The sequence below is a fragment of the Abrus precatorius genome, unplaced genomic scaffold (genome assembly GCF_003935025.1).
Source record: "Abrus precatorius isolate BTA unplaced genomic scaffold, Abrus_2018 Scaffold5, whole genome shotgun sequence".
Taxonomy (NCBI): domain Eukaryota; kingdom Viridiplantae; phylum Streptophyta; class Magnoliopsida; order Fabales; family Fabaceae; genus Abrus; species Abrus precatorius.
Window position 1 is genome coordinate 5,918,581 of NW_020874395.1, and position 72,089 is coordinate 5,990,669.

A 72,089-nucleotide genomic window follows, 5' to 3' on the forward strand; every position below is an offset into this window, starting at 1 on the left:
TTGGCCAAGTCTTTAGTCACAAACTGAGCAAAGAAATCACGAGTTTTTACTCATATTTGATTCATAGGGTGCGTGACTTTGTAAGAATGACAGGCTTCAAAATATTTGAAAATAAAAATAATGTTTTACTCATCATTTTGACTGCTCAAATTTAATTCATAGGGTTCGTGACTTTGTAAAGATAATAAGTTAAACTATTTCAAAATAAAAATAATTTTTTTTGCATCATTTTTACACATCATCTTGATTGCTCATATTTGATTCATAAGATGCGTGACTTTGTAAAGGTGATAAGCTTCAAACTATTTCAAAATAAAAACAATTTGTTAATATTTATTTTGCATCCTTTTACATTTTTCATCATCTTGATATCCTGCATTGTTGGCATAATCATGCATCAATTAATTTCACTAGAATTGTATCTCATGTTGTTTATTAATTATCTTGATCTCTTAGCTATCCATAGTTCTAGCTTAATACATCATTGTACTTACTAATTTCATGTTATTCAAGTCCTTGTGCCCACTTCCTATCGAGGACACTGTTGACTTCTAGTTTAAAGATCATTTGAAAGGTCTTTGTGCTTACTCCACCCCATTGCTTCTTGTGCTTATTGCTTCTTAATGACTCATGTGTTTGCCACACCTTAAGTCTTGCACTTCTCATCACATAACATGTTATTTTTCATAGTTTATCATGTTGTTGCATCTCACAAGCTCTAGTTGTTACTCACCTCAAAGCCTCCTAAGCTTGTTTTGCCAAGATTTGTTCACCACAAAGGACCATGTGCCTACTCCACCCCATAAGTCCCATGACTATCTCATTTTATGGGTCCATAAGTCTATCTCATCTTATAAGCTCTGATGTCAACTAATCTTAAAGCTTTGGTGCTTGTTTCTTGTCATATGTTCTTGTGCATTCTTTATCTCACAGACTTATGCACCTGCCTATCTCATAGGTCCCACAGATATCCCATTTCACAGGATCATGTGTCTATCTCATCTTATTAACTACGATGACAACTAATCTCAAGCTCCTGTATTTGCTTATTCTCATAGGTTCTTGTGCATTCTTCATCTCATAGATCCATAGCTATCGCATTTCACAGGTCCATATATCTATCTCATCTTATGAGCTCTGATGTCAACTAATTTCAAGTTGTGGTGCTTACTTCTTCTTATAGGTTCTTGTACATTCTTTATTTCACAGACTTTGGTATATACTCATCTCATAGGTTCTAAGACTATCTCATTTCACAGGCCCATGTGCCTATCTCATCTTATTAGCTCTTATGTTAACTAATCTCAAGCTTCTGTACTTGCTTCTTCTATTAGGTTCTTACGCATTCTTCATCTCATACACTTTTGTACATACCTATTTCATAGATCCTATGACTATCTCACTTCACGGGTCCATGTGTCTATCTCATCTTGTGAGCTCTAATGTCAACTAATCTCAAGCTTTTGTACTTGCTTCTTCTTATAAGTTCTTGTACATTCTTCATTTCATAGACTTCTGTAATACCTATATCATAAGTCCTAAGGCTATCTCATTTCACAGGCCCATGTACCTTACAAGCTCTAATGTCAATTAATATTAAGATATTGTGCTTACTTCTTCTCATAGGTTCTTATGCATTCTTCATCTCATACACTTTTATCATCTCATGAGCTATGATGTCAACTAATCTCAAGCTCTTGTGCTTGCTTCTTCAAATAGATTCTCGTGCATTCTTTGTCTTTGCATAGGTCCCATGACTATCTCATTTTATTGACCTATTGATGTCAAATAATTTCACGCTTTTTTGCTTGCTTCTTCGCATAAATTCTTGTACATTCTTCATCTTGTATAGGTCTCATATACCTATCTTATCTTATGAGCTATGATGTCAACTAATCTTAAGCTTTTGTGGTTGGTTTTTCTAATAAATTTTCGTGCATTTTTCATCTCACATACTTCTATACCTACCCATCTCGTAGGTCTTATGGCTATCTTATTTCACAAACCCATGAGCCTATCTCATCTCACAAGCTCTGAAGTCAGCTAATCTCAAAGCCCTTGTCCTTACTTCATCTCATAGGTTTCCATGTCTTCTTTATCTTACAAGTTTTTGTACTTACACACTTTATTAACTTTTATACTTTCTACTTTCATAAGTCCATACCTTGTCTTGTAGGCCCTTTTGCACATATATAGGACCTATGCCTAATTTGGCTTCCGTACGTATGTACTCCTACAATTTCACACCTCATAGATTAGTGTGCTCGTTCTAATAGTTTTGGTGCTTACACCCCTTGATATGTCTTACATCTACTCACCTCATAGGCCCTTACACGTATTATGTCTCATAAGATATTGTCCTTTCTTCATAGGCTTTCATGTTCGCTACAACTCATAAGCTTCTGCACATACTTACCTCATATTTTCATGCTTGTTTTACCTCATAAGCCATCATGCCTACACTTATTCATCTAAGAGGATTGCATACCTTATCATCTCATAGGCTTTAACGTCAAGTCCTCATGCTTATTTTAATCCATTTGTCTCTGAACTTTCTCCATCTTACAAACTTTATGCTTCTACATAAACCTCATAAGTTCTCGTGCTTTCTTAATCTAATAGGTCTCTATGCTCGTGGTATCTGATAGACTCTTACCTACCCAACTTATAGGCTTCCATGCTTGTTGCTTTCAAAAATTTATCTATTACGTATCGTGCAAGTCTTCGTGCCTACATAGGTTCTATGCTTATTACATTCTTTTGACCTTTATGTTTATGAACCTGTAAGCTTGTTAGCACGCTTGTTTTTACAAGCCTCACTCACTTACCAACTAATCCTCATGTAAGTTCATCTAATAGATTTCTACATGTTTTCTTAATCTTATAGGTCTTTATGCTTGTGGTCTCTAACAAACTTTTACCTACCTACCTTATAGGCTTTTATGCTTGTTATTTTCAAAAATTTATCTCTTGCCTATCGTGCAAGCCATCGTGCCTACATACGTTCTATTCTTATGAACTCCTAAATTTATTGTACCTCATAGGTTAGCACGTCTATTCTTACTCGCTTATCAGCTAAAGCCCTGACGCAAGTTTATCTCATAAGTCTCTACGCGCGCTTCATCTTCAAGGTCTTAACGCCTATTTTAATTTTAGGCCTAATGCCTATTTCACCTATAGGCTTTTGTGTTAGCTAATTGTAAAAGCTACAGTGCCTATCCATCTTACAAGTACCCATGTTTATACATCCTTGAGGTCTAAGCCAACACATGTGCTTATTCATAAGCTTTGTGTATTTTATACATCAAAGAATGTTGTGCTTGTTACATCTCACAAGTCTCATGCTTCACATTTCAGAGGCACAAATACCAATTTTTCGTAAAGACTCATGTGCTCATTTAACCACTCATGCCTCTTATATCTCATAAATCTTCACTTTCATTCTAGTTGGATCCTGCGAAGCTTCCCGTTATCTCACATGCCTATGTTCTATTAACTTATAGTCATGCATGTTTGACTCATCATATGAGCCTCATATATGTTTCATTTGTAGGTCACTTATTCGTTTCATACGCTCTTATGCCTAGCGTGCCCCATGAAACCTTGTTCCTACTCCCTTTCCAAAGCTCTCATGCATTTCCTTATACCAAAAATTGAGATTTGACTGACCTCTTTCTGGAAAGCCCAATCATTAACTGGTACTTTTGTATTAAAACTTGAAATCTTATTGACACGTTCACTTTTATCAAAAGTCTAGATCTTGACTGACACATTTAATTTCATCAAAAGTTTAGAACCTGACTGACACCTTTACTTTCATCAAAGTTTAGAGCCTAACTGACACCTTTACTTTCACAAAAGTCCAAAGCCTAATTGGCACTTTTATTTTCATCAAAAGTCTAGAGCTTGACTGACATTTTACTTTCATCAAAGTACAAAGCCTGACTATATTTTCATCAAAAGTCTAAAATTTAATTGGCACCTTTACTTTCATCAAAAGACCAGAATCTGAGTGGCACATTCACTTTTATTAAAGTCCAGAACCTAACTAACACATCCCTTTTTATTAAAGTCTAGAGCCTAACTGGCACATCCACTTTCATCAAAAGTCTAGAATCTGACTGGCATATCCACTTTTATCAAAGTCCAGAACCTGACTGGCACAGTTACTTTCATCAAAGTTCAGAACCTGACTGACACATCCATTTTCATCAAAGTCCATAACCTAACTGACACATTTACTTTTATCAAAAGTCCAGAACCTGACTAACACATTTACTTTCAACAAAAGTACAGAACCTGACTGACACCTTTACTTCATCAAAAATCCAAAAATTGACTTGCACCTTTAAACTTTCCCAAAAGTCCAGAATCTGATTGACACCTTTATATTTTTTTCAAAGTCCAGAATCTGACTGGCACATTTATATTTTCACAAAATTTGACTCGTGTACAATGCTTGTGTTACACAGGACCACGAATAAAATTGATTGACTTCTTTACCCATTTCTTACTATAATAATATGAAAAAATTTATTATTCATATTATTTAGTAAAAAATGATTAAAGAGGGACAACTATAAATATCCAATTTTATCCGGATCTCTTTCAAAAATAAATTTCAAAATAAAAAATTAAAATATAATAATTTGATTTTGTAAGAGGTTAAGAAAATAGATAAGAGCTAATTTAAAATTCAAATTCAAATTTTTAATTTTTAAATTTAAAGTCTGATTTAGAAATGATCAAAGTAGTTTGTAGATTTTTAGATGAATGGATGACAAAGAAAAAAAAATTGATTACTAGTCATCATAAAATAAGGAAGTTTTTATTTAAATAAATAAATAAATAATTAGGATCTAGGATTTTTAAAAATGCCTATAAATAGGAAGCTTAAGTTCTTAGAGAGTGGACGACTTTTGAATATGGAAACAAAAAAGAAAGAATCGAGACCTCTCTGAGAGAGAAAAAAAAAAAAAAGAGACCGAAAACCTCCTTGAGAGAGAGTTCTAGAAATCTCAGGAAACAAAGAGCAAAAGGTGAAGATGGGATCAAAGAAAGTTATCTGACAGTGCCAAAAATCCTAAAGCACATCTTAAGGTTGATTACAGAGAATAAATCGAAGGAAAAATTCAACCATACGAGAAAAAAGAAAAATTTTCATCAAGTAAAGGTTCTCATTTTTATTCCTTAATTTGTTTCTCATCATCCCTTTATCTGTAATGATTCTCCTTTTGTTCATTTTCCATCCTCCCTTCATCTAATAAAGATTCTCCTTCTTTGTTTATTTATTTTGTACATTATTCTCTTCTCCTTCATGATCTAACACTTTTTGCAAGTGTAATACATAAATAAATGAATGAAAAGAGAAAATTTAATAATTTTTTTTAAAAAAATTTCTATAAATTCTAATCATTTTTATAACCCTAAATTTCTTCTCCTTCAGTCAAACCCTAAAAAAAATAAAATCCAAATCCATGAAAATTTCTTTTTTTAACTCCAAGTATTCCTTTTTTTGCAACCCTAAAAAAAACTAATTTTTTCTAACTCTAAATTTTTTTGCAAACCCTAAAAATAATATTTTTTTTACCCCAAAATAATTCAGTTTTTTGCAAGCTCTAAAATAAACTATTTTTTTTCAACCCTAACAATTTTGCAAATTATAAAAATTTAATTTTTCTAAATCTTAAAAACTCTTTTTTTTTATAAATTCTAAAAATCCTAATTTCTTTGTAAATCCTAACCTAAAAAAAAATAAACTTAATTCTTAAATCAAATAAGAGTTATTTCTTCATCATTTTTTGTTTGCTTTTGTATTTATTTATTTATTCTATATGTCTCTTATTTGTTTCTTTTTTGCGTGCAAAAATTTCATATTAAAAGGTACATCAATTTTTTATTATTTTAAAAAATTGGGAGTCTTTTGAATCCATGCAACAGCCAAGCGATTTTGATAGAGTGGAGGATGCATCTTCAAAGTTGCTTGGATCGTAAGAGTTTATTTAATAGATGTGTGCTAACTTGAATACTGTGTAAGAGTGGATTTACTAAAAACAATAATAAAGAAAAATTAAGTTTTTTTTTTTAAAAGGAAAAAAATCTTTGAAACTTATCCAAAACTCAATTTTAAAAAAAGAACTACGTGACAACTTTAATTTTTTCGTTGCATACAGAAGATATATAGGAGCAGGAACCTGAACCGTCAAGTTTAGAAAATTTTTAATTTTTTTTCAGGTCTAAAGTATTTTTAAAAAAATTTAAACTAAAATTAATTTAAAATATTTCTAAAAAAATGAAATTGTCGTGTTCATTTAAAAAAAAAGGATAAATAAATAAAATATCAAGATAAAATATTTAAAAATTATTTTTCTTTAATATAAAAAAAAAGAAGGCAATAACATTTTGTATTCTCTCTCTCAATTCAAATTATTTATTTTTTCTTTAACTATGTTTCTTTATTTTAAAAAAATATAAAATAATTTACTTAAAAAAATAAAAAATAAAGTTGAATTTTGCTCAAATTTATTTAATATGAAAATAAAAAAATAATATTTTATAAATAATCCACTTTCCCAATTCAAATTAAATTTTTTAGTTCTTTATTTAAAAATAGAAAATATTTAAACAAATTTTTACTTTAAGAAAATAAAAAAAATTATGTCATATTTTATTTAAATTTATTAAATATGAAAATAAAACAAGAATATAATTTTTATAAATAACTCATTCCTTTAATTCAAATAATTTTTTTATTATGTATTTCTATTTTAAAAAATAAAATTAAAATCTTGGAAAAATTGTAAAAATTTGAAATAAATCTAAAAAATAATAATAAAAATAGTAAAAAATATTAGTTGTTTTCTTTTAGAGTGAAAGTTAAAATAATTTTTACATAATTAATTAAAAAATAACCGTTTTAATCGGTGGACGTCGTAGAATGTTAATATATTCTTTACACATAAATGACTTTCAAGTCCAAATTTAATTTCTAAGATTTTTTTAAAATTTTTTAATATTTTCTTTAATAAATTTTGGTGGTAACTTCCTATCATCAATTTTTTTTTAAAAAAAATAATTCTAACCTTTTTTTACATTTCTTCATTTTCTTTACGCGGTTGTCGTCCTATCGTGACCTCGGTTGCGACAATAATGCATTAGCTCATATATTCTTGTTGAAAATATTTCTCAATGCTGATGAGGCATGTGCATGTAGTTTTAACGTTGGATGAGATGAAATCTAAGTTTCCTTATTTTTGTCATCACCATTTTCAACTTTAACTTGATGTTCTTCTTCCTTTGATATTGGTTCTCCTTTCGCGACCATTACATCACTCTATGAGGATATACATTAGGTAACAAAATCTACAGTGTTCCTTTCCTTTCTCACTAATGCATGTTGCATTTGAAACAGTGATTTGGAGTTTGATGTAGAGCCAATTCTCAAAGAAAACGAACCAAGCCATCGGAGCTGACAAGGTGGACATTGGGCAACTTTTTTGCCTGAAACGAAGGGTCAAACAGGTTCCTGGCCCAGATACACCAAAAATAAAAAAACGATAGAATGGTCCTAGCCCAGACAAAAACTCTTTTCTCCAGCTGTTTCTTAATCAGCCACCACATTATTCTGAGCATCTATAACATCTTCAAATAGTGTAAAATTAATGTTGAAAATAGTATAATATAAAGGATTGCACACAATTAATCAGTTATAAAATTGAATCAATCACTTGTTTGTATTTCTAATCAATGAGTTGCCTAAATTAAACAATATAATACAACACTGTTGAGAAGTATGATATGGTTCTCCAACTGAGATAATCACTTCAAATTGTGTTATAGTAATTTGTAAAAAAACGATATTTAAATAAAAGTGTGTTAATAATATTTGTTTATTTGTACAAGTGACAATTTTTTTACACCATAGGACGTGCAAAGTGAATCACTTAATCTCAAAATGGCAAAACCAGAATGGAGAAACAAAGTGCTTATTCCTTTTTTTTTTTTTTCAACGACAAGGTGCGTATTCAAAAAACAATGGATTATTGCTCTAGATTAGCAACCATGGACTAAACGTAGAAGATATCATCAGTACTTGCTGCAAACACTCTTGATGGTTAAGGAAATCCTGATAAATTCTTGCACGTACGCATTTCATACACACAGTAAGCAACTCCCAATGTAACATTTTAGATGCTCCATCATGGAAGCAAGGGGGAAAAGAGGGAATAACTAAACCATGCATAAAAACCAATCCACCCCACCCTTGAACTACCAATCCAGCCAACATTTTGGTACAAGAGTCATCCACTCAAATCTTAAGTTTCCTAATTCATGTAACCACCAATACAGAACCAAATCATATTCACGAGTGTAATGCTGTCACTCTATCAGATGTCCAACTCCATTAGCAAAAACGGATACTTAGTTAAACATGTAGACATTCCCCGACAGGATGAATACACAACACTGCAAACGTCTACATCTTATATAGGCTTGATCTTGAAGTGAAGTGAAATTAGAGAGAAGACAAAGCACTTCAAATCCTGCAAACAGTAGTTAAAAATAAGAATAAACCAAAGGCATTAGTTGACATCAAGCAAATCAAGCATTTAGCAAACTAAAGGGTAAAAAATACAAGTAAAATAAACTAATAACATCACAAACATGACACAAATCATTATAATCTAAAACATGACAAAATATAATCATGAAAACATGAGAAGCAAAGAACAAAGGAATTCTCAAACATCAATTAAAATTGATAACAGAATTATGAAACTGAGATTCTCATATCAACTATATTAGTGTTTTTCAGGTCCAAGTATAATATTGATTTATGTTTAGTTCGCTTATTTTCAGTCTTCTTTGCTGGCTTTCCCAGACCCTCATCAAGGATGGCATTTCCGTTCAGTTTTTAAGTTCTTTTTGATAGAGTCCAGAATGCGGAGGCAGGCCCAAAAGGACAGCTAATTCACCAAATGTCACATGGACCAAAGGTGTGGAAGGTCTATACTAGGAATAATAAAAGATAAAGGGTTAAAAAAGGAATGTGGCAATGAGTTGACACAGAGAGAAGGTGGAGGTTAGTGGGTTGTTACATGCTTGCACGTTTTGGGTGTCAAATAGGGGGAGTACAGGAAGAGGAGGTATCTTTTCGTAAAATAATCATTTAGTTTGTTGTGGATGGAGAGTCATAGCCCTCTTTAGGTGTTTTTCTCTGGCAGTTGGAATTCTTTTCCACTGCAATTCCTTTTATTTAATTTTCAATATACATATCAATTTCTGTTTTGTTATTGTTCAGCAGCTTCAGCCACTTGTTTGTGCATAATTGGTACCAGTTTTGTATCAGTTTTGATTCTTATTTGGTCTTTAGTTTTATTTGATATGCATTTCGGTATTATAGGAAAGTCTTTAAGTTGATAAGAGTGCTAACACTACCTAATTGTGCAAAAAATTCTTCCATAGACTTACTATTGACCAAGTCAATAGAAAACTTCTCATATTTGAAGAGATAAGTTGTTTCTAACTTATGAAAGAAGTTTTATTCATTTTTTTATACTTATTTTTTGCTTCTATAAGAACTTCTCTAGAAGTTTACCCAAACTGGGAGTATAGTACCAAATATGAGTAATGTGGATCATGAACTAGAACAAGACTTGGATCAGCTGGTGGGCTCTATTGATGGGAAGCCCAAAATATGGAAAGTGTACACACATAAGATAAAGTGTGTTGGGGATGACAGTTAGTTACATGTTGCTGAGCTGGCCAATTTGTTATGCCATACATTATGCTTATAGGAGGAGGGAGAGAAAGGAGAGAGATATGAATTGTTTTCAGGTTGTTGTTGGACAGAGAATACTAAGAGCATATTTGATTTCCATTTTAGAAGCAGTTTTAGTTTTTAAAAATAAAATGTAATACAAATTTGTACTTAGTTTTATTTTTAAAAACTAAACACTGTTTTCAAAATGGAAATCAAACATACTCTACTCAATTCTCTGGGGAGCCTTGGCGTTGGTTTTTCACTTGTAAGATACTAAGAGCTCAGGCTCACTATCTTTGGTTTCATGAATAATACTATCCCCTTTTATATCATTCTGTTCCTAGCAGTACCACACAATTTCATACCAAAGAAATTCTAGATTTCATAACTAGGCAGAGTTCTTTTCTATGTTAATTTTGTCCACTTAATACATAACATAATTCCCCCTTAAAGTACTACAAATTGCATAACCACAAGACATTAGTCTTCTAAACAAATTTTAACATAAATTCACAGAACCATAGAAATGTCTTTCATTTGATTCAATTTGGATTGCAGACAAATCCAAACCCATTACAGGTAAAGATAATCCTATGGCACAAAGCAATGTTCAAGCTATGCCCAAGAACAGCATTCTAGAATGACACACCAGTACATCAAAAATAGGACATGAACCACAACACATAAGAATTTTTTTATGCAATATAATGGTTCAGAACAAGGTAGTTGAATCGGGATTCAAGTTGTGAATTGTAAGACCTATTTTTTAAATTGTGAATCAAATCCTATCTTAAAACATAAAAAATATAAATATAAGAGTATTGTAATGTAAACAAACATCAAAACATCTAATATATTAACATTTTGAAGTCAAATAATATGTAGCCAACAAAAAGAGGAGGAGAAAACAAATAAAAAATAGGAACCGTTGCAATGGCAGAGGGGGGCCACCAAAAATCTTGAATACCAGAAATCTTGAATAGGGATGCAGTGAACAAATGCTGGAAAATTTGATTTTTCCGGTGAACAGAAAAACAGAGGATACGGCTGAGAGGAGAGGAAAATATTATTTAATATTTCTCCAGCAAAATGAGCAGGTGAGCCTCTGGACTAGCTGATTTTTCCAGCAAAATGGAATTGGTGCGCCGGTGAGAATGGGAGAAACCGCTACACAGAGGTCAGACTTCTCGCGGAGAGAGGAGTGTGTGGGGAAGATGAAATTAACACACGTTTTATAAAGGTTAAATGACCTTTATACCCTTAAAAAATAATCCAAACGGTGCATTTTATAAAAAATAGAATAGGGTTTCTTGCTTTCCCACAAATCATGCCATCGCAATGTGAAGCAACGGGAACGTCTCTCTCTTTTGGCTGCGAACACCCGCACCTGCTGCGACGTGCCAAACGCCCCGCAATGTGGCGGCGAACGGCCGCACCGCACTATTCCAATTCGAGCATGACCCGGTTTGCAAAGGAATCGTGTGCTGCCATCTAGATTCGCGATTCAGCCTGATACATACGATTCAAGCGATTCCAGCAACGATTCAAATGATAAAACAATTCTGCCATACGATTTGTATCCCTGGGCTACAAAATCAAATTGATTATATGAAAAGTATCCTTCTTTGTTGCTCAATTTTGAATATTTATTATATTCAACACTAAGACTTCAATTCTTTTGGGAAGACCAAGTTCTTTCTTCTGTGTAGGAGTTCTCTTGTATATCATATTTAGAATCAAAACATAATTCATCACTCAATGATATATGAGATTAAGGCCCAATTTAGGTAAATTTTTAGAGAAGTCCTTATAAGAGAAAAAAATCAATATAACAAATGAATAAAACTTTTCCCATAAATTAGAAATAATATCTTCTCAAATTTTAAAAAGTTCAATTAGAGGTCTTCTAAAAAAATACAAAAATATAAGTTGATTTTAACTTGTTAAGATGTCCCACATTGGTTAGAACTAGAGTCAAAATACTCCTTGTAAGTCCTCCTCTAATGAACTAGCTTTTGTGACTTAGTTATACCCAAGTTTCTTAACATGGTATCAGAGCCTATCCAATTTGAATGTTAGGCTAACCACAAATGTCCAGTCCTATTGGGTCACCCGTGCATATATCCAGTCCTGGATGTGAGGAGAGTGTGTTAAGATGTCCCACGTTGACTAGGACTAAAGCCTGAATACTCCTTATAAGGATTAGGGTAGTCCTCCTCTTATGAGTTAACTTTTGGAAGTGAGTTAGGCTCAAGTTACTTAACATAACTTATGAAAAGAGTTTAATTCATTTTATTACATTACTTTTTACTCTTATAAGTATTTTTTGAGAAGTTTATCCAAACTAAGCCTAATTATAATGAGAGGATGTTTTTACCTACTAATATTGTCCAAGGGAGAGAATAACACTAAAACTTAGATGGAAAGGTAGAGAATAAAGGACAGAAAAGAATAACTATCATATTCACTTTATCATAATTAAAGATGAAGGAAAGGCACAATACACAGACAATGGCCCTGTTTGGGTAAGCTTGTGGATAAGTCCTTGCAAGAGAAGAAAAACAATATAATAAATCAATAAAATTCCTCCCATAAGTTAAAATTAAACTAACTTATACTTCTCTACTTTTTAAAAGCTACTCTCATTTAACTTCTCTAAAACTTAAAGAGACAAGTTATTTTTAACTTATGTGAAAAGTTTTATTTATTTTTTATATTGTTTTTCTTCTCTTACAAAGACTTATTCATAAGTTCACTAAAAAAAAGCCTATATATAAAACAAACAGATCCAAGAACTCACAATATAAATTAATAAAAAGTCATGAGGCACCCATCTGACCTGAACAAGATAATAGAAGATGCGAAGACCTTCTGGATCTGCACTACTCTGAACATCCACAAGTGATCCAATCTTTGAAGTGGTGAATGAGATGTGCTCATTCCCCATCACAATCTCCAACTCCTGGCGTCCAACTCGATCAGGTTCCGGCCAGTTGTTATCATCTTCCTTCATGATCTGAACAAGGACACCAAATTAGGAGCACACAGAATAAAGCAAACAACAACAGAACAACGCAATAACTCAAACACCAAAGAACATGATAAAAATACTCAGAAAAATAATTATTCAAGCCCTCATTTTATGATTAAACAAGGCACAATTAAATTTTCATTTTAGATAAATAAAATAACAAATTAGTATAAACTGAATACATTATTCATTTATTTATTATCATAAACATATATATAATCCTCCTAATTTCTTTTAAAATTAGCCTCCTCTCCTATCTCCTTGGAAAACCAGCCCTATGCATATAAATCATAGGCATCAATTGCTAGAACTGGAAAGAAGGGTACACTTAGTAAGGGTTAGGTACCTCGCTTTCGGTAATGATACGACGACACTCACGAAGAACGGCAGGAGTGAGGTAAACCTCCTTGCGGATGATGGTGTCGTTTTTGTAGTTGGAGTTGTTGGCGTAACGGAGCTTGCCATCGGGTCTGAACTCAAACTCCAAAAACTCGTGTCCGAACTTGCCCTTGTGCCCAACGTAGTATCTCAGGTAGAATTCTCCATTCTCCTCTTCGCTCCCCATCCTAACAATGACAACAGTACCAAGACTAAGGATGAAACTAAATGCAATGATATAAGGTAGAAGAACAGAGAGCCAGGTAGAGTAACTTCTTACGGATGAAGCTTGCACTCTTGCAGATTAAATAGGCGAATATGAAAAGAAAACCTAATTTTTCTTTTCTTGTGAAGTTACGACCGCATTCTTTCCTTTTTATTTTTTTATAAAATTTCCGGCCATGTTCTTGGCCCAAATTATATACACATACATAAAATATATTAATATAAAATAAGAGTTTAATTCATTTAAGTGACTCAATGTTAGAGCTGTCAAAAAGCCCAACTGACCCAGTCCAGCCCTAGCCCTAGCCCTAGCCCTAGCCCTAGCCCATGTGGGTTAAGGCCAAAAATCCTTGTGGGCCAAAAAGCTCAGTAAATCAAAAGCCTTATGGGCCTAAAAAATTTATTCAGTCCACTGTGGCCTTAAAACGAACAGGAAAAAAGAGGATGATATTCTTGGTAGGACATGAACTCAAAATCAGCCATCATCAATAAAGCTGTGACTCAGGGAGCATGGTTTTTACCACAAAATGGACATAGAAAATATTACCAAATTGTGAAAATAAGTATGGTTTCATGCTGAGAAAATTAGACAGGGATACTTATTTTCCTACTTAATTTACCATCATGTCAACATATAAAATTATTAGAATCTGCCGTGTACAACAGCAGCACTGTGTTCACATGGCTATAGCCTTACCATAATGACAACACAATCAACTTGCTGCTTCATCATAGTAACACAACCTGGCTCCACAAATTGTGAATTGTCATCTTAAGTTCTCATGTAATTTGTGAGCCAGAAATGTGCCCATGAAGATAGCATTAGCTTTTTTGCAGCAACACTATGGAGAACTTCAAAATTTTCAGTACTACACACCTGTATTTATTCCACAGTCCTATTCTACATTCTAAACTTATGCTTAAATAACATGACAAAAAGCATATATCATGTAATCCTAAGATTCTAGAAACTATAACATGCTGCACACCTGTACTAAAATGAACAACTCCTCTGGATATAAAGCACAATGAAATATAACAATACACAAGAATTAATTTACCAATGGACACTGCATGAAGACAATAATACACTACAAATAATAATTAAAGAAACACTAGAACCAATTTAAGTTCCCACTTGTTATGTAAACCAGAAGTGTGCTAGTGAAGACAACATGACACCTATTAAAATGCAGCAATACCTCCAACAAAAACAAGTTTTCAGATTCAGTCAAAACCATAGACCCCTAATTATTCCAAGAACCAATTTTAAACTCCAAACTTATCCACAAATAACTTGTTTGACCCAGTGAGCTTGACAGAATTTCTAGAAACAATCCAGATTTACATAAACCCATCTATAACAAAAGAACATCACTCCAAGTGCAAACAGAACCAATTTCATGGGTTTCCTTGTCTTTTCAGCACAAGTAAGAAGCAAATAATAGCAAAATTACCATGAAAATGTTAAGGTTAATTGTGAAATTAAAAACAGACAGATTCATTAAGAAATAAACTTGTTTTGTAATGCAGAAAAAACAATAGAAACCGATGAAAAATTTTAAAATGTAAATATTATTAGACAGAAAAATAAAGGATTTGAAGTCAGAAAAGTAATGTACATGTAAAACAGTTTTTTCCTTCATGAAAGTAAGCTTTAGGCAAGCAAATGGTTCACTGAAAACATTGCAACATAAAGCAGAATAATAGCATGATGCGTCCAATCATATGACTGAGGTCATCCTTCAGACACAATTCTTGACCATTCCAGTTAGGCTTTTCTAATGATATTAACTCGTAAAAGAAGTTTAGAAGACCAGAACATGTCACGTAATTAGAGTTTAAATTATGCTCATTCATTAGTATTTTACATTAGAGAAATTAAGAGAGATAATTGTATATGCAACAGACGAAGATTAACAACTTTCTAACAAAAACTAAAATTCTCCAAAACTGTGGAGATAAAAACTCATCAAGCTGTTATGTTGTAAACCATTGTCTGCTTAAAGCAGAGATTAGACTTGAATGCTTAAAGCAGATATTAGATTTGATCATATCTTGAACCTATAACATAGACCAGAGCATCATAGCAAATCTTGTTGATGCCATGATAGTAATGTAATTCAACACGTAAAACACAATATCATCACCCTGACTACAATAAACTACGAAATTTTCCGAGGGACCAATACCCCTACTACAAAAACAAGCAAACCCCAATAGTACAACAATTTTTTTTAATTCCCAACAGCACCAATGTCTTAATTACTCTTTCAGCTGAGCAATTTAAAAATTGGTTAATTTCTCAGTGTGCCAATCCTGGTGTTACATGCTATGTAATTATATCTACAAATCACTAAATTAAAATAAGCTATTAACCTTCTTCATCAATTGATAGTATATCCACTAATCAGATTGAGACAAATTTCTGCTCCTAATTCATTTGTTGCTGTACGTATCCCACATTAAAAGATGAGCCGTATGAATTCATCCTGATTATCAATGGTGTTCAAAAACATCTTAAAGGTTTTGATAGAGAAGAAACCCACAACATTGAAATCTAAATGCTACCGATAGATAGAGAAGAATGAAAACCCTCACACAATTTGAGGAAGAAGGAGCCAAGTAAAAGACCTGGCTGCTGGTCGAAAACCGAAACTTGTCTTCGAATGAAAATTGAACTAAGCTCTTCTTCTCTTCAGCTTGTAACCTTGCACGTTCCAACTCCTCGCTTCAAAGTTGGCAGATTAGGCAAGAACCGAGCGCAGCTTTGGATTTGGACAGCGAAATTAGGGTTTACAGTAAGCAAACGCAAGTTCAGTATTAGGATTTGGGAGTGTTCAGAGAATTGGGACTGAGGGTTTATGACTTTGGTGGGTAAGCAGGGTTAACCCATCCTTACTAACTCATATTATTGACTAAATAATTTAGCACTGCATGTCCTATTAATGTTTACATTTATTATTGTTGAACAACTACTCTTTCTATTCTTGATTCCTATTCTTAGAAATTTTTTTTATTTTTTAAATTGAATACAAACCCAATTTATGAATTTACAATAATTTTTTAAAGAGAATATTGAAAAAAATATTTTTAATATTTTTTAGTAGGATATGTTTATTAAAAAATTAGTTGTTATCAGAGACAAGATACTATTTTAAGTACAATTTGTGAATTTTAAACATTTTTCTCTTTGTCAACATTTTTTTTATACATACATTTGGACCATTTTACTTTGCATTAAAAAGTCTTTCAATCATTATCTTTTACGATTTGAAACAAAAAATATTTTAAGGAATAAATTAATACTCATTTTAGTTTTTCAAATTATAAACATAGATACTTTAGTACATTTGACTTTACAAAAATCTCACATTTATCATTTGTTTTTAAAATAACTCATTTTAGTCATTTTTATTTTATTTTTTATTGTCACTCAATATTAAAAAAGAATAAAAACAAATATTATTTTGTAGGCAAGTGTATCCGTCGAAAAGTAATAAAAAATTCTTAAATTAAATTTCTAAATTATCATATCACAAGGATTATTTTCTAATTACTAAGAATTTTCTAATTCAATTGTTTGAACTTAAAAGATATAAGATTAATTAAAACAAGAATTTATAAAATCTATTATGAAATTGAGAACAAGAAATACAATGCATGTCATGGTTGAACTTATAGAAGAGGAACCTATGACATATGAGTTTTCTTATTCAATCTTTTATGTTAATTTTTCGTTTAATTCTAAGTTCAATTTCCTTCTAATTACCAATCATTCATATAATTATTATTAATCTTTTTTCTAAACTAACATCAACAATGGTCATACAAGATATTAATTTAAGAAAACATAAAACATATATGAACTTGTTAATTTAATAATGATTAGAAGAGAAATATTAGTTTAGTCCATCTAATCTTTTGTGTCATTTTATCCTATAAATCCACTAACTAATCGAGGTACGGACACCTAACAATATAATTAATTAGAATTATACAATTATGGATAATAGGATAAACACTAATCACATACTGAAATCAAACATAGATTCAAATTTCAAAATCTCATAAATTCTTCCTATAGTCCTAATTATGTACTTAGTTACTTATACTAAAGAAAAGAATTAAAACATTCATAAACAAAGCAATAATCAAGAGAAAATAGCAAACTAGAGATAAGATGAGTTCTCGGTCTTCAAGTATAGTCGCTCGAAGCTCAACATCCCACCAAGAGTACACTAAAGATCTCGTGCAAAAGAAACAAGATGAAAGGTGTATCAAAAAGTAAAAGACAAGATGTCCAATTAGATGAACACGGCCATGCAAAATCTTAGGCACGATCGTGCATGGGCTCAAATCTTAGCGTGCTAACTGTTGTGAAACTCTTATCTTCTATCAATTTGGAAACAAATTGCACCCAAAATTTACTTGTGACCTATTTATACTAAACTATACACTTAACATATAAATTAGTGTAAAACATAAATAAAATAAAGACCAGACATAAATATATAGGTTGCAAAAAAGATGGCCTAAATACAAATTTATCAAATACCATTTTATAGAATCAAAGATTAAAGTAAGATTTAAACTAAAGTGATAGATGCTTATAATTTTAAAGACTAAAGTATTTAAACATATTTTAAGTAAACACAACTTGATAGTAGGATCTTCAATATTTTTTTAGCTTCAGTTGATATTGGCATTGTACTTAAAACAACAAATTTCAAAAATATGGTCATAATTCAATCTTAAGATGCAAAATTACAACACTGTGCTAATAATGCTCACAAAATGAATAAACAAATAAATAAAAATTAGCTTTCTTAATATTAATCTTAAGATTAATTTTCATCATGAAAAGTTAGGAAGTTTGAAAACATTTTTTATATTTTCGTTCTAACGCCCTAATTTTGAGTTAAATAATTTAAGTAAATATTTGAATTGCAAAAATGGGTAAAAAAAATATTGAGAATCTTAAGGTTATTTTTTGAGAATTTTTTTAAATAGAAATAAAAGTCTAAATAATTGCAAGTAAGTCTTCAACTTTTTTATAATTATAAAATTATATTATTTTTACCCTTAATTCTTCTACTAGAATGGATTTGCTGGTAACCAAGAGTAGAACTTAAAGCTTATTTAGTTTGGATTAAGTAGACACATTAATAGACAATTTTTAGTTAAATGTATGAAGAATTAAATAACATATTAAATTACTGTTTCATTCATACTTATTCTATTATTAACAAGTGTGTGGATGATCTTAGTGTTGGTTGCAGTCAAGAACAAAAGACAAGACAAAGAGAGCTTGGAAGGAGGAAAAAGGAAGTAAGGAGGAAGAAATCCCAAAGGATTAAAAGATCTTGTAAGATGAAGAAGTGATTAAAACTTGTCCTACTTATCATCTTCTAATTTTTTTTTTCTTTTCCGTGTCATTCCAACTATGGAAATAACTCGTTTGTATAGTGCCATAAAACTTTGAGTTTTGGAGAGTCATTTTGCATCTCCAAGAGGTGTATCTTTGTTTAACTTTGATCATTTGAGTACTTTGTTAGATGACTACATCAATAGTACTGTGTGTAAATCACTTTTAGTATTATGTCAACGTTGCTTAAATTAAAGTAAACGTCTCCTAGTGTCATGAAATTCATATCTTGCAACATGAAAAGAATTATAAGAAAGCATTAGGAACTTAAATCTTCATCCATAATCAAGAAATCGTAAAGAGCCATGAATGGCACTGTAAAAGAAAGTAAGCTCGCATAATAGACACAAGAAGAAATGAAGAAGATGATGAAAAATAGTATTTTTCTTAATCGAGAAAAGTGATAAATGAATATACAAGTTGTTGTTATATACAATCACAAACTATTTTTTTAACAACTAACTGACTTACAGTTATAACTAAATAACTAAAATCTATATGCTAAGATCCCCCCTCAAGCTAATCATTCATTCCTAGCTTGGAGTGAGAAAATGAAAAGCGCCAAGAGAAAGAGCTTTGGTGTAGATATCAGCTAATTGGTTTGCAGATGAAATAGGTAGTAACTTGATTAGACCAGAGAGTAACCGTTTTCTAACAATGTGACAATCAATATCGATATGTTTGGTTTTTTCATGGAAGACAGGATTCGCAGCTATGTGAAGAGCGGAACGATTGTCACAAAACAACAAAGCAGGTTGTCAAAAATCAACATAAAAACCTTGGAGTAAGAAAGTAAGCCATTGTAATTCACACGTGGTACTAGCAAGAGCACGATATTCTGCTTCAGAAGAACTACGAGACACAGTTACTTGTTTCTTTGATTTTTATGAAATTAGAGAGGAACCAAGATAAACTGAATAACCAGTAATTGATTTGTAGGTGTCAATACATCTATCCCAATCCGAATCACTAAAAGCTTTTAGTTGAAGTATGTTGTTTGATGAGAAATGAAGTCCTTGGCCTGGAGCAGTTTTAAGGTAGCGCAGAATCGTAGAAGCTGCTTGCTGATGTGCAAATGTGGAATGAGACACAATTGACTAAGATGTTGTACTGCAAAAGTAATGTCTGGTCGAGTGTTAGTGAAATAGATTAATCGCCCAATGAGTCTTCAAAAAGAAGAAGATTATGTATCAGATAATGGAAGACCAGATGTATGATGTAGTCGTGTACAATAATCAATTGGTGTAGAAGCCAGTTTGGATCCTAGCATGCCAACATCATTAAGAATATCCAGAGTGTATTTTCTTTGACATATATTAATACCAGATTGGCTTCGAGCAATTTCAAAACCAAGAAAGAATTTTAAATCTCCAAGGTCCTTTATACGAAAAACAATATCCAACATTTTGGTGATATGAGATATTTCAGAAATGTCATTTCCAGACAAAACAATGTCATCAACATATACTAGTACAACAATAAAAGACTTTTCTTTATGTTTGGTGAACAATGAATATCAGAAACAGATTGCTTATAGCCATGTGACATGAGAAAAGTAGATAATCGAGCATACCACTGCCTACTAGCTTGTTTTAAGCCATAGAGAGATCTTTGAAGTTTGCACACTTGGCCAGGTTTAGATGATTTCATTCCTGGAAGAAGTACCATATAAACTTCCTCATTAAGATTACCATGCAGAAAAGCATTGTTAACATCAAGTTGTTTGAGATGCCAATTGTTTACAACAGCAAGAGCTAAAAGTAGTCTAACTGTAGTAATCTTCACAACTGGAGAAAATGTGTCCAAATAGTCTTGTCCCTCAATTTGAGTATAACCTTTAGCAACTAGTTGTGCCTTATATCTTTCAATACTTCCATTAGCATGGTGTTTGATTTTATAGACCCACCTACAGCCTATAGCAGTCTTATGAGGAGGTAAGTTTGTAAGAAACCATGTGTTGTTTCTCTCTAAAGCACCAATTTCTTTATTCATTGCCTGAATCCAATGTTCATGTTTGGAAGCCTCAGTGAAAGATGTTGGTTCAGTTTGTGAAGAGATAGACATAATAAAATTGTGGTATGAAGGAGACAATCTATTATATGATAAAGCTGAGGATAAAGAATACCGAATACCTGAATGATGAGAGGTGACAGTTGATGCAAATTTTGTTTGAAAGTCATTGTACTTTCCTGGTCTATTCCTTGGTCGATCAGATCTGCGAAGCTGAGGTTGTTGTTCATTGAAGGATGAAGTATTAGTGGATGCATTAGTTTGTGTATCATTGAGAATACACTCAAGAGAAGAAGATGAAGAGGGAACAATTGAATGTGACTCAGAAAAATTATGTGTCTCAATAAGAGGAAGATATGAATCATCAGTATGAATTATAATAGGAGGGTGTGAAAGAGAAGGAGAATTATCTGTGACAGAAATAGCATCAAGATAAGGGAAACATTCTTCATAAAAAAATGACATTTCTGGATATTTCAATAGCTCGAGTCTTAAGGTTAAAGGTTACATAACCCTTTTTGTGGAGTTTGAAGTCGAGAGAAACACACTCTTGAATAAAATTTCTTTCTATTAGCTGTAAGAGTACTTGTGTAACAAAGACACCCAAAGACACGAAGTAAAGTAATGTCGTAAGGGATATAGTATAATTTCTGATATGGAGAAAAATTATCAAGAAAAGGTGTAGGCAAATAATTGATGAGATTCACAGCATGGAGAAGAGCATATGACCAGAAAATAGGTGGTAAATGGGATTGAAATAGAAGAGATCAAGTTACATTCAACAAATGTTTGTGTTTCCTCTCTACAATTCCGTTCTGCTCAGGTGTTTCAACACAAGAAGTTTGATGCACTATACCAGTAGCAGCATAAAATTGGGTCATAATAAATTTTGTTTCGTTATCAGATCTTCTAGTTTTAACTTTGGTTTCAAATTGCCTTTCAACAAAAAGAACAAATTTTTATAATTGAGTTTGTGTCTCAGCTTTAGAAATCATAGGAAAAACCTATACAAATCTTGAATAGTCATCTATAATGGTTAAAAAATATTTATGTCCATGTAGAGATGTAACTGAACAAGGCCCCCAAATATCTACATGCAATAAAGACAGAGTAGTAAAAGTACGAGAGGTACTCAAAGGAAATGTCAATTTTCTTTGCTTAGCCTTATGGCATGTATCACATACAAAGTTTGAATCAGAAAACAAAATGGGATAATGTTGTTTCATGAGACGCAACCTTTCATGAGAGGGGTGACCTAATCTATAGTGCCATAAATCTATTATCATTTTTTTACAGGAAAAAGTAGAATTAGAGGTAGCAATCATAAAACTAACACCCAAAACTTTACTTGACTGTTTCTTTAATTTGGATAGTCCGTCTTTTGCATCAACTATACCAATCATCTTCTGGCTGGCTATTTCCTGAATCAAACATTTATCAACAAAGAAAGTCAATTTACAATTAAGTGAAGAAACAAGTTTGGAGATAGAAATCAAGTTAAAAGTGAAATTTGGCAAATATAGGACATTAGTGAGTGTAAGGGAATTAGTGAGTTTCACTATTCCGGAATAATTTGCCACAGTTTTCTGGCCATTGGGTAGCTGAACAACAATGGGATGAATCTGCTTATAAGTGGTGTAAAGTTATAATGAAGAAGCCACATGATCAGTTGCACCTGAATCAAGGATCCATGTGGCCTGATCATGCTTATTGATGGTGCAAATCAAAGGTAAATCATTACCTATAATGCCATGATCATTAGATGGTAAGACTGTACCAAGTTGGTTTATGTGAGAAATGTTGTTTGAAGTTGAAACTCCATGATTTGTTTATCGTTGAAGCAAATTCATCAAGGCCTCATATTGTTGAGTTGTGAGCTTCATATCTTTTACAATACAATCCTACATTTGTTTGTCATTGTTTTCTGTATTGTTTCCATCTGCAACAGTACTATTCACTGATTTATACAATCTATGACTAGGTGGATAACCATGTTTCTTGTAACATTCTTCAATAGTGTGACCATTTATTCCACAGTACATGCTTTAATAATTCTTCCCATAGTATTATCACTTTCATAAGAGTTATGACCTTCTCTTCCTCCCCTATTAATTGAGAGATTAGGAGGATATCCATTTTTTTAAAACAATTATCCATCGTGTGGTTAGTTCTTCCGCAGTAACTACAAGAAATATTAGATCCAGAAATTGTGCTAGCAGCAATGATTAAACTCATATCTCCAATCAAATTAGAGTTAAGAAATTGTCGTTCTTGCCGAACTGCATATGAAAACACCTTAGTAATGGGTGACAAAGGATCCATCATTATGATATTGGACCTCACAGTAGTATATTGTTCATTCAATCCTCTTAAAAATTGCATAACATTATCTTGCTTTTTTCTTTCCATTATACTAGTAAGAGCATCACAGTAGCATTTATGAACACATCTACACACAGGATCAGGTCTGTAACTTTCTAATTCATCCCAAATCATATGCAATTTTGTGAAATAATCGATAATAGAAGTATCACCCTGTTTAATAGAAGCCATATCTTGTTGTAATCCTGAAATTCGCAGCAAATCTCCTTGTGAGTAGCGTGATTTCAAGTCCTTCCAAATATTAAGAGCATTATCCATCCACAATATGCTTTGTTGAATTGAAGGTGATACAGAATGCACTAGCCATGACACAACCATGTTATTACATCTTTTCTATACTGAGTGTAGAACATGATCAGATGCTGGTCTTTGAAGCGATCCATCAACAAATTCAATTTTGTTTTTCGTGCTCAACGCAGTGAGCATGGATTTACTCGATGAATTGTAGTTTGTGGGATCAAGAACTGGTAAAACAAGAGGTGTTGCAGGATTTTCACAGAGATGCAGATAATAGGGGTTGTGAACATTTAAGGATTGATCTTTCCCTGAACTCATGTTTGGAGATAAGAAGAAAACAAATCAAAAACGAAACTAGCAAAAACTAATAATATGAGTTGCGCAGCAGAGCTCTTCAATCAATTGAAGAGCTCTGATACCATCAAGAAATTGTAAAGAGCCATGAATGACACTGTAAAAGAAAGTAAGATCACATAATAGACACAAGAAGAAATGAAGAAGATGATGAAAAATAGTATTTTTCGTAATCGAGAAAAGTGATAAATGAATATACAAGTTGTTGTTGTTATATACAATCACAAACTATTTTTTTAACAACTAACTGACTTACAATTATAACTAAATAACTGAAATCTATATGCTAAGACATAAAATATATTCTCATTAGTTGGTTTGTTTTGTATGTCTTTGAGTTAACCTTTCCAAATAAGTAGATATAAAAATAGACTATTGGTCCATATACGAATATATTTAAATTCTAGTTTCAAGATTAGAGATGATGTTGCATGCTTTATTACATTAACCCTTATTATAATGGACATTGAACTGGGAGAGAATAAGATAAATGAAGGACTAGTTTAGCTTACTTATTATGGGTAATTATTGTAAGAGTCACCTATGGCCATGTAGTAACTTAAGTCCTTTGGTATTTTGACATGTCTATAAACTTTTAAGCATATAAACAATTGACTTCATGTAGGATTTTCTTCATCTAGATTTTTGTTAATATTGTCGATATGATGTGATAGATAAGGAATTAGTTAATCTATTTTAGATATATTATGTAACCCTTAAAATAATTTAATTATGGAGTGTGTTAAGGTTACCATGCTGTTCTATTAACACTTGTGATGTAAAACAATAGATTGTTTTATTAATTTAGTGTTACAAATTGTTTGCTTGTGCTTTGATACACATATTTTCTTTCATATATGCAATTTTTTTATTCATGTTCTTCATGAATGGTTAGAATAGCGCTTTCCTATTTCATGAATTGTTACAATTTTGTTAACAATTTTATCAATTATATGCAATATCATGCTGAAAAAGAATTTGTATATTTTAGTTACAATATTGTTAAATTGGTTGAGAGAGATTTTTTTTATTTCAAACTTATGCTTGAATTCATTATTTTGATCTTATAATATGCTTATTCTTTCTAGTTTTTTATTTTATCTTGACCCTTAACTACTCCCTAAATCATCCTCTAGAGGTCTCTAATTTATTTTATCTTGACCCTAAACTACTCCCTAAATCATCCTCTAGAGGTCTCTAAACAATATATATGTGCTTCAAAAGTTATATGGTGGTGAGAATTTTTTGTTGCTTCTATCTCAACTTTCTTGTGTCATAAATCTTAATTGAGAATATATTGATAAATTGCAAAGGTTCTTTCCAGGATTTGAACCCATAGCCTTTAGATTACAAGATAACAACCTTACTTTTGTAATTAAGGCTCTCCCTTTACATGACTAGACAAATGTGCTAGAGTAAAATTATCCAAATAGTTTCTCATCATGAGTATGCTTGCACTTGAGAAGGATGATAATATTAATGAAAGTAATATTAAAGTAAGTTATATTTCATGCCCTTTTGCTGTCATTTCTAGTCTGAGTAAATCTCATATTTTTATCAAATTTCTATTTAGTTATATTTATTCATATGCAAGTTGCTTTTTTTAATTGAAAAATCTAAATTTGATCTACGAAGATTGACAAAGAGATCATAATAGTAATTATGCTTTATAATATAGATAAGAGTGTTGTTTTTTAGGGGTCATTAAAGCTAATAGAAGTACTTCAAATGTATGTTTGAATAAAATAAATATTTTAAAATCATTAAATTAGTATAATTAATTTAAAGCAACAACCTTGATGCGAATGCATTGAGGATAATGTTGAATGAATTTCTTTATCTTTTCTATGCATAAATTAACTCCTAATCGTAAATTTATTTTTAAAAATTTATAATATTAAAATTTCTTTCAATTTTTTTACTTAATATAAAATTATTTCTTTAAACACCTTGTTTACAAACTCTTTATGATTTTGGTTATAACATGTGTTACTAAATAAAGTCTTTAACAAAGAAAATAAGTCTAATATGATATTACTTGGTGAATAGCTAAATAACCTAGAGTAAATAACAAACAAATAGGATTCACTAATCAAATGTAGAAAAAAAGAGGTAGTTATCCTGATTCATTACATAGTATTTAACTTTAACCACAAAGGGCACTAGAACCCAACTATAAAATGAGAGTTTATTGATAATCATATATAATTATGAAAACACATTGAAATAAATTACAAGATGCCTTCGGCATATTTAATTTGAAATGCAGTATAATCATACGTTGGGGTATAGCATATCAGATACAATAACGATTATTTCAATAACCTGTGAAATAGCATCAGCAAATGTAGGGAGCAAAGATGTATCATGAAAGGGATTAAAATCATCAGTAGGTAACTCTCCATCAAGACACAAATTAATGTTAGTTTTGATTGCAACAGCATTCATATTCAAGGATGAGTAATCTTTCTTTTGCAGTGTCTCTTATGTAAGCTCAACTCTTCTAAGGGCACCCGTTTCATAATTGAAATGTTTTAAGCATAATGTATAATGCTCTCTTGCATCTGAATTGTTAACATTTCGTCTAATTAGCCTGTGAATTAGTTTAATAGTGTTGGTCACATTCACACGTGTCACATCAACGACATATTGAGCAATGCCAACAAGATCTGCATTAGCTGCTCCACCAGGCTTTGAATTCACAATATTTCTACAAAATGAAGGATTGCTAGCTTTCTTGCAAATGGCATCAACTTCCACACCTTGACTTACATACATGGATGTAGCAAATAAGAGAAACATTAGCACCGCTGAAGACAACTTTTGTTCCATTGTTAAATTATTACTATTTCTCCTTCCTTGTCCTTTTTGTTTAGTCCTCTCAAATCCCTTTTATAGTTCTCAATTGAAAACAAGGGTATAGGTTAGTTTCTAACATATTAACAATGCGCCTATTGTAATTGTTGTAAAACCTCCCAAATAAAGAAAAACAATGCATGTGCCATTAACTTTAGATTTATTGCTAAAAATATCAAACTAAATACAAAATTTTTAACACAAGTTCAATAATCACACCATCTCTTATAGGTGAACAACTAATCTTTCTATTCTTAATTCCTATTCTTAGATTTTTAGTTTTTTATTTTTTAAATTGAATGCAAACTCAATTTATGAATTTGCAGTAATTATTTAAAGAAAATTGTTGAAAAATATATATTTTTAACATTTTTCAATAGGATATGTTTATTTAAAATTAGCTGCTATCATAGGCAAGACACTATTTTAAGTATAAGTTGTGAGTTTTAAATATTTTTCTCTTTATCAACTTTTTTTTTTACATACATTTGGACCATTTTACTCTACTTGAAAAAGTCTTTCAATCATTATCTTTTATTTTATTCTACATGGATCATTTTACTCTGCATTGTGCTAACCATGATCACAAAAGAAAATATTAACCTTAAGATTAATATATATCATAAAAAGTTAGTAAGTTTGAAAATATTTATTTTATTTTATTTTATTTTTGTTTAACACCCTAATTTTGAGTAAATAATTTAAATAAATTTTTGGATTGCAAAAATGAGTAAAAAATGATGAAAATTCTAAGGTTATTTTCTCAAAAAAAAATTATATAAATAAAAGTCTAACTAACTACAAGTAAGTCCTTAAACTTTTTTATAATTATAAAATTATATTATTTTTACCCATAATTGTATTAGTAGAATTGATTTGCTAGTAACCAAGGGTAAAACTTAAAAGTTTATTTAGTTTGAATAAGTAAACACATTAATAGACAACTTTAGTTGAAAGTATGAAGAATTAAGCAATATATTAAATTTCTGTTTCACTCATACTTATTCTAATATTATTAGCAAGTGTGTGGGAGATTTTGGTGCTAATTACAGTAGAGAACAAAAGACAAGACAAAGAGAGCTTGGGAGGAGAAAAAAGGAAGCAAGGAAGAAGAAATCTCAAAGTATTAGAAGATCTTGTAAGGTGATGAAGTGATTAAAACTTTTCTTCCTTTTCATCTTCTATTTCTTTAACTCTGATCATTTGAGTATTTTTGATAGATAACTACATGAATAGTATTGTTTGTAAGCTCAAACCACTTATAGTATAATGTCAATGTTGCTTGAATTAAAGTATATGACTCTTATAATGTCATGAAATTGATATCTTGCAACATGAAAAGAATTATAAGAAAGTATTAAGAACTTAAATTAATAACCTTCATCACTAAAATTTTTTCTCATTAGTTTGTTTATTTTGCATGTTGTGTTAACTTTTCCAAATAAGTAGATCTAAAAATAGACTATTGGTCCATATACGAATATATTTAAATTTCAATTTCAAGATTAAAGATGGTACTGCATAGCTTTTTACATTAACCCCTATTATACATAGGAGTCACTTATGGACAGTAACTCAAATCTTTTAGTATTTTGACATGTCTATAAACTTTTAAAGCGTATAAACAAGTCACAATTGGCTGCATGTAAGATTTTCTTCGTCTAAAATTTTGTTAATATTGTAAATATGGTTTGATAGTTAAGGAATTAGTTAATCTATTTTAGAGATATATTATGTAACCCTTAAAATAATATATCTGATGGAGTGTTAATATTACCACCGCTGTTCTATTAACATTTGTGATGTAAAATTTAAATATTCTGGTAATTTGCATCCAAATAAGTAAATGATAGAGCAGTTATGCCCTATGCTAGTCAAGGGTGTCACCTAAGCACCTTTGTTAACAATTTTCATAAAAATAAAAATATATTACACCATGTCTAATCAACAAAGATTGTAACATAACATTGTAAGTTCAATCCTTCATTAGCCAATGTAAACTCCACACCATGGCTTTCTTGCACAAGTGCTTACATCTCCAACATAGACATAAAAATTAAATGAAAGAAATTATTTTGTGAAAAATCTAATAAAAAATGTTTGTTTTTCTTAGGTTACGCATACCAACCAAAATCATTAGACCATTATCAAGCCCTCCCAAGAATGCATAGAAAAAAAAAAAAAAAAAGTCTATGACCCTTTAGAAACAAGTATGGCTCTTCTCATGCATCAAGATCCCTCTGATATATTATCCTATTAGACAAGGATAAGGGCTGAGGTTATACTCATGCAAAGATTGTCCGCAGGCAGTCCTTTTGCATCACCAGATATTTTTAAGAAACATGATATTCAACAAGTCTTTATATAAGAGCTATAAAAAAATAATTTATTACCCTCCATACTTGCAAATGTAGTGCTTAATTTATCTAAATTATCTATATGGCTATAGGTAAATAGAAAGGAAAGGATAATGGTATATGAGCTCAAAGAAGGTATTTTAATTTACATCGACATCCAAGAAGTGGCTTAAATATTTTATCAACCAGTGCTACCAGATAAATCACCAGAAAATGCACTTCCATATGAAACCGATCCTGTTTGTGAAGCACTACTAGCTCGAGCTTTCTGATACTGTCGTATTCGGAAAGCATCTCGTGGAAGTGGTTGGCTTTGAACTGTTGTAGTATCATCATCCTCTTGCCCTAAACATTATTACAATAACAAATATCAGCAGGGTGGAAATTGAACTTTGATGTCAAATCCTAAAAAACGAAAGCTAACAATACAAGCATAACTAGCGTATAATCTTACAAATGCAATAAATAAACACCATTATTTAGGTAAATCCATTTGTTGTTGCTACTTGCTACAAGTTTCATTGTTTTGAACTATAGAGGGTTAAAACTAGGCACGAGAAAAAAATGTAGTACAAATATGAGAATCAATTCACTTAGAAACTCTACAGGTGTTTTGACGTTAAACAACTCCTAAACATACTAAATTGCTAATTAGAATGTATATAGCAATTCTGTGACTAAAATATCAGCTCCATTTTGACAGAGAATCAGTTATGGCTACAATTGTGGATAAAAAGTACTGCATAAAATGAACTCTGAAGCTTCTCTAGTACACATTTCATGACACACTTTGAACATCAAATTAAATTGTTGAAATTTTGGGGTTTTAGGTATAGAGGAAGGAAGAGAGACAAAAGAAATTTGGGTCTCACTCACGCCCAAAATGTAGCTCATATGAGGAGGACTATACAAGCCCTTATAAAGAGTATTTTACCTCTATTCCTAGCCAATGTGGAACATCTTAACATAATGTATCAATGATACATTCATAAAACCTAAAGCACTAGCCTTTATTTAAACTAATTATAAACCGAGTTAAGTAGGGAAACAGATCATGATAAGCTGCAGAAATATGAACCTAATAATCTACAATATGACAAGTTATTTTCCCATATTTCAACATAAATATTTGACCACTCAAAAAACCTTTTGGATACATGCAAAGAATGCTCTAGAAGGCCCCTCACTGGATTCATATACACAAAATTGTACATGAGTAGAATTGCAAACATATAATTTAAAAAGAAAAGACAAACGAAAACACAAGTATAAAGTCTAGTGTAAATAGATGAAGCACATACTGTCTGATTCTTTCCTTTTCCCATATTGCCTATTACTTGTCAGTTTCAAAGATACAGCAGTTGAAACAGGGTGAGACTTGCTTGAACCAGAAAGTTCACTTGTAGCAGGGGCAGGACCTGCTGGCAATTGTGTTGAAATTCCTGTTTTCCCAATTTGTAATTGTTTTGGAATCCCTGTTTTCCCACTTTGTCCTGATGGTAGATCACTCTGCAAACAAATTGATAGCACAATATCCACATTTGGTGTTGGACCTGGAAATTTCAAAACAATTTTCAAGTGTCTAGATATGAATAATCAGAGTATTAGCACTGGTAACTAGGGAAAAATAGTGGAAGTCCTATAATATTCTTCCAAAAGAGTTGGACCTTGCTTTCAACATTCTCTAATCCACCAAAACTATAATATACCATTTTCTTTGAAAAACCACGTGCCTACTAAACACAGATAATTTATACAATAAAATCCTACACATAAAGTGATAGTTGAGGCTAAAAAATTCAGTGGGGACTTGCAGTAAATAGCACTGAGCATTGATAAATTAAGAGAACAAAAAGCTCCATGGCTGCAGAAATATTGTTCATGGCTCAAACTTGGCAATTAATTATCTTAACAGAGGAAACTCATTCTCCCTGGCATTTTAACACATTAAAAGATTGCACATAAAATTGTAGAAAAGAGATGTACATTATTATGGATAACAAATCATAGTCAATAGAAATTATGAAATTACCTTCAACTGCAGGTAGGTTGGCCAAAAATGCTACCAAAGCAGGTGGTGTAGCTTTCAAAATTTCATCAAATGCATTCGTTCCAGCACCTGCCACTGGTAATTGGATTAGACAAGGTTTCCACTCCAGGTGTAGTTGCACAGAGGAAAATTAACAAGTAGTCATTTTTCATATTGTTCAGTGAGGAAAATGAAATAATAACTTGCATTATAAAAATGGGAAATAATAACTCCTTCCCTAGACCTTGTATAAAAGAACTATCTTGATAATTATTGGACATTTTTATCATGCATTTTTTTGTGCTAAATATAATAAATAATTACAAAAGCAACATAGACATGTATGGTAAAATGGTAGAAGTTTGAAAATTATGACTAAAATAATTCAGATCATACTTTGTTGCTAAATTGAATTTATTCTAAACATAAAAAGTTCAAACTGTTGAAAGAGAGAAAGTGAGAGAATATGCAGATAAATCTGTGTTTCAACTACACACAAAGTATATATTTATATTGATAATAGTAAAAATTATAAAATATTTACAGAATATTTAGTTACCTAATCATCATAATTGTAAAGATAAACTCGCTTTATAACTATAATTACATATATTTAACATTCCTCCTCAAGTTGGAGCATATAAATCATATGCACCAAGTTGCCACATATATAACTAATATGATAACCTCTCATTGATATGGTGAAGACATCTCTCAGTTGATCATTCAGATTGACAAAGCTAGCGGTGATATCTGCAGATAAAATTTTCTTCCTAATAAAGTGATAATCTACTTTAATATGGTTTGTTCTTTCATAGAACATTGGATTTGATGCAATACACAAGGCTGCACAAATGAGTGTCATTTTCATAAAATCCCCAAATCTCAGTTCTTTAAGTAGTTATTTCAACTAGATAATTTCACATATATTGAAGGCCATGACTTGATATTTTGCTTCTACACTTGAACAAGCAACTACACTTTGTTTACTTTTCTAGGAAATCAAATTATCACCAATAAAAATGCAATAACTAGAAGTGCATCTCCTATCAATATGGGAGTCTAAATAATCTATATTAGAGTAACCCACAATTCAAGTATGACACTTATCTTCATACAAGAGTCCTTTTCTTGAAGCTCTTTCAATGTATTTTAGAATGTGAATTATCGTATCCCAATGTCCTTCACAAGTTGAGAAACTGACACTGATTGCAAAAAAGATATTTACACAAGCGATGGCAGGATAGTTTAGCTTCCCATCAAGCTTCCTATACTTCTCTAGATCACTAAGTGACTCTCGGTAACTTGGTAGAAGTTTAGAATTAAGATCTATAGGAGTGTCTATGTGCTTAGTACCCATCAATTCTACTTCCTCTAAAATATTTAATGTGTACTTCCTCTGAGAAATCACATTGTCATTCTTAGATTAGACACCTATTTCCAAAAAGCATTGAATTCTACCAAGATCTTTTGTCTGAATATGATGACAAACGCTGCTTTATTTGTGTAATGTCATGGTGATTGCTACCATAATAACAATATCATCGACATAAATAATCAAATAAATTCACTCTATGGCAGAATAACAATAAAAAACTAAGTGATCAACTCCACTTTAAGTCATTTCAAATTCTTGGACTACAATGCTAAAGCAAACAAACCATGCCCTAAGAGATTGTTTAAGGCCATACAAGAATTTTTTAAGACAACAAACTAATATAACGGAGGTTGCTTCATATATACTTCCATGATAAGGTAATGGCAATGCCATCAATGTTAATGGCAACTAGAGAAACGGTGTCACATGCCACAATGCACAGCAACAGTGGTGGCTGGACAGATTTGTCGCGCTGCAGTTTTGCAGCGCATGAGGGAGCATCTGAGCTCTGATTGATATGGGTCCAGTTGCATTGGGTTGCATACAAAGGTTGTCTGCCAGAAAGGTTGTCAGAACAGTGCACCAACAGTGAACAGTACAGAGATTACTGGAAACAACAGTGAACAGTAGTGGAGAAGATCGGAAACCAGAGATGAAGTCAATTTCCAGGTAAAAAAAATATATATATATTACCAAAGCGCAGTTGGCCCACCAAAGATGTACAGATCAAAGTTAGTCTCTCGTTAGGCATTCTTGTCAACTAGGGTTAGAAACTGCATGCCATACATGTATTGCATTCTTGTCAACTAGGGTTAGAAACTTGGTGGACTAATTTACAAAGAGGATTTTTTTAGAACAGAAAGTTTAACTACCCCCCTACTCAAAGTGGTATAGATATCACTATTCACTGCTCAGATTTTCCAACCATCATTAACATCAACAAACCATTATTTATTTCCACTTCAGCAAAAACAAATTAATCATTTGTTATTTCTGTAACAAGTTATTATTTCAGTTAGACACTAGTAATATGTGAAAAGACAATAGTTGAGAGAATCAGAGAAATTGTGTTTGGCTACACACCATCAGGTATTTATGGATTGATTCACAATCAGAGAGTAATTCACACAAATCAATCTCCATCCTAACAATCATTAACAGTCTAACTGATTATTATAACCCAATCAACATAAATACAGTTGACTATATATTCAAAGTTTCTAACATAAATTTTAATATTCTAATGCAATCATCATTTCTTACATAGGTCACAGGAGATCATAATTAGGATGATTTCCAGTCTCCAATAGTTTCAATGATGTTCACTGGACTTTCAGCATAATACTAATCCATTATCTTCCTCGTCCTCTTCCCAAATTCCCCCTATACTCTTTTCTTTCCCTTTTCTCCATTGTCACTCTTTGTCCCATATCAATAACCATAATCAGGGATGCATGAAATTCATTACTTTTTATTGAAATTAGAAAAATATAATTAATTTTCTGATTACTTTTAACTATAACTGAGCACATGTATGAGAGTGAGTGTTCACACATCGGTAAGGATGTTGCTGCCGCTGGTGACCTCAATGTCACTAGTTCAAATCCTAGAAATAGTATCTCTGTAATGTATACTGAGGATATGTATCCCTGTAAGGAGTAAAGGAAATCCAGATAAAAAAAGAAAAGGATAGGCCTATATTCCATATCTTGAAAGAACATTCATCATTATTTATTGGATCTCCCCATTAGCTGCAAAAGCATAAGGAATTTGGTGTGTAAGAAGTCTCTATCCAAGTTGACCAAGGAGGTTCTATTGGATTACAGCATCTACTAGAGATTTCACCTTTTATCAGAAAACTTTTATCATTAAAAACAAAGGAAGTCTACCGGTAAAGAATCAAGGGAAAAGATTTTTAAGGCATATACTACAGTAATCAGAATATGTTGTCAATCACAAGTTGTAACAAAGTATTTCAATTTCAAACAGGATGGGGTATGTACCAGGATTATGCTTTGGATCATATATCACCATCTTTGAAGTATCAGGATAAACAACTTTTGATGACGTAGTAGAAATGCTTGCCATAGATGCCTTATCTGCACTAATAGTGTTGCGTTCACCACATAATAAAAAACTGAGAAACTAAACGTTAGAATTAATATAATATCAGTACCTAAAAGAGTCGTTCCATTAGGCATAACAAACTTCTCAACTTTCTTATTGATATTTTTGGCAAGCCACTGAAGAGGTAGCAATGAAAATAGTATTATTGTACAAGACACTAATATAAGCACAAAAGCATTCAGGATGTAGGGGTTAACCACGGGCAATCTAAAAATACAGTAATGGCATGTAGGCACTTTCAACAAATTACAGGTGGTTAGAAATAGATTCCCTTACTTGCAAAAGGTAAGACGAGTTTTTCAATTCATTTAATAAATTAATGAAGGAAGACAGTAAAGGTTAGAGGTCTAATGTAAGACCAACATAATCATCATAATTACATTCTTATGATTTGCAATTCACATTGCACAATTCAATATGAAATAGCTAGCCAACAATTTGTATCCTACGATGAATCACAAATGACTTTGAATTGTATGATACATGGATGAATTGGTGCAATCACTAACACAAATTACACAAATCAACAATTCCTTTTTTTTTTCACCATTTGTAATAAAAAAAATTTTGAAAAATTAGATAAGCTTAAAATGTTAAATGAAATGAAACCAAAAAGAAGCACTGCTGAACAAACAATATTTGGTTATTCCATGTTTTGTTTTCATTCATTCTTCTGAAATAGTGACTTCACACTTTAACTCATTCATATTATATACTATCTGTTTGTTTCATAGCTCTGTTTCCAATTTTGTAAAATAGAGGCTTCACTTCATACAGTTATTCATGGCATATGATTTTTTTTTGTGACAAATAATTAAGTTTCTTTGTGAATATCTAATTTAAAACTATTACATTGAACACTATACATCATTGATATGATATATTTCAAGTTACTCTTCATTTTACCTTTTAATCTTATGATTCAATAGATATAATGATTCATGATGATCATGTGAATTAGTAATGTAGAGTAGAGAAATGGGGACAACAGGGGTTGTTTGTTTCAATTTGCCAGGATTAAAGCATTTAAAGCCTAGGTTCAATTCTGACCAGCAATTCCCCTTGGTAGGCAATTTGCAAGTGCCACCATAAGCCAGAAGTTTCAGAATACTGAACAATATTAAGATGCACTTCCCCACTCTGGTGAAACATGAAAGATGCCTAAGATGATAACCTGTCAAAAACCGGTATCTTACACAGAATGGTCACTTCACATGAAGCGCATAAATATACACCTTGTATATAAGTGCATATAAGAGACATGGTGGAAAACTCTAATACCAATTGATAAGAAACTTAGAAGAATCACACCCCAAATGTTAATCATTTTAGTTGGAAAGCCTAAGGATTTTTTATAATCCCCACAGTAGAATTCTAGATCTGAGCTTGAATGCTTATTCCTTCTGATCCCAAGTATGTTTCTCGAAGCTTAGTTCTCCAAACTCTGTTCTATTTCTCTGTTTTCTCTTTTCTTAAAAGTACTCTCTTTTGTGATATCTAGAAAAAAAATCTCGATCCTTGAGTTGTATCTCCTATCATAATGTTGCGTTTCTCTCTAGATCTCACAAAGGACATAGTCTCAAAGATTTGTTTCTAGGTAAGGGAAGTTGATCCTAAACCTCAAACTCCTATTTATATATTTTGATTGAGAACCCTCGAATGATAAAATGTTTTATTAGTAAAAAATAATTAATAGAGTACTGATATAAATGGGTATGTATGAGAAATTAAAGTTGTTTATGTTATTTGAATTAAAAAGAGAAATGTTGAGAAAGTAAGTGTCATGAGAAATGCTGAAACTATATATAGATAATTACAAAAATACACTTGAGATATGGAGTCTAGAAAAAATTTGGAAAATCTTAAGAAAATAAGGTGGTGAATGCTATTTGTAGGTGGGTGCACATGAATTGCTGAAAGTGAAAACATTCACAGGCCACACGCTCATTTCTTGACGAGACTCCTGACTATGTCTTTGCTAAAAGAGGCCGGGTCGGTACATATTATATCTGTGTTGCTACGGCTAACCAGAAGCTATCTATACTTATAAAAGACCTCAAGAGATCTCAGAGACAATGATTGTGAAACTATGAGATGTATAATTGTAATAAGTGAGTCATAACAGATGGAATGATGTGATTTTAATATAGGTATTGTAATACATCGCGGATGTAATTATGATACATGTATTGTAATGCATTAATTAATATGGTTATAATGCACATATTATGACATACTGTTCGATGCGAGAATGCATAAAATGATATGAACAAGTGCATGTTTGAAAGTACTAATGATGTAATTGATAATCTATTTGATCTACTATAACACTCATTAATATAATATATGAGTTGGTATTATCTCAGTGCATATTGTATTAAATGATATGTATAGATGATGTCTGTTTGGTTAATATTGTAAAACTGAATTATTTCTATTTTGATGCATAATGTATTAGAAAATAGACTAAACCCTCTTTTTGGTCCTCAAGAGATTTTGAGTCAAGCATTTTGGTCCTTAAGAGATTAAAAATGTGACGTTAGTCTCCGACTTCCATCTCTATCATTCATTTTAGTCTCTGAATGCAGACTTCATTAACAAACAGTAACAGAAAACTGACATGTTATGTTAAGTGCTATGTTAGAAGTTTAGTTGGCTAAAACAGTATCATTTTGAGAAATTCTGAAAGAGAACATGGCAAAACGCTTGTAATTGGATCTGGATTCGTTTTTGGTAACGATGAAGTTAGAGTTTTTGCTAATTTGGAGATTTTCGATTCTAATTGTTCAATTTTGTCAACAAAACCCCCCCTCGACACTGGATTTCTTTGATTTGTAATAAAACTTTGTTCTTGCATGAAAAAATTGTAACTTTCTTGTTTTCCCCTTCCCTATAACAAGATTTGTTTGAAATTTGTAATAAAGGAAGCTTCTTTCTAGTTTGGTGATTGAAGCTGTGATGGAGGAAGAGGCTCAGATGCAATGACCTTGATTTGAATATGGGTTCAGGCCCAAAGCTACCAAGCGAGTCCATAAGCAATGAAGCTATGAACTTGGATGATTGGATAGGTGAGAGAATCAATGAAGTTGTGAGGCTTAGGGCAAGACAAAGGTGGCAATGGCGGCATCTCCCGATACCTCATCATGAAGTTCATGTTCACATTCCACCTAAAGCTACATGGCATTTGCATATCCCACCAAAAACACAACATTTTCATGGAACTGAATCAGTTTTTGGTCAATTCAGGTAATGGAAGTGCCTTGTAGGCCGGAGAAGGCAGCATGGTAGCAGAGGAAAGGACAGAGGAGGTGCCAAAAGCGTGTGAGAACATAAATGGTGTTGCAGAGGATAGGGCATCATAGAAGAAGGAAGAAATTAAAATGGAACAATACTAATAACTTTTAATATTAAGATTGGTATGTCACTATGCGTGGATGATTATAACCAACGTCAATTTCTAAATATTCCAACGCCAAACACAATTTTGGTGAGCAAATCTTAGGATTCTTCTCCTAGACAAAAGGAGAAATATGCAACAATGTTTGGACAATTAGAAACACTTGTTCAATTTCTTCTAACGACGTCAATTTTGCCAATTACAAGCACTTCGTCACGTTCACTTTCAGAACTCCTCAAAACGACGTCATTCGAGCCAATTGGGCTTCTAACATAGCACTTAAAGTGATATGTCAGCTTTCTCTCACTATTTATTAACGGAATCTACATTCAGGGACTAAAATGAACGACAAAGATAGAAGTTAGGGACTAATGTGACATTCTTAATTTCTCAAGGACTAAAATGTCAGACTCAAAATCTCTCAAAGATCAAAATGAAGGTTTAGTCTAAAAAATATTTCCTATATTACTTTGATTAAAAAAAATATAAATGAAAATTTAGTAGAGCGGAAGATGCTCACCCTTATAAATATTTTCAAGTAATGAAGAGATAAAAGAAGATGGATCTGTCCTAGGATCATACTTAAAGTGGACTGTAAGGAAAGTAAATGTTCTGATAAAATCTAATTTATTTTGATGAATGTAATAATAATAATGAAATTTTTATTTAGATTTTTTAGTATTTTGATAAACTTTGTTGTAAATAATAAATTAAAGTGTAATTATAATATTTGGTAGTTAGCTATTTTAATTGCAACTTACATTTGGCTTTCGTTAAAAGATGTAATTTGCCAAAAAGCAACATTGATTGTATTGTAAACTTAAGATATGTAACATGAGTTAGGAAAGATGTTAAAATTTATAATGTTAGTTTTATTTTAATTATAAACTTAAATGCGAAATTATTTTTTACTATTATGAATGAGACGTATGTAAATAAAAAGTTTTAAACTTTGCTAACTTTTATCGTTTCTAAATTCATATATATGTAATCTCTCCAAAACTATCTTTGTCCTTTAATATTTCAATCAAATTTCATCTATATTTATATATATAGTAAAGGAGAATTTTCAAATTACAAAGGATGTTACACTCTAAGGCAATCCTCACCTTACAAACTAGCTTTTAGGAGAAAGTTAGACCCTATTTTCAAATATATTATTGTATAAACTTAAAGCTCAAAAATCCCTGATGAACCATAGTAGATATAAAACCATTCATGAGTCTTCATGGGAGTTGGTTCATGACAACAAGCATTATGTGATATGTTATGCATCTATTCAAAAAAATATACATATGACTAGTACCTCTTGTCGTGATAAATGATCAAGCTCATTAGAGGAGCATGGCCACAAATCCTTGAAACTGTATCGTGATACAACATCTTGCAAAGAACTCTCTAATGCTGCTGTTCCATCTTCACCTGCTCCAGAAAGTGCTTCTTTTCTTCTTTGCTCAACCTAAATATATGATACAAGGATAAATGATCAAGTGGGTTACTGCCTTGTTATGTCTGGTACATTCTACTGTCATAAGCAACCTTCTTTTAGTACATATTGTCATAAGCAATGACAAGATTAACTTTCCAAAACCATTTTAAAAAATTCACCCATAATGAGTGACATTATTTTAATAGCAATTTCTTCCATCCCTCAAGATCTTATTTCTAGATATTGTTGCGGAAAAACAAAGTCTATCTTGTTAGACAATGGAAAAGAACTTTTGTTAGTTCCATTTATAGAGCATTGATTTGAAATAAGTAGAACGAAAACTGAGTTTTGTTCTTTCAAATGATCTTCATCCCTTTACTAAAGCAGTCATAATGCAATGGCGCAAAAGTGGGATGTTTGACCAATATTATATTCCATCAATGTCAACTAATTGCTAATCCATGAAAAAACTGGCAACAAATTCTACAAATCATCTTATCCCAATATTTTCCCTTGAGGCTTTAGTTTCAACTTTCAAATAATTAGGGGTCACAAAAAAGTAACAATTTGATAAGCCGAAACAAGAACACATCAGAATGAAACAGAGATAGCAAGGTAAATGCTGTACAGAAACAAATTTGAAGCTAATACCTTCAGCATGCTAGCAAGATCCCCATAAATTTGCTCAAACTGGGTGAACTTTTTCCAGACCTACAGATGAGAATAGTTCCATGTAAATTGAATATCAGCAAACGACTACTAAACATTCTCCAGTTCAATACATACATAAACTACACATAAAATTGATACAGCTTCAAATATGCAGAAAGCTATGGGGAAATCATCATGCATTGCAAACTAAGAAGGCAATTTGATATTCACTGGTTTGTTTTTCCAGCCTCACTTTTGTTTTTTTTTTTTTCTCTCTTTTTAAGGGCAGTTCAGATTAGATCCTTGTATTTCTTTTCTCTATTAATGAATTCCTTCATCAAATAAAAAATCACAGGTTTCAAAAATGAACAGTGCAAAATTAATTATAATATTTAAAATTCAAATGCTTAATGTTTTATACCCAATAACTAGACATTTTGTATTTTTCCTTAAAATATCTCATTATAAAATTATGTCCTGTAGTTGTAAACACCAAGCTCATCTCTTCAAGCAGCACCAATTATATCAATGCATAACAAAAACAACTTTGAAAAGAAATTTCTGAAGAATATATAATAAAATCTTTGTTAAATACATGTAATCATATGCAATTATAGTAATAGGGAAAGTTTATCTTTGTAATTATGATAATTAGACAATCAAATATTCCATAATTGATCTTGTATTTATGATTATCAATATAAATATATTCTTTGTTGTGTAGTTGAAATACACGTAATTCATTCTATGCCTCTGTTTCTCTCTCTTTCTCAACAATCCTGATGTAGTATGTGAAAATATCTTATCATGTTTTGGAATATCTTTGGTTATCCTCTATTATTTGTTTCCTTTTTCCCTCATCATATCTTAAGATTGGTTGCCATATTTCCTTATCTTATCATGATTTTTTTTTCCTAATTAATTATGATTAGTATAAATAAAGGTGAGTGCTCTAGGTTTAATGAATACCCCATCAAATGGCAATAAATTATTATAGTACTCAATAAATTATTATTCAAACTATCTATTCTCTCCCTCAATACCTAAAACCCCATAATTTCAACACTTGATCTTAGACAAATGTCCATTTCCAAATTAAAATACATTTCTACAGCCTAGAATACAATGTGAATTTTATTCCTCACAACACTACCCACAGAATTGCCAAACATTTTACAAAGACTTATCCATAGTTCCATACCATACCACATAGGATACACAGACTGCCAAAAGGCGGTTTGCCACAGAAAGTTTTAACTTTCCTTTCTACTCCTTAGGATGAAATTTGGAACTTTTTTTCTCAGAAAGAATAGGATAAGAAATGATTGTATACATGAAAATATTTAAGTAGCATCTATAGTGAAAAAGATGATTGAAAACTGTATAAGTTGGTTTGGTCACGTACAAAGAAGACCTTTGGAGACACCATGAATGGAGTGGATTACATGACTTTTAATCCAATAAAAAAGAGTCAAGGAAGACCCAAAAGAACCTTAGATGATGTTATTAAAAGAGACTTTTTGATTAATCAGATTTTTGAAAATTTAGTTTTTGATTGAACTCAATGGCGTTGTAGATCCATGGAACCAACCTCACCTAGTGGGATAAAACTTGGTTGTTGTTGTAAAAGAAACATACTAAAAGCAAAAGGGGAAATTTTAACCTATTTTATGTGTAGCTATGTTTCAGGAAAAAAGGGGAAAAGCCCCAAGTCACCTCTAATGATTATTTTGCCATAAGGAATAAATGAAGTGACAAACAGTTAGTAGCATTCAAGCAATTATTATTGTAAGTGGCACAAATATGACTTTGGTATCTAGTGTATACATGGAAGATTTTTTATTAAGTGAAACATATATTGGTGTGCACATACTAGTTTAATATGTTGTTTAAAAACTTGCATCATGTACCTGATCTAAAATGAAACATAACCTACATGTTGTTAACTAACTACTATGAGGCCAAAATTTCTTTTAAAAGAACAAGGAAAAAGGAAGTGAACCCTACCTCAACTGATTCCTCAGGTGGAAGTGAACTTAATGCCCTCTCAAATAAAGCACGTATATTTTGGTCATCATTCAAACGGGTCAAGAAATCAGCATATCTGAAATATCATGAAAAAATTCTTAATAGTCAATCAGTATTCTTTTTAAGGGGAATTTGGAAGAGCTTATGAGTAACATGAAAATAGTTTGACTCTCATAAGCTCCTTTTAGCTTATTTCAATAAACTTCCTGGTATAGCTTATCAAAGTAAACTCTTTTTAACTTATTCCAGTAAGTTTCTTTCATGGTCAAACTTTGGTATAATCCCTCATTTAATAAGATAAGAGCTTATCAAATAGGCATTTAATTAAGTTGTGTTAACCAAAAACACCCTTAGAAACAAAAGAATTATCTTTAAGAGAAATGAGGAAAAGAACAATTAGCAAGAAGATAATATATCCTCCAAAACAGGAAATTAAGAGAAAAAATAAAAAATTTCCTGAAGGAGTGCAATGACAACATAAATTATTAAGATGCACAGGGATCTCAAAGTCTTCTTAAATTTGAGTAGATAAGGCAACCAATACCAGCCTACATATTTCAGTAAGGTCAATCACAATATAGAACAAACATGAAATAAAAATCATGTGTAAATATATATATATATATATCTTGCATGATGAATTACAAGAGTGGATACATCTATATCTTTTGATGGTGTAAATATCCCCATCCCAGTTTGAGCAACTCAATTTTATTGTTGCTGAAATTATGGGTTTTAAGTATAGAGAGAGGAAATTGAGAGAAGGGAGACTTTGATTAATGATCTCTTAATTTATACTAATCCGAGCTAAAAGGAAAGTAAAACTCACTCAAGAATATAAACAGGCTCGTGCATAAAGCGTTTTAGTCCTGCTTCAAACACATTATGAGCCATCTGCATGGATAATCAAATAAAGCAATCATATTTATTGTTATGCAGGAAGTGTTGAGTCACAGTTTATTAGCTAGAAGTTGAAACTTCAAAATATATAACTCCAAGGACATCAATGTTATTTTGTAAAATCCCATGAAGGATATAAAGGGCAAGTAAGGTAATCCCTGGCAATGTTTCCTTATTATAAGATAATTACTTTATTCTGAGACCCAGTTGTATTAACAACAAAAGGCTGAGTTAGATAAATGTGAACATACCTACGACAAACACTAACACTTCCATAAACGAAGATCAACATTTTCAATCATTCCAAATGCCAAAAAATATTCCAGCTATACATCCAGCAGAACAATAGTATCACACACATGATTTTGTAGTAATATACAATCCCACTACCTGACTACTAAAATACATGCAAAAAGAGGAAATAGTAGGACCTTTGGATCCTTGTCAAGACAAAATGCCATAGTAGCATAAGCAACATAAACATGATATGAACAGATTGGGGATTTGCGAGCATCCAGAAAGTACTTCCTAGCAGCTTCAACACCTTCAGTTCTTCTTAGAAAACGAATGAACTGTAGCATGAAACAGATGTCGCATCTTTAGCAAGAAAATCTATATACAAGCATTAAAAAGAATTGCGCAAATCACTTAGAATTATCAATAAAATAAAATATGGCAGAGAAAAACAAAATTTACATTTATACACACATATGACTTCCATGAATGAACATCTATGAGGATAAAACTTTTATCCACCAGCAAATACAAGAGATAAACATATGGACAACTATAAACTTTCAGAGAATCAGACCAAGTATTTGAACAAGACATTTAAACTTTGTATCATGACATGCAGCTTTACCTTAAGACTTGTTCAATGCTTTCCAAAACAAAATATCAGAAGACAATTGATGAACATATATATCCATGTACCAAGTATCCAATACCACTACTGAGCACTAAAAACAATAGCAAACTATTTCACATACTTGAATATGGGCAAGTGCTGTTGCACTGACACCATCTCCCAAAAGGCTTTCATATATTTTCTTTGCAGCCTGATATAAAACAAAAAAACAAGGAAATAAAAACTATTAAAGATTTAAAAACCAAGAAAAACAAGAAACATTGAAGCGTATACATGAGAACCAGAAATAGTTAGGAAAGGCTAAGTGAATTACTTGAGCAGGTGTACTCAGCATCCTTAATATTTAAATAAATGAAATGTAAAAGAATAAATACATCTTACATTTACAAATAACAACAATAAAGAATTGAACTACATACAATGACTACAACATTTCCGATGAAGCATAAACTTCCGTAATACTCAATGACTTTAATAACTAATTAACTATCACTTTTTGCAACACATCTATGTGACGTTTCATACCTGAATTGCTCCACGAGACTCCTCTAATTCTGCATAAGCATATCGTAGCATTTCTGAATCTGTTCATTAATGAAATGACTGAGATCAAAGAGATGAAAGACAAAAGCAAGCATAATAAAGTCAAGTAAGATAATTAATGAATAATTAAGAGAGATAGTATGCACTATCATAGGGAAACAATTATGCATTAGGATAAAGTCTACAACAGAGATCAAGATTAATTAACCCAACAACTATTCACAATAAAATGATATCCAGCACAAAAAGAGCTCTGAGTGTCATACACTATAATTTCATACTACAGCTGACAATTTTCATTATCATAACTGGACCTGGGGTATGTGTATCACAACTTAGAAATTGCTATTGAATAATAGGCAAGACTCAAGAAAATGTTGAGAATACAAAAAGATATGCAAGCACTAACAACAATATCTGAAAATTCAGCAGAAATTAAGGAAGGAAAAGTGCTACTAACCAGGAAGAGCCTTCAGAGACCTTTGAAATACTTTGATTGCAGCATCTATCGAACCACCTTTTGCATGCCATGTAGCATAGTCATACCATATATCAGGATAATGGTACATATACATCAGACACTGAATACCAGCACAATGCAGTAAGAAATTCCATAGATAATGAAACAAATAAATATCATCAAACTTAAACATGTAGTTAACAATGTTTATTAATTCCACATCTAAACAAGATAAATATTTTTCTTTAGATGAATAGACTACCTATCATTTCAATTCAATGAAAATGATGCTTCATAACATAATACTCCCTTCATATTTTCTTAATGAATCTAGTACATATTAAAAATATGGCAAGCCATTGTGTTTAAAACAAACTTGGTTTTTTCCACATTAATGAGAAATTGATAATATTAAAGGGATAAAAAATAATAAAATAAAATATATTTCATTGTACCTGCTCATAAGTAAATACAATTCGTTTGTTGGAGGACACAGTATCAATTCTCTGTGGATTTCCTCTGAAATGTGGGATGAATAAATAAAATTGAAAATATTAACTAAACATAGTCACATAAATCAGGAAGAGGATGTAAGGAAATAATGATCAGAGGCACCACATCCAACAGTCATTTCAAAATGATAAATTTTGTTTTACTAAATGATAAATTTGGTCAAAGACAAATCCTCTCAAAAGCTTAAGTTGTTACATGGAGTCTCAAGAATGGTTTTACGTCTCTGTTTTCTAAATAGATTTATTTAGAATCTTTCATTAATTAAGAATACATATATGAAAGACTGAAAACCATATAGTTGAGTATAAAGCCATTCAAGCCCCATTTAATGGCACGCCTATTTGGTTTCAGAAAATAGTTTTTTGTTTTCAGTTTTAATTACAAAATTGTCACCCGTTTTCATTCCGTTTCCTGTTTCAAAGATTTGTACAAGGAACAGTGAAAACATTTTATTGTTTATACTAATTCCCATACAAATCATTGAAAACAGGAAACAAAATGTGTTAGGGTTTTGAGATGCAGGATTCTCCATTGGACCAGGAAGCTCTAGATACCAAGTTAAAGTATCATAGAGACAGAGAAAGAAGAAAGTATGAATTGTCATTATTGATAACCCAAAGATTACAATAGGTAGACTCCCTTATATAGAGAGGGGTATTGAGTACAGATGTCAATATCATTTGACTGAAAACCTAACAGACTGAAAATTCATAACTAACAGAAGGCTATATGTAACTACTCTAACAGAATAAGCACACATGAGTAGTACTCTTACAAAATGAAAACAAGGTGACAGTTTTGTAATTAAAAGTGAAAACCGAAAATGAAAACAGAAAAGATTTCCTGAACAGTTCCTTAGCCTTTTTCAATGAATGGGTCTTCGCTTTGGCATGGTATTAGAGCCTTTATGTCCAAGGGTCAAGAGTTCAATTCTTGTCTCCCCATTCCTCATGGCTATATTAAATTTAAGCATATATAAAATGAATGTGTATTGTCCATAATTTAAACCCAAAGAGTCTTGCATGAACAGCTGTGTTAAGAGAGGCAAAAATCATTGATAGACAGAAACTTAAAAGCTTAAGCTTTCAGGAGAGTATGTCTATGACACAACATTTCAGACAGTTGATTTTTGCACTCAAATTATTTTAAATCTGGTTTCTCAAAGGAGTTGGGATATTATTAGGGAAAATGCACATGTAACATACAAGCAATTAGCAGAAAAAGGAAAACAAACTTCTTACTTTTCAAAAGATAAAAGTCTCTTCCATGCCATCCACTGCATTTCTTCCTGTCAGAAGTAACCAATAAAAAAACTTATCCTGATGTTAGACATATAGAAAGTATAAAATCACTTATGTTCCTTCACCTAACACCTTAAGTTTTTAGGATAGTTTGTTCATGGCATGATCTCAAGCATTTATGACCAAGAAATCTAGAGCACAATCCTTAACATGCAAATTCTTTGAAATAAAACCAAATTTCAGCACAAGATGGATATGTAAATTGGCCACAATTCAAGCCCTGGGCTCTTATGTGAGGATGTGTATTAGAGATATAAAAGTACAAAATCATCCATCTGACTATAACTAACAGAAGTAAGTTTTGGGGATAGTTGGTGCATGTTTAGATTAGCTTATTTTGAGGCCAAAATAGCTTCTTCATCTTTTTTTTATACCTAAGAGATTTTGAAAAAAGAAAGCAAGAAAGCAATTATGAGTCAATTGGGATAAAGTCCTCAACAAGTATTTAAAAGAGAAGAAAACAAAAAGAATTACAAAGGTAAAATGAATCAAACTTCCCACAAGAGTCAATATCAACTTATGAGCCTCAACTTATGTTAATTTTATGCTAAGGAAGTCTCTGAAAAAGTTGAGATGCATGAGTTAATTTTTAGTTACAGGAGAAATTTCATTTATTTTACTTCCTTGATTCATTTTATTTTCTTTGGCTAGCTATAAGTATTTATTGAAAATTTTATCCAAACTGGCTCCCATGTTCACTTGGTTAATGCCACATGATAAGTAATTAAAGCGTAAAGCTCCACACAAAATATGCTACCATCTCCATGGCAGATATGGAAGAAGATAAAAGTGCACATTCTATTTACGTCAAGCATACAGCTTAATCAGTGTAACCAACCTCTCCAAACTAATTAAACATCCAATTAACTATCAAAATTTACATCATCTACTTTAACTCCCATATATAGCCAATACGACTGCAGACAGGACCATGAAAACAGTACCAGCATGCAACACAAGATAAAAAGAACAGCAAGTTGCAATTTGATCAATATTTCAAATAGTAGAGCCCCCTTTCCAATACTTTCATTTCATTAAATGAATTACATTTTTTTTTAGTGATCCCTGGTTTCATGCATTAATGTTGGAAAATATCCAGTAACAACTATCACTGATAAGCAAAATTTGCAAAGGAACAGAAAGTTGCCTTGTAGGATCCAGTTGGTGGTACAGCAAGCATATTCCAATCTATTTCATCAACATACTTCTTCCTCTCCCTGTAAACTGCCCTTGCACTATTATATTTTGGTTGATACTCAGATATCAGTCCTTTAGCCTGCAAAACACCTTATCATCAAATTGCATACCCTAAGAATTTTACTATCTAAACACCACAGAAGAATTACAGGCTCATAAATAGTTGAACACAAATTATTAGATCAAGCATCAATTCAAATCAATATATTACCAACTGACGACTAACAGAATTTTCAAAATTTTCATAGTCCTTCCAAAGTTGTTCAATGTGATGAGTAGGAGTAACAATAGCCTTCTGATAGACTTTCCTCACAGCAGTCATCCGATGTGATTCTTCTTGAGGATTTGCAGCCTGCAATTGAATTTGAACCCAAAAAATGAAAAACCATAGCAAATTTAGGCACCAAAGATTGCACAAAACATAAAAGATTAACTAAACTAACCGGCAATGATTTTAGAAAGGCTATGTATTCCATCCACACAGGACCAGATGCTATGTCTGCTCCTGTTAGCACATCAATAGAGATAAGTTTCAATATATATATATATATATATATATATATGATACATTCATTCATACATACATATAACACACATCTGCTCCCTTTCCCTCTATTTATCCCAAAAGCACATATTGGTTCAAGGCACATAAATGGTTTCATATCTAACACTCCTCTGCAAGTCTGCATAGTATAAGGGCCTCCTTGGGCTTGAAGTGTGGCCAATTAACAGGCCAACCCTACCTTGTGCTGAAATATAGCTTTTATTTAGAAAATTGGACGTAACAAGGATCAAACTCTAGAGTCTAGAATACACGGTCGTAGAAGTTCTGATACCATATCACACAAGATCCCTTTGGCCTTGAAGCATGAACAATGCACAAGCTGACCCTACCTTGTGGTGAAATCAAACTTTTATTTAGAAGAATGGGAGCAACAAGGCTTGAACTCCAGACCACATGGTCATAGAAGCTCTGATATCAAATTACAAACTAACTATAAACTATTGAGTGAAGACATAAATGGTTTTATATCTAACAAACTCCATCCAAAATCATATTTTAAGTGAAACCACCAAAAGCAATATAGTTCTATTGTTGTCTCATTTTTTATAGGTCTTTTCTCTACCCATCTAATTGGCCTATCTATTCATCCACTTTTCCCTCTAGGGCCCCTATCAATCTTAATCTTCTTCTCTCCAAAGTGTCTATTGCTTTTCTTCTCACATGACCTAGCCACAAGAGTTTCCATCATCTTCTTTTAAATAGATGCTACTCCAATCCAATGACAACTAAGGCAATACAAACAGGACAGAGTGAAACAACTTACCAACATAATTGAGCATAAAATCAAAAGCTTTTCTTGTTTCTTCTTGACCCTCTATGCCCTTCTTATCATTTACCTTTCTAATGAATCGAATGTAACACCGCCTACAAAGCAAAGATAAGAAACAAGATGAAAGTTTGAAACAAAAGCAAAAACATTGTTGTCCATACCATAAGAAAGATCAAATAAGTAGTTTACTTAGTCATTTTCACAAGATAAACAATCTTATACAAATTCAAAATCAAACATAATGGAGATGGAGAAGATGGGACACATAATATAAATATAACACATGTTTTCAATCAAGAAAAAAGAACTTCAGAGCAACTGCCAAAGAAAAGGAGTATTTTACAAGATTTTCTATGATTTAATTATCTCTGCTGTTATCTTTAAATTGTCTGATACTTCAAAGAAGTTTATGAATAACAATTGAAACAGGCCCATTCAGTAAGCAAACCAATTAAACCAAGTTTACTCATTTTGTTTGGTCAAACATATTTTCAGCTACACAACAAGCAGTAGGCTTGTAGGCTAGCCCATCTGCTTTCCAGAAACCTCTCTGTTCGTGCTCCCAGATCCAGTTTCCAAGTTAAATCTAAAAACCGTCCTAATAGGCAACCAACGAAAAGTAAAACTATACTATTTTATAAAAAAATACAAGAAACTACACATTATTTCTTATTAGCATAGGGTTGAATAACACTAAAGGAATAAATAGTTTAATCCGATGCCACTCTACACATTATTGATCGAATGAACCAAAACATAAGGGTCTCACACAAGATTATAACCTTTGAAACAAAACATCCCAAAGAGAGAGTAAAAAGAAGTAATAAAACATCATACCAGAGAGGAATCTGAAGACAATTCAACAAGCACCGACTAAAAATCTGTTTGGTAGCATCATCATTATTCACAATCAGATGTGCCTCCACATATTGCTTCCAAAACTTGGCCTGGACACAAATAAGCACAACAAAAAGTAAGTCTCATACATAACAACATAGAAGCTTCCAAGAACACACTCTCACAGAAACAATTCATCACAAAACACAATAAAAAACACATTGCTTCCAAAATTTCCCAAACAAAAGAACACTCACGGCTGTTGGAAACAATAGCAGAAGCTGCTCGTATATGGGTGTGGCCTCTGCAACTGGCAAATGCTAAAAGGAAGAGAAACAAGGTGAATGAGCAAAAGGGTATGCAAAAAATTTGAATATGGAAAATGGGTACAAACCTGAGCCTCGTTTGCCAAGATTTCGGCGGTTTCAACGTTGTACTTGTCAGCACCAGTGGTTTTGTCCTTAGAAAATTAAAAAAATAAGAAAAAAAGGTGAAATTTTATGCACAAGAACATAGGAGTAAGGAGTAAGAGGTGAAGGTGAGTACCATGTTGGAGGCTACAAAGAAAGAACTATGGCAGGGACAGATAAGTGTTCATGTGATATGACTCAATCTCAATTTCAAGTTAAAGAGGTTTTTCTTTCCTGAAGAAAAGGATTGAATTGAAGATCAATTCGATGGGGACGGTGAAGTGAAGGGAATTTTTTACTTCTTTTGAGAAGAAAATTAGTATTATTTGGGGGGCACTTGGAGTTGGTAAATTTTGGTCTAACTGGGGCTGGTCCAGAGTATCATGGATCTTTGAGAGTGACATTTTTAAGAAATAAACAACTAAAAATATTATTAAAAATTATTATATTAAAAATATAATTGGAGTATATTCATAATATATTTAAGTGGGTTCTTGAATTAAATTGTATAGATTTTGGATCGAAAGATATCCGATTCAATCATAAAAATATATTATTTTAAATGAATTTAAATAAAACTTAAAATCAAAAGTAATCAAATATTTTATTATCTTTTTTAAATATTTTAATTAAAACTTATTTTTATATAAAATATAAAATTTATATAAAAAGATATAACATACAAGAATAATTTTAAATTAATCCAAAATATTTATAGGAGTAAAATGCACTCTCATTTTCCTATGAGATACAAATATTACATTATCTTTCTTGTTATAAAATATGTTATTTTATACTCTTCTTTCAATCAAACATCTCTTTTCATAAACTCATAACCTTCAATCAATAAAGAACCAAAATCAAAACCTTTTTTTCCATTACTAGTTGATTAGTTAGTTATTAAATTGTTGATTTTGTTACCAACTTTGAAAGTACAATTTACTAACTTTACAAAATTGTTTGTAAATTTTTATTTGAACACAAATTGCACTGATTATTTATAAATTTTTTTACTTCCTTTGAAATCTAAACTTACTAACTTAAGAGCAATGTTTAACAATTCTTTTCTAAATACAGTGATTTTTTAACCTGAAGAAATTTGACAAAGTTAAGATGAATTTTAAAACATAAAAAAGGCAATAAATATCTTATAACTATCGTAGCATAAATGTAACCAAATACTACAATAATAATTTCAAACAATATTTGACTGTAGGTTAATAAAATTTCTATTTTTTTATCACCTTTCAAAGCAAAAGTTACTAATTTAACAATGTTGCTTATCAAGATTTTTTAAGTAAATTATTAATAAGCTTAGAAGAATATGACAAGATTAATGATGAATTATGAGACATAAAAATGATAACAATTCTTTTGTAAATGTGGTGTTACATTAGTTAATCAAATTTATAATAATCAATCACTTTTAAAAGCTAGTTAATCATATACTACATTAACAACATCAAATAGTATGTAACTACATTTTTATAGTAATTCATTCATATTTATTATCTGAGTAATTAACATTTAAATCACGTCAATTATTCTACAAATCTTTTATAATTATGGTGGCATAAAATTAACAAATCATTATAACAATTGATTACTTTTTAAAATTAATTAACTAAATACTATGCTAAAAACGTCAAATAGTGTTTAACTACAATTTTATAGGGGTTCATCCATACCTATTTATTTGGATAACTAAGATTAAAACCATGTCAATTGTTCTACAAATCTTTTTATAACCATGGTGGTATAGAAATTTAACCAAATTTTTATAGTAATTAACCACTTTTTAAAGTTAGTTAACCAAATACTCCCATAGTACTTCACCTATACTTATTTGGGTAACTAACTAACGTTAAAAACATGTTAATGGTTCTATAAATCTTTTATAACTATGATGATACAAATTTAGCCAAATATTTATAGCAAATAAGTATATTTTAAAGTTAAAAACATGTTAATGGTTCTATAAATCTTTTATAACTATGATTATACAAATTTAGCCAAATATTTATAGCAAATAAGTATATTTTAAAGTTAATTGACCAAATATTACATTAACAGTGTTTAGCTACATTCTCATAGTAGTTCACTCAAACTTATTTATCTAGGTAACTAAAATTAAAAAATATTTTAATTGTTTTACAATCTTTTTTATGACTATGGTGGTACAAAATTAACTAAATCATTATATCAACTAACCATTTTTTAAAGTTATTTAACTAAATACTACATTAACAATATAAGATATGTTTAACTACATTTCTAAAATAGTTCACCTATACTTATTAGTCTGAATAACTAACATTTAAAATGGATTAACTATTATAAAAATTTAGTTAATTTTGTGCGTACCATATTATGTGGTTAACTTCAAACTTCTAAATAATTATATACTCTTAAAATTTAGTTAATTTTATAAATTTTATTATGTTCAAATAAGGTGCCTTATTTATGTTTAAAAATGTATTTTTAACATTATTTTATTCAATAAAGTGTATTAATCTATTTGCTTTCATCTAGGAGCCTATTATTATTGATTTTACGAAGTTAAAATTCAATTAATTGCTCGTTAATTTGATACTTGTCATGTTTGTACATCTTCCACATTGTCACTTTCCTTCAAGATCATAAATTAGTGTACTTCAAAAAATTTGATAAATAATACTCTGAGTTTGTGACATTTGTTTTGAAAGATAATAATAATAATAATAATAATTGATGTTGTTAAAGTTGTATCTGATCAAATAACTCTAAAAATTGAATAATTATTATAAAGATTTGGTGAATTTCGTACTATCTTAGTTATAAGAGGTTTGTTGTCATTTTTGTCCTAAAATTTATCTTTAATATTGTAATATCTTTTCAAGGTCATAAATCACTATACTTGTAAAAAAATTGGTAAGCACTATTGTTAAATTAGTAAGTTTAGCTTTCAAAGGTGGTAAAAATAAAATAATTTAGTAATAATTTGTATTCAAATAAAAATTTACAAAAAAAATTGTAGGATAAAGTGATAATATCATCAATAATTTATCAATCAATGAACTAGCAAGCAATGAACAATAAATGCGGGCTTTATTTTTTTTTTATTTAGTTTCCTTAAATTAAAGAAAATGCCAACTTACCACTCTCTTTCCTGTCCGCATAAGTTGTGGTCGTTTAGTAAATTTCCCATTACGCATCCACATAAGACCTCACGCTTAAGTCTGAGACCCTATATAAGTAGTACTTTAATCTATTTACAAGCATTTGTTTTTTGCATTTTTCATGTACAAGTATCGACCGTACATTGAACAAGTACTTACATTGTAAATTGCAGAGCAATGACGAGACTGTAGTTAAATAAGAAAATTACAGGAGACAACAAAAGGAATAAACAGAAGAACAATCCCTCTTCTCAATCTCTTTTGCAACCAACCCCAAAAAATCAAAGCTTCATCATTCATTATTTATAAAACGTGACGAAGCTTTCACAGGTGGCAGGTGAACAGCGACAGACAAATTCAATCAAGGGCGTTCCTGCATGTTATCTTCTTTATAAGCTTTAGCCTTCTCAATGGACTTCATGGCTTCTTCAAAAGATTTCTGAGTGCAAAATAAAATTTAAGTACATAAAGTTAACAGAAGCTTAAAAAAAATATCATACAGAAAGTTTTCGAAGAATCAATTACCAAATACTTGTTTTATACAAGTAACTACACAAGCAAGACTTCCAATGCGGTAACCAGAAAAAAAAAAAAAACTAAAAATAATACATGAAGCTTTTTTTCTACCATGTCATCAAGACAAGAAACGAAATGTATGTTATATGCGAATTATGAACTAGTGAGAAAGCTTTTTATGAAAATGATGTACACAAAATATGTACCAAACAAAGATATACACAAAACAGTTAGAATGATTTCTACCAATCTCCGACTTTTCTTTTATTTTCTACCCCATTACTTAATCGAATGACAATATCCACTCAAGTTCGTCACTGATTCATGCACAAAAAAAATTTATAAAAGTCCATATCGTCTAGCAATGCTCATGTCATATTTACTACAAGTTTTTTTTTATCTTTTTTCAACTAAATATCAGCAACATACTATGATGTCTTTTTTGTTACCATCATATTAACTTTTTTTCGTAAAACAGTAGATAAATTGGGTATAAAACATCCAAGATTTTTACACAATTACATGTGAAACTTAATATCAAGTTTTCATGAAGCCTCTGGGCTAAGCATAGTTGATACATGAAAAGGTCATGACGCATAATAAATGGAGCTAGTTGTGTTGGTCTGCTGTGGGTTTGAGGGAAAGGAAACTTGTATGGACAAAGCAAAGTTTCAAGATCAGCCGCACATATTTCTGAAAATGCAGAAGTTAAATTGGTAACTTTCAATCAGGCCTGAGATTGGCCTAGCCAAACCAAGCCTCATACTTCAGTTTCACTTGATTAAACAAAACGTCAAAACCCAAAAAACATAATGTATGGTTATATATTAGGGTCTTCCACCATGAACATTATATGGGTGCAACAAGAGGGGTATACAAATTTAAGGAATTTTCAATACAATTTTATGACTAAAACTGGTCCAGGAATTTTTCACCCTCATCAACCTAGGAGAATTTTAATACAATGATTTTTGAAGAAGATTCTTCCTTTGGTTTTGGGGATGTTTCAAACACGAAGAAAAGGAGCGATGATAAGTACCTTTCTATTACTGGAGTACAGAAGATTGGGAGTAAATGGAAAAGCAGAAGTAATGATTCATGAAGCCACAGGTAGGGTGGAAAAAAGAACATGCATAGTGGATTTTCTGATGACTGCCTAGATGGGTGGCAGCACTGGAGAGGGGCATTCTGATAAAGCAGAAGGGGGTTAAATGTAAGGAGAAAAGGAGAGAAGAGCAGTTGAGGACTGGGAGCTAGCAGCTCAAAATACTAGCAGTGTCTGTCCAATAGTACAGCTTTCATTAACCTCCAGTTCCACCTTCCCTCTTCAGGCCTTTTCTTAAATTTCTTCTCTCTCCTTTTAGTTCTTCTCAACATTGTTTGTGGTTTGGGTAAAAGGGACACTGAAATGAAGGTTTGTGTTGTTAAAATTTTGGATCCTTTTACTGTGTGATTCATGTGATCTATGATAAGTGCTTGGTTTTTTGTTTGAGTATTTGGTTCTGGCTCAAGTTAATTGCGGGGAACCATTTGGCAAGTTTGATATGGCCTGTATAATGTTTTCTGGCGGGTATTCATGTTCTGGCTGTTGACATCTACCAAACTTCTCAGTGTTGGAGAAACTGCTTCTCAAATGGCAGTACTACAATTACTCAGTGAATTAAGGCATTAGAAATGTTAAGGAAAAACAGAAACATGTTTGACGTGATGTAAATATGCTAGATTTAAGCTCGTTGAACTAGTGGGACTTGAAATGGACCTACCTGTCATCATGTTGTCAGGATACAGAGATGAAGAGCGAGTAATGCAAGGTGTTATACATGGCATATGGGAGTATTTAATGAAACATTTTCAAATTAAAGAGCTACAGCAACACAGCAGGAAAGAAGATTGATCGCAAGGATCAGAGTAAGTCTGTCAATGAGGAAGGTTCCACTATGTCAGAAGAAGGTAGACGAGGCATCGCATAAGAAATTAATGCAGACCATAATAAAAAAAGTGTAAAAAAGAAAAGAACAAAGTGAGGAAGAGGAAGAAAAATGACCAATTACATGTTACAGGAGATGAACTTTCATAATTAATCTGAACAGGAAATGAAATAAAGGCAATAATTAATCTGGGATGTGATACATCAAAATTGGAGTATTAAGGGGAAAAAAAGCAAGAAAGAGAATCAAAATCTTACCCCAGAATTTTGCATGTTCCATAAGGATTCTCCGCTTGCATTGATGACAACAATTCCACCTAATATAGCTCTGGATGAAAATCCCCCATCAGCTTATCAGAAAGATATTTTTAAACTAAAAGGAGCTTAAAACTTGCTAGTTATTCATAAATAAAGTTTAATGATGATAACAGAGAGAGGTAGAAGTAAATTTGACATAGTGCTAATGTCACATCCCCTGTGGGATTTGAATGATCTATCATCCTCAAGATCAATGGTCCAAGAGGGGACAATTTTGCCAGAAATTAACACCCACAATCTGAAGAAAAAAGGAAAGTGCATTACGCTGCGAAGCTGAGATTGAGAAGAGAAGATCGCGCCGTCAAAATCCGAATAGCGAGTTCAAACTTGGACGCGAAGCCACCAGCCTTGACCCCAGACCTAGGTTTATATTGGTAGCTGCTTTCACTCCTACCATATCCGTAGCTATACTGCGAATAATAGTTGTTTCCACCGCCGGTGCCGGGGCCGGCGCCGGAACGGCACCGGAAATTGTAGTCGGCGCGCTTGCCATCGTCCATGAGGACCTCGTAGGCCTCAGAGACTTGCTTGAATCGGAGGGTGGCGTTGTCCCTCATGGCCTTTGGCGATTGGGAATGTTTGTCTGGGTGGAATTGAAACGCTAGTTTCTTAAACGCTGCTTTGATTTCTTCCTTGGTAGCGGTTCTGTGCAATCCAAGAACCTTGTAATGATCCATTTCGTTCGTTTCTTTTAGCTTATTTTAATTTTCTAGGGTTTTTCTCTGTTTCTGTTTGGGTTTGAAATTGGGGAATCGGAAGAGGAGGGTATTATTCATATTCATGGCGCGCAGCAACACTAGTCGTGGCAGTGCTGTGGCCGCTTCTTTCTTCCGCACATGAATTCAAAGGCTTTGGGCCTCCGAAGTTAAACTTTTTACTTTTGATAATTTAATTAATTTTTTTATTTTTAATTTCTCAAAATTTTAGTTAAATTTTCAATAATCATGTCTCTAGCTTTAAGCAGGGGTTTTGTATCACAATACAGCAATTTTGAAAATCATTTATCGAAATAATATTGTTTTAAAGTTTATTGTCAAAAAAATTATTAACAACATTTTTTAATAATTTTTGTTATATATTGTTTTGTTATTGTTTAATTTTTAAACAGGTTAAATCAATTATATCATTAATGATTTTTTTTTAAAATGACTATAATTTTAGTTTTTAAAAAACAAATTAGCATAATAAAAAAGAATTTCTCTATTTGAATTTTTTTACATACGTCTCTTTCATATTTATTATAGACAAAATTCTATTTTTTATTTTTTATTTACTAATTTCATCCCAAAATAAAAATTCCAAGAAAATGATATTTGTCAAAATTAGAGCTTGTTTCATTTTGGATAAAAATAAAATATTTAAAAATAAAACATTCAAAATCAAACACATGTCAAAAATTTTGTCAAACACATTGACAAAATTAAATACTAGTTTTGTTCATACCTTAAACAAAATTATCATACATTGATTTAGTTAATTTTGTCTATAATAAATATAAAATTGTAAGATTATGACACGTGACATAATTTTATTAATTTTGCCTGTGACAGAGACGAAACTCTAGGGATATTAACATATGTAGTTATTCTCTTGTTAAAGTAGTATAATAACATTCTATTGTCTAAAAAAAAATTGTCTATAAAATAGAAGATGGATATGTGAAAATGAAATTTGCAAAGAAAGTTAGAAGAATTTTGAACTTAGTATTTAGTCTTATATTGTATTAAGTTTAATTTTAAATGTTATTATACTTGGTAGTTTATTTTAATTTAAATAAATTTAATTAGTGTAATGAATAGATGTTGGTAAGGTTGATGAATATATTAGTTAATATATTTGTGTTTATGTTGAAATTAAATGTACTTTTTTATTAGCTAATACAAAAGATTTTAAAGTTATATTAAATGAACTATCTTTTTATGTAATACTCTTAGAGAGCTTCAAGAACTTACACCATATTTCAAGAAAATGGGGTTCAAGAGGTGCTGCTAGGGTTTATCGCCCTAGTTGCTTTGAGGTAGTCATGAGGGTTCTAGGTGCTGAAGGAAATCTGAAGCACTTTTGAAGAGGAGATTATACATTTTTTTTCACTTCTCAAGTGGATTCAACGGACATGTAGAGACATGAAACTAAGAAGCGACCCATAGAAGAGATGGATCTCGTGGATCAAAAAGTCCAACACTACTAAAAAGTATGTATATATAGACGGGTTTACAGACGGGTTTTTAAACCATTACAGACGGTTTTTAAAATTATAGACGAATTTAGAGACGGACATAAATTATCTGTGATATCGTCGTTGGTAAGGAATTACAGACGGATTTCACAATCTGTCTGTAAATTACAGATGAAAACATCTATCTGTAATCCGTCTGTAATATATTTTACTATTATTAGTATTTTTTGTTTATATAGATAGTTATTTTTGACTGTTTCTGATTATCACAATTTATAAACATAATAACAACTATAAATTGGGCATCTAAACATTTAAAAATAATTTATAAAATTTAAAATTTAAATGTTATTATAAAGGAAGACAAAAGTATCCAAATAAATACATTTAAAAATAAAATATAAGTCTTCATCATGAATAATTTGTATGATCATCATCAGTAGACGAAGAGTCGGAAGATGAATGATGCATGGAGGTGAAAACCGGTGGTGCTGGAGCTGGTGGAGGAGGAGGAAGAGGTGTGGAGCTGCTTGCTCTCATGAGCTCAAAATAAACATGCATCTGCTGCATATGTATATGTTGTTGCTTCATCTGCTGCTAGACCTCTCTTTGCATTCTCAAGGCCACCTTCTTCTCTATTTTCTTCTCCATTTTCTTTGCCCACTTCTTCTTCTATGCACTTTCCTTACTCTTCCACATCTCCTCATTCTACTTCTGGAGTTCTTCGAACCTGAGTACGGATCATGTTCTCAACTTCCTCAGGTGCAAGAGAAGGGGTATCTCTAGTGACAGATGCAGGGGACATGAAGTCTACAAAGCGGCCCCCCATGCCATAAATGTGACCTTTATAAAGGCCACCCACTGTCTGTGACCACATAGCATCCTCATCTACTGACTCTGAATCCTGAAAAGATGTCTCATCAAGCCTTTGAACATAATCATCCTACAGTTTAGTTCAGATAAGTAGATATTATTTTGGAGAACTATTTAATAAATCACTAATAATAACATATAGTATCAATATATTAATGACTTACATATGTAGCCTGAGATCGTGTATCAACCCATTGGTTTTTGTCCTGCCTGTGCGAGTATGTGTATCCTTAAACAACTCTCCAGTCGTAGGTGGCCTCTTCAACGACTTCTCCTGCAATTCAAAATAAATGACAATCTCAAATATGAAATTATAGATAGAGTAAATTGAATTATAAAATCACATACCAAGTTCGCCTTAGTGCCAGCCAAAGTCGTAGACCCACCACTATGCAGTGACCCCCTTATTAGATGCCTTGTTTGCTTGTTCTTTACAAAGAAATTTTTGAACTCATCCATACCCCAATACTCCTGCAAGGCATGAAGAAAGTTGGGTGTTATCCAATTAACAGTAGAAGGGTCCTGACAAGTCTCAGTGTATATTTGTCTTAGTCGCTTTGCAGTGCGACTCTTCCAGGCCTTGAAAATCATTTTTTCGTCCTGGGAGAAATGGAGAAGTTGCTCTACAAAAACACAATTTCATTAGAGAAGGTACAGACAGTTATATGTAATTACACTTAGTTAAAATCAATACACTATTATTACCTTTCAATCTTTCAACCATTCCATCTTTGTATCCTTCGGCGCCTTTGCAAAACTTGTGTAAGGCGCATCAAACATCTTCTTAATCGTATTTGTGACCTAGTGGAGACCTTTCTGTGGTGGTATCCAACTGATAACACAATAAAATAAAACATCATGACTAACATTCACATAAAATAAGCAATGTTTGGCATATTTTGAAGGAAACTTACCAAGTGGACCCATCTCATCTTAATGTTTGTAACGATATCAATGATGCCTGGGTCTGTGATGACTACTGCCCACTTCCAGTTGGGACAGCAGTGGATCCCTCTCCTGTCCCCTGTGTAGTAGGTGACTGTGTGACCTGTGTAATAGGCGGTGCAGAGTGTGAAACTCGTTGTACTTGAGGGGGAGGAGCAATACACCCTGGATTGGGCACCATGATAATTTCCTCCTATCCCCTAACTTGGGAAGTCTGCACTACAGCTGGTGTGGAGGTCAAAGTGAGAGCCCTGGGTGAAGAAGTGTTGTCACGATCAGGACGATGAGTAACACAGCATGCAGCCTTTCAAACAACAATCAATTTTGACTTCTTTTAATCCAAGTTTGGAAACTAATTTTTTTGCTTGGTAAAAGTCCTTTGGGATGGAGTCAGGTTGGAGACTAAACTCACTAATTAATGTAGCTCATTGATCAAATAAACTCTGACTTTGATTGCCTTCTGACTTTATGCTTAACATTTTTACTGCTAAAGATAACTCTGAATGCACACACCCATCCTATAAAGGCTTGTTTGCTGCTTCTAAAACATTATAAAACTTTGCAGTCTCTCCATTAGGTTCTTGTTCAGCTTCAAAATCACGAAAAATTCCAAATTAAGGACCAACAACATCATAAATCATTTCTTGATAACGACTATTAGTTTCTTCCCAACTTACATTACCTATATCCTCACCTGATTGCAATATATTTGAATTACCTATTTGATTTTTTAAATTAACTACTTCCCCATGCTCAGTCCATATCCAATAATCATGTTTAAATCCAAACTTATACAAATCATATCTAATTGAATCAATATCCAAAAACTTTCTATACTTGCACTTAGAACATGGACATCTAACTTTTTGGTTGATGATGAATTGCTGCGAATTACAATAGACACGTATGAATTCATCTACACCCTCAAAGAATTCAAGTTTTATTCCCCCCGACTCGAGTGCAACCTATCATACATCCACTGACGATTTCTGATAAACATCTTCCTCAAGAACTATATAAACCTAATACAAATATACAATGTGGTATCAACCTTCTATTATACATTACACAAATTTTTAATATAAATTTTGGCAGAATCTCTCCTAATACATGTCAATTTCCTTACATTTGTTTACCACTTTTTTACAAAAATCAAAATTTCACCACATATAACTAATATATTATATAACAATATTAATCGATACATCAAACACAAACACATCACAATCTTAAACTGTTCTAGAGCACACTCCCTTGTAACTCCATAACATGCATATTCTACAAACTCCACAAACACAAACAATCCCACAACACACAATAATCAGGTTCGGAGAAGGACCTCTACGCCCTCTCCCCAGTCATACAATCTTCAATCCTACAACTCTATCTTAGAAATTTTAAGTCTCTAAAAAACATAAAAAATTAAAAAACTAAACCAATTAAAAGTTAGAGTATTATACCAGGAATACAATGATGTAAAAAAAATTTTAAATGGATGCTTCAATCACTCGCAAAGGCCAAAATACTGAGCTCCTAAAGAGAGTGAGAGAAAGAGGGGCGAGAGAGAGAGAGAGTTATGAAAAAATAAGGAAAGGGAAGGGGGAGGCGGCGTTATGGGTTTCTGTCATTACAGATGAAAAAAATCTATTTGTAAGGGTTTAATAAAACGGTGCGTTTTAGGTGGCAAATTACAGACGTATTTTTCTGTCTGTAAATTCGTCAAGTCCATTTACAGATGGAAAAATCCGTCTGTAATTTGTCACCTGAAAGGTCAGTTAAAAACGGCCATATTTACAGACGGATAAATCTGTCTGTAACTTCTACTATAAAATTCCCTCCTATTTTCAAATTACAGACAAAAAAATTCGTCTATAATTTCTGTCTATACAATTTTGGGCCAAATGGCAGGCAAATTACAGACAGATTTTACAGACGGATCAAAATCCGTTTGTATTATAGACGGATTTACATACGGATTTTTCAGAAAATAAAAAAATAATAATAATCCACAAATCCGTCTGTAATTTCGTCTGTGTTACAGAAGGATTTTAATCTGTCTGTAAAATTTGTCTGTATATACCGCTTCTCTAGTAGTGCAAGAAGGTAAAAACAAGTGAAAGGGCGTTAATGGAGGTGAAAATATTACTCATGCAAAGGGAAAAGTGAGCTATAGATACAGAAGCGTATCAAGTGTCTTCTAAACATCTTTTTTCTAAATCTTTTTCACATAAAGATAAGGTTTTAGAGTTAAAAGAGTTAGATCTAGTTTTAGATGATGAAGAAATCGTTAAATCTATCTTGAATGACTTGAATATTGCTTCTAAGGTTGAGGATAGTGATGAAAACACTGATAAACTTCAAAATCTTTGTCTCAATCTAAAGGTCCCTCTAGAGGATTATGAAAAGTGGTGTTCCCTTTGAAAATTTACACGTATAGTTAAACTCATAGGCAAATCAATGAGCTTTAGCTTTTTTAAACCGAAAATTCGGTAATATTCAGAGAAAAATGGCTCCTTAAAAATTCTTAACCTTAATAATAACTTCTTTCTTGTTAAGTTTGATAGTATAGAGGATTATAAACATGCTCTTTTGGAAGAACTGTGGTTGATACTAGACCACTACCTCCTATTCAGAGGTCTCCACCTCTGTATAGATCTAAGGACTATAACCTTAGAAAGATAGCAATGTGGGTTAGAACACTTGACTTTCCCCTTGAATTCTATAATAGTAAATTTTTGTGGCAAGTGAGTACCTGTCTGGGGTCAATGCTAAAACTTGACCCTCATACCTCATTATTAGCTAGTGGAAAATTTGCTAAGATGTGTATAGAAATAGACTTAAGGAAAAAACTAGTCCCTGTCTTCAGAGTCCTGGGGCAAGAGTTCAAAATAGAGTATGAAGGATTACATCTTATATGTTTTAGCTATGGTAAGTATGGGCATCAGCAAGAGCAATGTAGTGAAAACTCTAGGCTTAATAAAATTAACTTAGAGAAAAAGGATAACCAAGTTAGTTTTTCAGGGGTAACTAAAGGAATATTAATCAATAACCCTAAAGCTGATAAAGATATGTTAATGATTGACATAGACAATATTCTTAGTAAAGAAAATGATCAATTTGGTCCTTGTATGCTTGCAAAAAAATCTTTTAGGAAGAAACCAAATTTTTTCCAATCATTTGGTCCTTTGTTAAGTGTCTATTTTGTATAAATTCTGATAAGTATTTAGACACTTAAGAGCTTGATTTAAATGGAAGTTTTGTTTTTAACCTTTTTTTTAAGAAATTAAAAAGATATGTAAATACCATATTTTGTTGAGAGTTGTTGGATTTTGGAATCAATTTATTTTATTTTGACCTTGCAGAACTTAGATTTTTAGAAGATTTGAAGTCCTTCAACTACTCAGCATGTGGAGAAGCGCTAAGTGGACTAAAGCCAGAGAGCAAGGTCTGGAAGCATGTCTCAACCGCTCAGTTGTTATACAGGTGCCGAGCAGATTTGTTCTAGAGAGGATAGAGGTCTCAGCCTTCAAAGCGCCCAATGCTTGTCCAGGTGCTCAACGACTTAAGTTTCTTAACCATGAAGAATTATCTCAACCGCTCAGTCGTTCCCCAAGCACTGACTGGTTCACTCTCTCTCCAGATAGTATAAATAGAAAATAGAGACAGAACAGAGGCATCAGAGAGAAAAAGAAAAAAGAGAAAAACAAAAACTGAGATCGCGAAACTGGGTTTTCAGCTGGAGAAGAGGAAGATTCATCATTTTAGTTCTTCTACCCCATTCTCTTTTGTATTTTGGGATTAACACTCATCACCATGAGTAGCTAAACCACTTTTCTGTTGAGATTAAATGTAATACATCAAACTCTTGTATTCCTTTTTTATTATATTTATGATACTTATTATTCAGTGTTAGTGATTGTGATTCTGTTCTTAATGCTTTAGATGAATTGATCACTCATCTTTTAATTTTTGACTTTGATTGCAATTGGAAAATGTTTTCTAAGTCTAATTTGAATCATATCACCTAATAGCTCTAAATGCTAGGAATAGATTTGAAGTTATTAGTTGGTAAGTTCTTGAACTTAATACAAGGATCATGATTTAATAAATTGAGGAATCATTATTGGATTATAATCCTTAGTAACTCTAAATGCAAGGGATTAATTTAGAGTAGCTTAGGAGAACTCAATAGTATTGATTAATAGAATCATATTTATATGACATTAGGAATCAATTGAGCTAGATAGATGAATTCAATCTCAACAATCTCTCTCTCTTGTTCTTTCTTAATTTTATTTACATTGTTATATTTTACTCAATTTATGTTTCAAAAATATGAATATCAAAATGTGTATATATATAATATATATAGTTATTTTTTCAAGCTTTAAATAGGATATTAGAACCTATTATTATCTTACAAGTTCTTGTGGTTCGACAACCCTTATTTCATCTTTACTACAATAGACTTGGTTCGCTTGCCACATGTTAAAAATTTGTCTTAACATCTTTTTATGAATCAGGGTAAGAAAAGATATGTTTAGCCAAGATCTAGGTTTAATGTTCTTGATAGCTCTAAACAAGATTTGAATCAAACCCTAACTGCTATAAATATTAGGAAACTTAAGTCCCTTAATAATAAGGATATCCACCCCAAGGACCCTATGATCCATAAGCCGCCCCCTAAAGTATTTAATAGCCCTAAGATAAGTGAATTTGTCAAAAGATCTGCTAAATCTAAAGTTGCACCTAAATCTTGTAAAAGGGGTAGTGAGAAAGAAATTCACTAATCTTCTGGAAATGTAGCCATGTCCTGCTTTGAACAGGAAAATCCTAAAAGCTTGGAAAAATAGGAAAGTCAGGACACTCTTTTATCAATCAAACATTTTCAAAACATAATTCAGAGTGACCTTAATTTAGGAAATTCCATCTACAACTTGATACACCTTAATTCTAGAATCCTATGGAGGGATCAAGGTCTTTTAAAACACATACCCACTGATAAATCACCTAATGTACCTTTATGGATGGATCTTAATAATTCAAAACATATAAATCAAATTAACTCTCCTAATAATTTTTTTATTGAATGGTAATATAGGTATTCACCAGCATCTTAAGGATGCTAAAAATAGTAATCATTAGTTTTATGAACTACCTTTTTTGGAATTGTAGGGTGCTTGGAGTAAGAATTTTCATAGATTAATAAATGATCTAATTAAAATTCATAATCTTAACTTTATTGCTCTTTTTGAACCAAGAATAAGCTCAAATAAGGCTGACAAGGTTATTAAGAAAATAAATTTAGATAGTTCAATTAAGGTGAATGTTATTGAATTTTCTAAGGTTATATGGTACTGTTGGAATTCCACTAAAGTGAAAGTTAGCATATTAAGGTACAAATAAATATACTATTTATCTTAATATTTGTATGGTTCAATGGGATTGAATCTTGTCCTCCATATATGCTAGCTCCTAAAAGAGGTTGAAAATTTGATGTATTAATTAAGTCCTATAACAATCAGATACAAATTTGTAATCTATCTCTATTTCAAAATATTTTATTTAACTGTGCTTTAGGAACCATTTGAATGAAAATTTTTATTATTCTCGATTTTGTGAAATTCATTTATTTAAAAAATTAAATTAAGGTGTTACATAATCTCTTTTTGTGATAATATATTTATTTTACTAAAAATAACTATATTCTATTTTTTATTGAATAAAATGATTATAGTTTCTTTTATATTTTTAGATATATCAACACTAAGAAGAATTACTTGTTGCTATATTATAAATATCTATTTGACAAGCTTAATGAATTATTTTTTAAAAATGTTTAATATTTTTGTTATGATTAATTGTCATGTCATATTAAAATATTGTTTAAAATTTATAAAATATGTATAGAAGATGAATGTTAAGGTAGTTAAAGTAGTATAATTATTGTTAAAAATTGTCGATATTGTACTTTTCAAATATTTACAACAAATAAGATATTTGTAAACAAAAGCTGACTAATTAATAAGCCTTTAACGCCTATTGATTCCCTATCCCTATATATATATATATATATTGCAAAACAAGAAAAAAAATTGACAAGTAACAAAATTGCCATCATCCGCCGTGGGCAACTACCAGCATTATTTGGAACTAAAATAGTTGTCTTTGATTCAATCACAAAATATTTTATGCATTTTAATTAAATAGCGTGATCCTGTGTTTATAATAATTACCAAGCAATACTTCAGAACAATCAGTAGCCCTTTTATGGTACAACAATCCCTCGGTTATACACAACCTATACAACGACGGATTTTACTCTTCTAAAGTCAAAAGTGGAAAGTGAGAATCTATCCACCCTTAATTTGAATTCAAGTATTTTGTAAACATAATTAATTTCACATCAATGACAGATATACTCTTACTTTCTCACTTTACACTTCTCATCACTTTCAAGAAGCTAAATCCCTATACAACAATACAATGGTCACTAATTAGTTTCCTCTTTGCATTCATTAAGGTCCATATTGTCTTGACGTTCTTTGAGCTCATTTTGATGAGTACTTTGTTCTGAAACAAGCTGGCCAATCTTTGGATACTTTTCTATGAATTTGTATTCCCAATCCTCTAAAATTGCAAGCTCTGACTCATCCAAACCTTCGATGTTCCCATTAATATCTTCTGGTTTAAAAGACAGAAGTGCAAGGGCTCTGCTACATTCCTTTCCTGCAAACATTGCATAAGGTCCTCCGGGACCATAAAAATTCCTGTATATGCAAAAACAAGTAAAGTATGTCAATGACAGCTTGTTAGGGGAAAAATGAAATGACTGAAGGAGACAGACAATTTTATAACTCATACTAAGCAACCAAAGGTTTCAAGAGGTCAGTGAAATGCATCACAAGATAACAAGTAACTATCTTGTTAGCTTTTACTGTCAAACAATAAAATTTGGCAAAAGCAGAGTGAATTCAACTCAAAACAGGTGCTTCAACCTCTCAATCAATAAATCATCCACCAAGAAATCATCCACAAAAGTATGACAAACATAGACAGCAGAATAAGAAGCTAAATCATCATTTTAATGCAAGTTCAGATGTATAAGGCTATGAGTATCTCAACAATCGAATAAGAGTTTGAGCAGTTATTCTTGAGCATTGACCATGTAGATGATCAAGATAATATTGATAATGTTAAAACAAGTATGGACTTTTTAGTACATCTTCACACTAGTATGATATTGTTCACTTTGGAACTAAGTTCTCATTGTTTTGTTTTTGGACACTATCCAAAAGGCTTCGTACTAATAGAGATCTAACATACTTATATGCCTTTAATCTTTCTCAATTTTAGTCAATGCGGAACTTTATTTGCACATCCCAAACGAAGTCCTCTTAATACCGGGCCCGTAACAGATAATTCACTTCACCTCTTATCCTCTCACTTGATACTCTGTACTGAGAGCATGCTCTTAAATAGAAAGTTAAAAATAAATTTAAGTACAACCAATTTTGCTCTCTCATTTCATTTAACTTGAAGTAGTTTGTAATCTTTCATTTAACTTATAGAAATGTTCAAGATTACAAGTTACTTAAAGTCACGTGATCATTTAAAAAATATTTTTTTAAAATAAATTTTCTAATGTGTCCCTAGGAACACATAACAAAAAGGTTAATAAATAGTAAGTTTTATTGAAAATCAAATGATCTAACACATTGATAACATTAAATATCATAATTTTCAATAAAAACATATTATTTATTAATTTTTTATTGTGTGAACATTAAAAAATTCATCTAAAGAAACACCAACTTTCCTATTTTAATCTTAACTATTCACGATAAGATTATATAGTGAATGTTTACCCTTCTCATTCTCAAATAAAAAGGTCATCTCACTTGATATATGTTCTCTGTATATATTTCACTTTGTGCAGGGGTTATAAGTAAAATTAATTAAAAAAAGTTAACAAAACACTTTCTAATACATTCTTTCAAGCGCACTATTTAATAAATTTCATTCATGCTTTTATAGTTTCAAATAAATTTTAATGAATAAATAAAAGAGTGTATTCTTAGTACTTGTCTAAGATTAACTACTCTCTTCATTCACTTTGTCCACTCACAATCTGTGTAGAAAAGTTTTCCAGTCCTCCTGGAATACAAACTCTTCCTTAAAATAGCAATACTCATCTTTGCAAGATTAATTTTTTTTTTTTTTTCTAATTTGAATTTAACATAAAGAGGAAGTTACTAAATATAGAAAAATACTACAGTTCACTAAGTACTCTTGAAAACTCACAACCATACACACATCTTTAAATTCAAAATTTCACCACAGCATCAGCAACACCTTTTTGCCCTCAAGAAACGTTACAACCACATTCAAATATCACAAGAGAAACTTTTCACAGAAAACTTTCCAACCTGATGCAACAAACACACACATCACAGCAACAGAAAAGAAAACGCACATTTTCCCTCACTTTCTCACCAACCAAACAGAAAAGAGAAAACCGGAGTACCTGCCAGAGGACACGTCATAGATCTGGCCTTTGATTGCCATTAAGAGCGGTTTGTTAGGGTCGGAACCATTATAGGATCGCAATTCCCGGTCCGTGACTTGGCCCAATTGGACCGGTTCGCGCGCCGGTTCGGAATCGACGAACCGAGGATCAGTACGGGCCGAAACGACTGGGGGTTTGTTGTAGTCTTCGGGGGACACAAACATTCCACTAACGGTTCTGTAAACGACAATCATCATAGCGAGGATGGTGAAAAACGCAGCGGGAGAAAGACCCGTGTACGAGGTAATCACGTCCATCATGCTCGAGTATAAACCCATTTCTGAACCCTTTCTTCAAAGGATTGTGATTGTGCTTTTGAAGAGAGAGTGCAGTGGGTTGGTGAAATTGGAAGGAATCATTCTCATCGTTTATCTATGACACTGATTTGGTTTGAGTCAATGGCAATTTTTGAAAAAATAAAAAAATATTCAATTACCCAAACTCACCTAATTTTGGTTTAACTATTTTTGAATTTTTTTTTATATTTTTGCAATTTTAAAAAAATCTCATATTGTAGTATTTTAATTTTCTTTTTCCCATATCTAAAGAGAAAACCCGAACATATCTTGAGGTAAGAAGGGGATAAATTACATTCAATTTTAGTGCTTGCTCTAGTGCCTTCATATTTGAGGGAGTCTTATATGCCTTCTTTACGTGGCATAATATGATTGGCTTAATTAATTTATAATTTATTTTTATTATAATATATTTTTATTATAAAAATGTCCTTCAACATTTATCTTATGATAAAACAGTCTTTCAAAAAATAACAAGAATCTTTCATAGCTATACTTCTCTTTTTTCTTTTTCTCAAATTTTTGAATATTTTTTCCTTTATTATTGATTTTTTATTAAATTTTTAAAAGATGATGAAATATAACTTACATTGATATTGGAGTTTTGGATTCTAAATTTGAAGAGTAAAAACTAAAAATGAAAAATAGAGTAGTTTCGTATACCTTAATTCTTGAAACAGGTAGTTATTAATTAAAGTTTTAAAGTTTTTCATGATTTCAAGCATGAGAGGTTTATGAAAAAAAAAAATATATGAGTGGTTCAAGGATTATTCCTATTTTTATCACCTCATTCAATCTTATCTCACGCCTCGTTCTTCTCTATGCATTGTGTGTTGAAGTTGAAAAACACTACAATGGTGATATTTTATTAGGAGCATATGGAACATGGTCAAAAATAAAATATACCATCCTTTTTTGTATGTTTTATTTTCAAATGAATTTTTTTTTCTCTTTACTTTTGTCATTCAATCTATTTTATTTGTTTTCTTAAGTTTGTTCTAAACTCTTTGGGTGACAATGTATAATAGAGATGATTTGAAAATAGTTTAAAACTTTCTTGATAAATGTAGAAATAAAACTTATGAGTCATTTTTCATTTAAAAATGTCCATGCAAGGACATTTCAACATTTCCAAATTCTCACTTGAATGCTCTAGGAAGTTTATAAAAAAGTATAGTATGTGTAGTATGCAATCTTTTTCTTTTCTTTTCTTTTTTCTTTTCATGGTCCTTAAATAAAAGTCTTAATTTATGTCAAGTGATTGACTCTTCTTGTGGGTTATAACATTTTTACTCTGCTTTGATGGGTAATTTTTTGAAGTTATTTTTTCCTTTTTGGTTTGTGTCTTGAGTTTTATCTTCTTGCATGTTGGGGAGAGGGGACATTTATACTACCCAAATTTGTTTTCGATGATGCTAGATGGAATTTTGTAAAATATAGTCTTGTTTGTTTTTTTAAATTGAAATTTTCTTGTAAAAATACATTTGAATGGAAAATATAATCTGCCTACAAAAATGAGAGTTATGTATTAGTTCATTTAATAATGGTTATTGCAATATACTATACAAGTCAGTTGCATAGTTATCACTAGTAAATATGTTTGTGCGTTGCACGAATTTGTTTTATTTTTATTAAATTAATTTATTTAAAAATATATAATATAATTTAAATATAAAAATATATAAATATGGTAAAATAATTATTTTATTAAATATAATTACACTAAGGAAGATTATGAAATACTTTTTTATATATAATATTTTTTGTATATTCTATATATTTGTTATCTTCTTTAATAATAAGTATTTTTATTTCTTTTGTATGCAACATATAATTGACTATGATTAAATATAGGTTTTGGTAAATATAATCTAATATAATTTAATGATTATCCTTGATAAGAAGTCATGTTCTATTGCACATTCCTAATGTAGGATTAATATTCCTAGGCAGCATAATTGACATTCCTTCTTTAAGTTGCAAGCAATGGAGAGGAAATCCATTAAAATTTAAAGTATTTAAGAATTCTACGGGATATATAAGCTCTTATTTAATGATTTAATTTGATTTATCACCTATAATTTTAAAAAAATTATTAATAAATAAGTAAGCATAATTTTAATTTATGATTTGTATGATAAAATATTAATTATAAAATTAGTTATGATAAACTCTATAAGTATATAATTGAATTATATTAATAAATAAATAAGCAAATATCATCGCAATTTATAATATTAACACCAATATATACATGAATAAATTTTTATAATTATTCTCTAATTAAAATAAAGACGTAAATTAATTTTAAAATATGAAATAATTTTAAATAATTATTTGTTAATGTAATAATAATAGTGTATTGGATAAGGCACTACTCGGTCCTACTTATAGAAAAAGGAAACCGAGTACCCCTTCGGCCTAAATAGCTGAATACCCTCTCAATCAGGTTAAAAGGTAATTAATTCAATTAAGGGTAATAATTAGATTATTATCTATTTTAATTAAAGGGCCAAAATTAGGACTGACTCGTAAAGCCCATTAACTCATAGTAATGCCCATAGTTCATTTCCAAATGAAACAGAAAATAGTGAACAAAAGACAACAATGGAAGATTTAGAAGATTGAACTATTTTTATTGCAATATTGTATAAATACTTTTAATATTATGTAAAATTTGAAAGTAAAATATTTTTTATTCTCCAAAAAATCGATTTTCTTTTTGAGATCCTATTTTTAAAGAACTCAAAAAAAAGAAAAAAATTGAAAAATTCTTTTTTTCAAGTTCTAAAAGTTTTAAATGAAAGAACAAAATTGTTTCTAAATATCTCAAAAGATATTGCAAAATGAATCATCAAATTGTATATAATGAACAAAAATAATTAAGT

General features: G+C 31.4%; 5 protein-coding genes across 11 annotated transcripts; all 5 read right to left on the reverse strand.

The window, feature by feature from the left end:
• Window positions 1-8,092: 8,092 nt before the first annotated feature.
• LOC113867422 (protein mago nashi homolog) lies at window positions 8,093-16,317 on the reverse strand. 2 transcript variants are annotated; one of them, XM_027502740.1, is made up of 4 exons: window positions 16,032-16,317; window positions 13,141-13,360; window positions 12,603-12,779; window positions 8,093-8,543 (listed from the first exon to the last, which is right to left on the reverse strand). In XM_027502740.1, exons 2-4 carry the CDS (start codon window positions 13,357-13,359, stop codon window positions 8,484-8,486), a joined length of 456 nt encoding a protein of 151 aa, XP_027358541.1. In that variant the 5' UTR covers window position 13,360; window positions 16,032-16,317; the 3' UTR covers window positions 8,093-8,483. The 2 variants fall into 2 exon arrangements, with proteins under 2 accessions (XP_027358541.1, XP_027358540.1); XM_027502739.1 differs by having other exon boundaries at window positions 15,999-16,276.
• A 9,975-nt stretch (window positions 16,318-26,292) lies between these two features.
• Window positions 26,293-26,640, reverse strand: LOC113866567 (pectinesterase inhibitor 1-like). The gene has a single exon (XM_027501392.1). The coding sequence runs from the start codon at window positions 26,638-26,640 to the stop codon at window positions 26,293-26,295; it is 348 nt and encodes a 115-aa protein (XP_027357193.1).
• Window positions 26,641-28,471: 1,831 nt separating this feature from the next.
• Window positions 28,472-50,800, reverse strand: LOC113867071 (cleavage stimulation factor subunit 77). Of its 6 annotated transcripts, XM_027502034.1 has the most exons (24): window positions 50,560-50,800; window positions 50,408-50,473; window positions 50,271-50,333; window positions 50,014-50,123; window positions 49,171-49,271; window positions 48,286-48,347; window positions 48,054-48,194; window positions 47,793-47,921; window positions 46,586-46,632; window positions 45,287-45,350; window positions 44,832-44,952; window positions 44,354-44,412; window positions 43,950-44,018; window positions 43,392-43,532; window positions 42,890-42,954; window positions 42,040-42,136; window positions 40,033-40,092; window positions 39,259-39,411; window positions 34,605-34,671; window positions 34,432-34,527; window positions 31,054-31,146; window positions 30,323-30,574; window positions 29,229-29,366; window positions 28,938-29,035 (listed from the first exon to the last, which is right to left on the reverse strand). In XM_027502034.1, exons 1-24 carry the CDS (start codon window positions 50,560-50,562, stop codon window positions 29,025-29,027), a joined length of 2,208 nt encoding a protein of 735 aa, XP_027357835.1. In that variant the 5' UTR covers window positions 50,563-50,800; the 3' UTR covers window positions 28,938-29,024. The 6 variants fall into 6 exon arrangements, with proteins under 6 accessions (XP_027357834.1, XP_027357835.1, XP_027357836.1 ...); XM_027502033.1 differs by having other exon boundaries at window positions 28,472-29,366; XM_027502035.1 differs by having other exon boundaries at window positions 29,034-29,366; window positions 48,069-48,194.
• Window positions 50,801-53,699: 2,899 nt separating this feature from the next.
• On the reverse strand, window positions 53,700-57,066 carry LOC113867403 (chaperone protein dnaJ 72). The gene is made up of 3 exons (XM_027502707.1): window positions 56,607-57,066; window positions 56,283-56,352; window positions 53,700-54,020 (listed from the first exon to the last, which is right to left on the reverse strand). The coding sequence occupies exons 1-3, from the start codon at window positions 57,017-57,019 to the stop codon at window positions 53,943-53,945; spliced, it is 561 nt and encodes a 186-aa protein (XP_027358508.1). The 5' UTR covers window positions 57,020-57,066; the 3' UTR covers window positions 53,700-53,942.
• Window positions 57,067-66,626: 9,560 nt separating this feature from the next.
• LOC113867976 (probable steroid-binding protein 3) lies at window positions 66,627-69,270 on the reverse strand. Its single transcript, XM_027503507.1, has 2 exons — window positions 68,864-69,270; window positions 66,627-67,106 (listed from the first exon to the last, which is right to left on the reverse strand). Exons 1-2 carry the CDS (start codon window positions 69,181-69,183, stop codon window positions 66,830-66,832), a joined length of 597 nt encoding a protein of 198 aa, XP_027359308.1. The 5' UTR covers window positions 69,184-69,270; the 3' UTR covers window positions 66,627-66,829.
• Window positions 69,271-72,089: the final 2,819 nt, after the last annotated feature.

What these genes read in the sequence shown, in the direction of transcription:
- LOC113867422 (XM_027502740.1), bottom strand. Translation starts at nt 13,359, where the DNA reads ATGGGGAGCGAAGAGGAGAATGGAGAATTCTACCTGAGATACTACGTT. An exon ending in GTATCATTACCGAAAGCGAG is followed by an intron (nt 12,780 to 13,140) that starts GTACCTAACCCT and finishes GTCCTTGTTCAG; the next exon opens with ATCATGAAGGAAGATGATAA. An exon ending in TCTTCTATTATCTTGTTCAG is followed by an intron (nt 8,544 to 12,602) that starts GTCAGATGGGTG and finishes TACTGTTTGCAG; the next exon opens with GATTTGAAGTGCTTTGTCTT.
- LOC113866567 (XM_027501392.1), bottom strand. Translation starts at nt 26,640, where the DNA reads ATGGAACAAAAGTTGTCTTCAGCGGTGCTAATGTTTCTCTTATTTGCT.
- LOC113867071 (XM_027502033.1), bottom strand. An exon ending in TTGTATTTACTTATGAGCAG is followed by an intron (nt 44,953 to 45,286) that starts GTACAATGAAAT and finishes GCTGGTATTCAG; the next exon opens with TGTCTGATGTATATGTACCA. An exon ending in GAAAAGGAAAGAATCAGACA is followed by an intron (nt 29,367 to 30,322) that starts GTATGTGCTTCA and finishes AATAATGTTTAG; the next exon opens with GGCAAGAGGATGATGATACT.
- LOC113867403 (XM_027502707.1), bottom strand. Translation starts at nt 57,019, where the DNA reads ATGGATCATTACAAGGTTCTTGGATTGCACAGAACCGCTACCAAGGAA. An exon ending in CTCAATCTCAGCTTCGCAGC is followed by an intron (nt 56,353 to 56,606) that starts GTAATGCACTTT and finishes ATTTTCATCCAG; the next exon opens with AGCTATATTAGGTGGAATTG. An exon ending in GGAACATGCAAAATTCTGGG is followed by an intron (nt 54,021 to 56,282) that starts GTAAGATTTTGA and finishes TTTTGCACTCAG; the next exon opens with AAATCTTTTGAAGAAGCCAT.
- LOC113867976 (XM_027503507.1), bottom strand. Translation starts at nt 69,183, where the DNA reads ATGGGTTTATACTCGAGCATGATGGACGTGATTACCTCGTACACGGGT. An exon ending in TATGACGTGTCCTCTGGCAG is followed by an intron (nt 67,107 to 68,863) that starts GTACTCCGGTTT and finishes TTGCATATACAG; the next exon opens with GAATTTTTATGGTCCCGGAG.